This window comes from Misgurnus anguillicaudatus, chromosome 6, assembly GCF_027580225.2.
Source record: "Misgurnus anguillicaudatus chromosome 6, ASM2758022v2, whole genome shotgun sequence".
Classification (NCBI taxonomy): domain Eukaryota; kingdom Metazoa; phylum Chordata; class Actinopteri; order Cypriniformes; family Cobitidae; genus Misgurnus; species Misgurnus anguillicaudatus.
Genome location: NC_073342.2, coordinates 32,771,200 through 32,839,141, shown reverse-complemented (window position 1 = coordinate 32,839,141; position 67,942 = coordinate 32,771,200). Strand labels below are relative to the sequence as shown.

At 38.7% G+C, this 67,942-nt stretch overlaps 4 protein-coding genes across 4 annotated transcripts; 2 read left to right on the top strand and 2 right to left on the bottom strand.

The window, feature by feature from the left end:
* Positions 1-7,808: 7,808 nt before the first annotated feature.
* Positions 7,809-37,737, top strand: itga11b (integrin, alpha 11b). The gene is made up of 30 exons (XM_073869042.1): positions 7,809-7,955; positions 11,439-11,550; positions 17,849-17,958; positions 18,675-18,766; positions 18,986-19,100; positions 19,337-19,464; positions 21,004-21,152; positions 21,491-21,635; positions 21,782-21,944; positions 22,076-22,146; positions 25,699-25,843; positions 25,997-26,145; positions 27,166-27,309; positions 27,387-27,590; positions 27,845-27,975; positions 28,941-29,107; positions 29,342-29,479; positions 29,771-29,880; positions 30,498-30,583; positions 30,675-30,879; positions 30,988-31,086; positions 31,567-31,643; positions 31,858-31,941; positions 33,125-33,215; positions 33,364-33,477; positions 33,721-33,804; positions 34,112-34,232; positions 34,803-34,894; positions 36,120-36,233; positions 36,501-37,737. The coding sequence occupies exons 1-30, from the start codon at positions 7,904-7,906 to the stop codon at positions 36,573-36,575; spliced, it is 3,567 nt and encodes a 1,188-aa protein (XP_073725143.1). The 5' UTR covers positions 7,809-7,903; the 3' UTR covers positions 36,576-37,737.
* Positions 37,738-39,734: 1,997 nt separating this feature from the next.
* fem1b (fem-1 homolog b) lies at positions 39,735-43,477 on the bottom strand. Its single transcript, XM_055192621.2, has 2 exons — positions 42,670-43,477; positions 39,735-42,230 (listed from the first exon to the last, which is right to left on the bottom strand). Exons 1-2 carry the CDS (start codon positions 42,942-42,944, stop codon positions 40,595-40,597), a joined length of 1,911 nt encoding a protein of 636 aa, XP_055048596.1. The 5' UTR covers positions 42,945-43,477; the 3' UTR covers positions 39,735-40,594.
* On the top strand, positions 41,756-49,075 carry calml4b (calmodulin-like 4b). Its single transcript, XM_073868312.1, has 5 exons — positions 41,756-42,061; positions 42,816-42,948; positions 46,191-46,274; positions 48,132-48,276; positions 48,413-49,075. Exons 1-5 carry the CDS (start codon positions 41,756-41,758, stop codon positions 48,417-48,419), a joined length of 675 nt encoding a protein of 224 aa, XP_073724413.1. The 3' UTR covers positions 48,420-49,075.
* A 108-nt stretch (positions 49,076-49,183) lies between these two features.
* rxfp3.3b (relaxin family peptide receptor 3.3b) lies at positions 49,184-51,211 on the bottom strand. The gene has a single exon (XM_055192622.2). It carries the CDS (start codon positions 51,100-51,102, stop codon positions 49,876-49,878), a length of 1,227 nt encoding a protein of 408 aa, XP_055048597.2. The 5' UTR covers positions 51,103-51,211; the 3' UTR covers positions 49,184-49,875.
* Between the last annotated feature and the right edge of the window lie 16,731 nt (positions 51,212-67,942).

The window sequence follows — 67,942 nt, the reverse complement described above, 5'->3', positions numbered from 1 at the left end:
TGTAAGAGACTGGAGGAAACATTACTGATCTGAGATCAGTTCAGAGTGCTTTAAAGATGCTGTCCAGTTCAAAGTTTTAATGATTATTCCTGCTCAAGTTAATGCTTGTGTTAAATCTACATGATCTCATCTGTGTGCAGATCTGAGAACAGTGAAGATGTGTTTATACATTCTCATGATTCCAGCACAGCATACAGTAAACATTATAACTGGAAATCTACATGTTTGTCCACATTTAAAACACAATCCTTTAAGATGTTTTACAGTTTGGCAGCTAGAAAGTGGTTACACATCTGAACTGATGTAAACTTCTGGTCTGTTTTTATTTATGGGTCTAACTAGAAGCTTAACTGATCTCTGAAACAAACACCTTGTCATAAATACAATCTTTTGGTTTGCTAAAGAGGATTGGGGAAGATGAGCATGAATCACAACTGTGCTGAGAGGTTTGGCAGACAGCAAGAATTTAAGGACCTGGAGCTCACATTGTATAGATTCATTTTACACAGTAATGTTAGTTCAGTGTATAGTTGATATGATATATGAACAAAGGTCATTTACTTTTCATTTATTTCTCTTGTAATCAGAAATAAACGGACAGTAAAAGGACTCTGTTGTTATTGATTCTGTGTGGAAATCTAATGGAAGTTGTGTTTAGTTCACAAAAGCCGTTTGTTTATGTTGTTATTGCTGAAAGCGTCTATAGCAAAAATCATTAAATCACCTCATTCATATTCATGACCCTCTCAGATCAATTCTACACTGATTGTATGGATTTTGTAGTTGGATCTGTGCTTGTTTTGTGTAGTTATGGTCTTGTCTGCTTTAAAGGCGGGGTGCATGATTTTTGAAAAACACTTTAAGAGAGTCGGGCTGAGTACCAAAACACACTTATAGCCAATCAGCAGTAAGGGGCGTGTCTACTGAACAACATCGTTGCCTGGGTTGCGTATGTGTGGGCGGGTCTATCAACAGAAGGTCCAGATTCTATTGGGTAGGGGCGTGTTTGTTTAGGTGATTTCAAATGTCACATTGGCTTTCAGAGATCATGCACCCCACCTTTAAGTTTATGTTCTTTGGAGTATTCAACACTTTAAAAATATGACACAAGTTTTCTGATGAGCACACATGGATGATGAAGACTCCACAGTCTGGATTCATGGGATCATCTGGAATTTAACACAGGCATGATGCTCACTCGCTCGCTCACTGTCTCTCTCTCTCTCTCTCTCTCTCTCTCTCTCTCTCTCTCTCTCACTCGCTCGCTCACAATCTCTCTCACTCTCTCTCTCTCTCTCTCACTCGCTCGCTCACAGTCTCTCTCTCTCTCTCTCTCGCTCGCTCACTGTCTCTCTCTGTGCTTCATGTTTTCATACAAGATCTGTTGTGAAAACAGTATGATAGAAACTGAGGAAAATCACTCCAGTATCAGCAGGCTGTGTGCTAAAAGATTTCACTATAGTTAAAGGTTGTTCCTATCAACTGACCATGGTAAAAGTCACATGGTGTGTAAGGGCCAATTGGTTGTGTAAGATTGTGGCATTAGACTAACAACAGACGGCCAACCTAATGCATTCATACACAATCTACTTTAATGACAGATTACAGAGTCTAAAACCTACTGTAATGTTCAACTTTGTACATGGACAATCACATTTTAAAGTTAGTTATGATGTTTTAATAAAAGTTCAGGAGACACTGGAGATGTTTTGAGTTTTCAAGTGTGTCATTTGTGTAAGATCATGATATATCTGATCTCTGGACTGTTCTGAATTCATTTGTGTTCCTGCTGGAGATCTGTCACGACTCCATGATCAAGAATGCGTGTTAAAGTCTTTGATAGTGTATCATGTTTGCAGGAAATTAAAATCAGAAGTCGGACATGAAGACAAAATTAATGTGCCAACCTTATCGACAACGTGCGGAACAAATATTCTCATAATTGAATTTGAAGTCCTTCACAGTTGTTTGGAGAGGGAGAATAAACTAAACCTGTAAGGGCTGATTTAAGAGAAGGTTGCTGTGTTACAGACGCGGGAGAATTTCATTTAGAAAAGATAACAAAAGATTTTACTGTTTCTAACTTGGGTGTGAAGCACTAAGACAATGAAATGAGGATTATTCAGTTACACACTGCTTGTATGAAGGGTTTGAGAAGTTTGATAGAGAAATCTGTGACTCCTACATGAGTAAGACAATTTAACTGTTGACGAGTCTCTCTCATCATACACCAGCATTCCTGCTTTCTCTCAGAGAATTTAAACCATCCGCTGGACTGAAGTTTTCCTTTCAGCAGATCTGCAGATGGAAAAATGAGTCTGTGACATGATAGATGTGTGCGCACAAACACGCTTCTGTGTGTGATGAAACTATTAATGTGTGACAAACAGTGTAATGAGTCTGTCGAGTCATATGAGATACACTGAAAAAGCCATAGGAAAAATAGATAATACATATACTGTTCTTACTGATGAAAACTAAACTTACACAAACAAGGCACACACACACTTACAGAGAAGACTACAGTAAAGTTGTTTGTGGTCTCATGTATAAAGTCGTCTCCGCCTTCTCTTCATTGCCATCATGCTTTGATTCACAGGTGCACAACTGAAAGCTTTAATTTGGGATTGCAACTCCAAACTGAATTTCCTGCACACCTGAATGAAACAAGACGGCAGAGCAGATCGACAGTCTTTAATAATAAAACACAAAGTCCAGCATTAAACAATCAAACACTTCAATAATCTCTGCTGTGAGTTTCATTCTGACCTGTATGATGTTCAGGGTTTATTTAAGCTTTGATTCATGGATGCACATTTAAAATATAATAATACTTCAGATTGAAAACAAACAAACTCTTTAATGAATGAACTTGATACAGATCTACACTCAGCTTTGATGGTTTGTAGCACAAACAGTTTGAGATTATTGCTCTTATAGGTGTAGATGAGATCTTTTTGATAGTTTAAAGTCCTAACATGAGTTCAGAGGAGCGCTGTGGCATATCGAGGGTGAATCTTCAAGAAGGAAATCTTTCATGGTGTTGTTGTGGCTAAAGAAAGATTATCTGAAGAGAAACATCAACACGATTCCTGTGTGGTCTCATCAGTATCTCATATGAGATCTGTCCGTTCATCATCTGCACTTCCAGTAAGAAGCAGGACTGTTACTTATACTTTGGCAAATGATTTAAAAAGTGACTATAATTTCAAGCGTCTTAAAGTTCTTGTCTGTATTATTTAACATGAAGATGTTTAGTTTAAACTGACATGTCTTCCTCACTCCTCATCTTCTATTTTGCATCTGACTCTGAACATTAGAGAAAGTATGAAGTATTGTATCTCACAAACAAATAAAACATTTTTAAGACTTTCTTTAGGTGTAATATTGATCTACAAATAAGCACTCATGTATGATATGAGTGTCTGATCAAACTGTCTGACGTCTGGCTGACAGAACACATCTGACTCGAGGATCAGGAGCGTAGGATTCATCCTGTCAGAGGAGAGGTTACGATCACAGCAAAGAGACGTACATGTTTAATTTCTTCCTTATGTACTGTGAGGCTCAGTGCCAGAGTTTGGATTTGTTTTTAAGACTCTCCCTCCCTCTGTCTGGCTTTACTTTCACAAATCTAGAGAGTAAAATCATGTCAAAGTAATGTGGCATCTGGTGTGAAGACCAAAGTGATTATTATATCAACATCGCCCCCTTCTGACCGCTTATATTTTAGGATGTGACTGCATTACTATGAACTGAAAAAGGAAATAAATAAGTCAATATAAGAATAGATGTAAATGCACAGATGTGTCAAACATTCTTTTTCAATGCAGAAATACAACATTTACATTGATTTCAGACAGCTGTTCACCATAAAAGATTTGCAGTAACACTTTATGATGCAGCTTTACTTTATGATGGTCAGTTTAAGGAACATTTGTCCATTTAGGACAAACACTAACTGTTTATCAAGAAACAAAAATCTGGGACATCTATAAAGTACTTGAGTAGCAATTTGCTATTAGAAATAAAAAGTTAATGTTTATTTTCCAGAATGTAGCTATTGTAGTTCTGTCATTTTCTAGCAGACTACATCAGCTAAACCCTGAACCAATGAACTTATTCAGGTCTGGAGCACTGTCACATAACAAGTGGTTACTGAAATACCCAAAAAAGTCACCTTGTGTTTTGAAACTAAAGGCTGAGGTTTACTGTGTGTTGTTTGCTGACCTCATGTGGATGTGAGAGGAAATGCAAAAGCTTCCCTTTTGCAACTTCAGAAATATAAACACCAAGACTGTAAAAACGATAAGCACAGACATCTGATACTAAAAATTACTATTAGTTTATTTACCCCCCCCCCAGAAAAGTTTAAAAAATAAAACTGGGGCTTGTTGTCACACAGAAACTACACGTGATTCTGACCGTTTCTCAATCGGAAGGCTGCTGCATCCTCCAGAGGTCGCATTATGCAGACAACAGTCTTGATGACGTATGCAGCCTAATGCGACCTCCGGAGGATGCAGCAGCTGATTGAGAAATAATTACATGCTGTTGGGTAATGAAGTCCACACAATTACCAGACACACATACAATAAAAAAAAAAAAAAACTCACATAGTCCTGTGTGTTTCCTGAAGATGTTGTTTTAAACATCCACTAATAAATAAACAAATAAAGATTTATTTGGATTTGGCGGATGAACGTGTGATTGTTTGTTTATTATAACTTCCTGTCTATTGTATTAAACTTTAAAGTGTCTGAATGCAATGATGGGATCTTACTTGTCTGTCAATCTATTTGCACTCTCCGCGCACCCTGATCGCGCAAGCGCAGAAGATCTGACGTCATCAGCAGTGTTTTCTGCATCATAATCGATACCATTTAGAAAAGGATAAAAAGATCCATACCATTTATGTGCTAAATCATATTTTTCTGTTTTTTTGTAAGGATTAATTAAGTCCTACTTGGACACTTTCATTGACTCCAGCAACTCCGAAGCCCTCAAAATTATATGACATTTCTCAAATGCTATAATGTTTAACTCTGTTTACCCCTGGCACTGGGTTTATATGTTCACAGAGTTATAATAAAAAAATAAAAAAATCTAAAAAATCCATACCATTTAGCATGAGAAAAAAAGAGTTAGCATGAGTATTTGTTTAAATCTTTGTCATTCGCAACTTGGAATGTTCGAGGTTTGTGGGACAATTTGAAAAGAAAAGCACATATATATTTATAATAATTTATTTAGTAAATTATATTAGATGTATAAGTTAATTTATAATCAGGACAGATATCAGATGTTTGCTGCCCTCTAGCGGCTGTTAGAGAAAACACAACCATCATCCTCTCATTGTTTACGGTATTGTACAGTGCTCATTGTAATTTCACAATTTAAGATTTTTTTTGTTGGTCCTGGATCAACGTTTTTATCAAAGAAACCCAAATGTGCACTTAACGCAAACCCTAATCATTTTTACCCTTCAAATTAGTGTAAAATAATAGTTTGAGAAGATTTTTTAAAAGCCCCTAACCCAATTAAAAACCTAAATCTAACATACACCTTAACCCTAATCTTTAATCTAATTGGTTAATGAAAATGTTGATCCAGGACCAACAATGGTTGTGGTGCAGTATGTTTCTCTGTCATTGTGAAGCCTGATCTACACATATGCATACATTAAAACAGATGAAGCCTGCTGTAGTCTATAGCTCATGACACATCCACACATGCACAGCATCATTGAATCTCATCATTGATGTGTTTAGTCATAACAGACTTACAGTAATGAATGAAACACAATGTCTGCTTTTCACACTGTTTCTGTGGCTCAGATATCACCCGTCCACATGTCTGACCCGGCCGGATAAACGACATCAACAGAATCAAACCTCTGTGGATTAACAGATGACCTCATGTTTAGTTTGGATTGATGTGGTCTTTAGATGTTATTTTAGTACATCTGGTCACCCTTATGAAAATTAACCATAGTTTTAATACAGTTCAAACCAAAAAACCATGGTTAGTGTAGTAAAAGCATGGTTTTGCTAATAGTAATAAATACACCAAAACACCATGGTTACTACATGTTTACCACAGAAAAACATGGTTAATTTACATAAGGGCATTCTGTGGTTTTAGTGACGCAGTCTGGATTAATTTGACACAGATTTAATTATGAGACTGTGAACATTATTCAATGAGACCAAACACACACACAAAACAACTATATTAAGATTTTATAGTGGTCTGAGTTCATTTTACACACTCGTCATCTGATGATTGATATTCCAGAATATTTGGAGAATTTACCGCAAATATGTGCACCAGTTTAACAATTAATCACTTTTTTAATGAAATGTTTTGAACTGACAAGATCCTTCAGATATTTTACCTTGAGAACAGATCACATGCTATTGTTAAGAGATGTGCACTGAATCCTGCAGGATGTTTAAGTTAAAGGTGCAGTGTGTAATTTTTTGCGGCATCTAGTGGTGAGGTTGCAAATTGCAACCAACGGCTCAATCCACTGCTCACCCCTCCCGCTCGCCACCACCGTAAAAACATGTCATCAATGGAGACAACTTAGTAAAAAAGTTAATCCGTTAGGGGTTTCGGTAGAAACATGGCGGCAAAAAATGGCGACTTCCACGTAAGGGGACTCTCTGTGTATGTGGATAAAAATGTCTCATTCTAAGGTAATAAAAACATAACGGTTCATTATAAAAAGGTCTTTATACACCACTGATAATATTGTTTTGTATATTATTTTGTATTTCTGTCAAGAGATTCTCCTAAAAATGACACATTGCACCTTTAAAAGCGGATGGTGACTTAAAGAACTTAAAAAACAAATGACCCCATGACACGTCATTCCTAAAATTTCTTCTGTCTGCAGTGAAGTCTTGAGAAGTGATTTCTCTGTTTGTGAGGAACAGAAGTGATTTATTACCACACATCATGACTTTTACATGATCTCATCTGTGATGTTGTGTATTCTGAGATGGCTTGTGAAGGTTTGGCATCATACAGATAAAGTTTTAATATACTAAATGAAGCTTTTACAGCTATAATGACGATGGTGCAACAATCGTTCAGATGATCTGGATTAATATGCATGATTTTTTTCTGAAACATTAAAGGCTTTTAAATGACATGAGATGTTTCCTCATTACATGCATGTTTATTTATGTTAAATGAGTTATTTAGACTCTGATGTTATTTGCGTCGCTCTTTAGTGCCTGCAGGTGTAATTGTGTGATGCTATAATGCAGGACGTCTTGTGTTGCGGTCATTGTTATTTCCTCTTCAGCAGCTGCCTACCAGAATATTCACTGGATTCCAGGATCACTGAATCACTATCTGACACACTTTTAGTAAACGCTTTTGTAGTTAGTGAATAAAGAATCATCATTAAATGACTCTGTGGACTTCTGACATGATGAATACGGCACAACCAACATCTCACACACAGCTATATGGATTAACATTACATTAAAAAATCATCTCAAAGGCAAAGCAAACTAAAACATAAATCATTTGTAATAATTAATGTGTGTACCAGGAATGTGCATTAAAAGAGTTAAAGCATCAACGGCTGAATCAGCTGACTCACTTACAGTACACAGGTAACCAGTTTAGTAGCATCATTTTCACCACTCAATGAAGTCCACAAGCAGAATTTTGTTTTCCACTTTATGAAATAATCTGGCATAATCTCTCTCTTCTCTGTGTATTTGGAGGTCTCTCTCTCTCTCTGTGTCTCTCTCTCTCTCTCTCTCTCTGTGTCTCTCTCTCTGTCTCTGCTGGTATCTACTGTGAGCTCCTCCTCTTGTGATGAAGCTCTTCTGTTCTTCTCGATTCACTCATTCTGCTGTGAGGAGCTGAACACATTCATTTCATGATGGAGAACTTTCATATTCTGCTCTTCTGGATCGGCTCTCTGCTGCCAGGTCAGTTTGTGTCACTTTTATCTCTTAAAGCGTTTGTGTGTGACTTCATGAAAGTGTGTTGTTCAGGTGTGTGCACACTCATCTATTGTGTGTATATTTGATACTAATAGACAGATGTGATGCATATGGTCAGACACCTTCATCAAACAAACAGTCAGACTAAATGATCCAGAAGAAGATTTTATTTCTGTCTGGTATATTTGCTCCTGGTTCACAGCTGTGGTTGATAAAGTAACTCAAGATGCTTGCGTGTCACAGAAGGAAATCCAGTGGAAATTTAATGAGGCGGATGTTGTGACTGGAGCAGGTTACAGAGTACAGAGTAATGAATGAAAATATCTTGGGTTTGAATTAACTTTTGCTTCTGGAGAATCTGTGCTGGGGTTTATTTCCCATGATGAAGATTTAATGAGCACTCATTAAAACAGCCTTCATCATTAGATCTCACCTGGTTGACACTGACCCATGCGCTGAACGTGATTTCACCAAGTAAGATGTGATCCTGCATCAACATTTTCAATAACCAATCAGATTGCAGGATTAAGATTAGTGTGCATGTTAGATTTAGTTTTAGGATTGGGTTAGGGGCTTTTAAGAAATACTCCTCAAACTATTATTTCACACTAATTTGAGGGTTTAAATGGTTAGGGTTTGAGTTAAGGGTAGGTTGGGGTATCTTTGATTAAAACGTTGATCCAGGATCACAGCGACTCTGACATGCAGGAGAAGATTTCTAATGACTCAATGTTCATGAATTTTTGACATTGCAATACTGATAAATATATTAAATTACTGCTGCTCTCCAAAACTTATATATATATTTTCATAGTTAGTAGATATTGACAGACACTTAGGATTGATTCAGATACAGATACAGATGTGTCCTCACAGTAATGCATTACAGATGTGATGTTGTGTGTCATTAATTTGCTTTTGTGTGAGGGGTGATGGAGTTTCTTTAGGCAACATAATAACAGTTTAACTTTCTTGTTCTGTTCTCGTCTGGACCTGAATGTATAGATGAAGACAAAATACACATATGTTGTGTAAATCAATTTCATTATGGATTTGTATTTATTTCTTTGATTTGTCTCTATAATGTGCTTTTGTAAATCACTAATATCAATCTCAAACCTTGATTATTATTTCTTGGATATTGGCACTTTACAGGACCTTCAGCGTGTGATATGTTGATGTGTTGTGTTTAAATTTATCATCCAGTATAGATTCATTACACTGCTTGAGTGACAGGAGATCATAAAAGTTTCCTTTCAATAAAATGAAATGAAGTAAAATGTTTTCAAATGGAAAATGCATTCTTGTCTTCAACGTGAATGCTTTCCATTAATGATTTGATGCGTGTGTTTAAGTGTTTGGGGTATTTTTAAGTGTTTCTCTGGATAAAGGACACAGTTCTTGGTCATATTTTTAATAAATACAATCACATTTAAACCCAACAGCTGTCACAGAAGAGTAAGATTTGATTTTGCTGTAATGTGCGGCAGCTGTAAAATCTGAATGTGGAGGTTGAATATGTTTGTGTTACCGTGACAACACTTGGAGCAGGTTGTGATTGGCTGATTGAACAGGAAGTATCTGGACTTGCACTGGTTTATTCCAAGTTCATGAGTAAATACAGATTTAACCTACTTTCACTTTAATCAAAACCACTGTGTAGGTCTAGTGTGAGGTCTATAGAGTCAGAATCGATCCAATTGTCTCTTTTTTATATCAGGTTTGTGTTTATGCCATACTGTTGTTTGTGTTCTGAACAGTAGACTGACAACCACACAAAATCCTATGTTTACTATGCTGATCCAAAGCACATTCATGTGTGGTTTAGAAATCCAGTTTGAATCATATTTTTGGAGTCTCTTGGTTTGAACACTCGGATCAGATTTCTAATAGTTTTATTTCATTTGTGAGTTGTTGCCTTTATGTAAAGTGTTTCAAATCAGCCATGGGTAAGTAAAGCAGATAGTAAATGTTTTCTGGGGCATGTTGTTACAACAGGTCACCCAAATTCACAAAAATGTAAAGGTTTTCTTAATTTTACAATTGTAGGGGTGAGAAAGGCATCTGTTATTTGCTCATATGTTATTCTGGCTAATATGCATAAAGACCTACCCAGTCTCCTGAGGTTGCGTATAAATAGCACGAAGTGTAAAACTCGTGCAATACATACGCCAAATTCCACTTTGGCGTGCATATGATACGCAAGTCCTTCCCATTCACTTAAACGGGGCATCTATTTTTGTCGTTTTATTTATTGGTTTCTCAATTTTTTTCTGTCTTTTAAACCATTTTCGCTTGGGTTTAGGGTTAGATTTTAGATTTGCTAAATAAGGTTATTTAATATACAGGTTTCTCAATGTTTTTGTCCATATTTAAGCCATTGTCTCTTGGAGTTGGGTTTAGAGTTGGGGTTTGGGTTAGGATGTCATTTTTAAATAACAAAAAGTTGTTCTAACCCTAAACCCAAGCGAAAATGGCAAAAAAAACAGCAAAAAAACTGAGAAACCAACAAACAAAACAACAAAAAAAGATGCCCCATCCAAGTGAACGGGAAGGACCGGCGTATCACACGCACGCCAAAGTGGAATTTGCCGTATGTATTGCACGAGTTTTACACTTCGTGCTATTTATACGCATTGTCAGGAGACTGGGCTGTAAAGACACGATCAGGAAACGTAAACAAAGTTTCCAGATTAACAAGATGACAAAATAAATCTCTCCAAACCAAATTTACATCAAGCATCGGACTGCTTATGAGAAATAATATCTTCATTATTTGCGTTTATAGATGTGATCAGATTGTAGTCTGACTTTATGAGAATCTTGAAGGAAATGCTGATTTTTAAGAAGTGGTCTTGAGTTGTTTTTCTTATTTCCTGTCAGAGGAAACCTTTCCTGAGGAAATTAAACTTGAAAGGTGATGTGACACAGTTTCTGTGATCCTATATTCCTTCCTCTCATCCAAGTGACCTTTCCAGATAAATATTTTAATGAAATCCAGAAGCTGCTGCCGTTGAGATTGAGAGGAAAGGAATTGCCTTTGATATTTTCTTATTTTTTCGTGAATGTTTTTCTTCAGTTATCTTATCGTGTGAGATGAATTGTGACTTCTAGACCCCACACTGATGAAAGTCTTTTACATTTTCTAACATTTAAACCTTTTGTTAATGATCCATTCATGCAAACGCTGCTATTTCAATGAATTCATGCCAAATGTGATTGTTACAAGTTTCCGAAACGTGAAGCGAATCTTTTAGAAATTGGTGTGTTGAACTTGTTACAGTGTTTGGTTTTTATACCTGCAGACTAGTTCAGTTTGTTGACAAATAAAACTCTGAATATCTTACAGATTAACTGTGTTCCTGTCAGATTTAAGATTCAGGTTTTCTGTTTTGTTTGTAATATGTAAAGTCTGTCCATGAACTGTTTGAATAATTTGAATAAAATCTTTATGTTGTTTTGTTTTAGGGCCTCAGACGTGCTTTAATATCGACACACGACATGCACGAATCATCCAGGGTTCAAAGGAGGCTCAATTTGGATATACGGTTCAACAGCATGAAGCCGGAGGCCAGAAATGGTGAGCTGATTTCATCTTTAAGATCTTCTCTATACTCTCAACTAAGTCAATGTGGACCTTAAAAAACCCCAGAGACTTATTGCTCAGATGTTGCTCTTTCATTCCTCATATAACGTTCATATCTCACAGATTTCTTAGCGATGTTTCATTGAGGTTCATTGTTTTAGATGTTTCTCCTCTTGAAAAAATAAAAGACAATCACGAGTCACATGAGTTTAGAGCTGTCCCTTACAAAAATTAACCATGGTTTTACTACAGTTAACACAAAAAAAAACTATGGTTACTATACTTTTACCACAATAAAACCATGGTTCATTTTCGTAAGGGGTAATATAAATGTGGACAGTAAAGCTCAGATCACCCTGCTGAAAAAAACCATACCAGCAAGACCAGCATATGTTGTGTTTTGGTGCTGGTATGCTGGTGACCACCAGCTAAACAAGCATCAAACCAGCATAGACCAGCATAATTCCCATGCTGGTCCATGCTGGTTTGATGCTGGTTTTATTCAGCAGGACATCAGTATTTATATTGTGATTTCTTTGGAGAATTTCTTTTTAAGATGTTGAAGTTTCTTTTACTTTAATGGAGACGTTTATGAGACGGACACTCATGATATTAGTGAGCACTTTCTCTCAAGAGAAACATCTGAGAAGCATTTACATTTTTATCACATTGAAAGAGAAAAGTTTGAGATCTCACTTGTGATTTTTCAAATCATTGAGCAGGATAAAAAGCAGATCTCGAGTAGCTGTTTGAATATTTGTATATATCGTCAATGTTTTTCCAGATGAAACACTGCTGTGAAATGTAATCGCACACACACACACACACACACACACACACACACACACACACACACACACACACACACACACACACACACACACACACACACACACACACACACACACACACACACACACACACACACACACACACACACACACACACACACACACACATTCAGCCGTCTGCTGGCAGAGATAACGTCTCAGATTTGATCCCAGCAGCACAAAGACATTTCACTTTCGCAATGCTAAATCAAGCATCAACTCCTGTTAGTGTTTGCAGAGATTTATGGGTAATAAAACATAAGATCTGTTTATTTCTCATCTGACCTGTACCTGCAGATCTCTCATAGATCACCAAAGTTATGCATGGTGAAGAATGTTAAACGTTAACATCTGACGTTCAGTTGAGTTGAGCAAACAATGCCCTGCCACTTTACTGTAACCCATGAAAATCTTTACTGTAAATCTAATAAACTAAACTTAACCGTTAGCCTGTCAGTGTTTATAGGCTTTTAAACCCGGGCTATTGTTTTGGAGTCGTAAAACTCTAGACACAAAAGAATCAACATCATTAACTTCACCACAAATCCGGACGTCAGCTTCCTGTTGTTTAATCGTGAGGTTTGATAAATAAGTCACGGTCACACAGCAGTCAGAAATCTTTGATGTCCACCACAGGTAAATAAGTGGAAAGTATTTGTACTCGTCTGCGAGTGTTTGTTCTGGAAACTATGTGTGTTGTGGCTTGTAATTCCCAAACCCCCTTCTGTGCATCTCATCTCAGACACCACGCACGCGTCCTTCTGGAATGAGATTTACTACTGTGCAGGAAAAGACTGAGAGGAATTTTGTTTTGGTTTTCATTTGTTGAATGTTCCTTAAGTCCTGAGGATGTTAGGATTCATCTGTGTACACTATACTCTTACAAAGTTGTGAAACACCACATTCTTAAAAATCTTTTAATCTGAAGATGTGTTTAAATGTTTCAAATTACGTTTGTAGACAAAAACATTTCTTTTAACTCAATTTTTATTTAAAACATTGTTTTATAATCAATGACTTGGATTGAATAATGAAGAAAAATAAGAGCTCAAAAAAGATCTTTGAACTTTTGAATGGTGTACATATGAGATTTACAAAGCATTTATCCAAAGCCACACTGTTAACATGTTCTGTAGAAATTACGCTATTACTGGGTATTACTGGCAACTAGCTGCCAGTAACTTACTGTAGATTTTACATTTATGTTATTTACTGGCAACAGTTTGTTCAAAGTTAAATGAACATGAAACATTTTTAGTTTTTTATCGTCTACAGTAAGTTACTGGCAACCATCTGCATAATTACAGCAAATTTATTACAGTGTAGAAATGACAGCTGTTAACTTACTGTAGATATACATTGATGTTATTTACTGGCAATAACAGTTTTATCAAAGTTAAATGAACATTAAACATAACTTTACATAAAGCTATACAATAACAGCATCATGCAAAGCATTCTGGGAAACAATATCTGAAGAAAAAAATGTCTTTGCATGAATCTTTTATTTTATAGTTTTCTTCTGCAAAGATAAAGACTTGTTAATGTTTAATGTTCATTTAACTTTGAACAAACTGTTGCCGGTAAATAACATCAGTCAGCGGCATAACTACAGCAATGTTGTTTGGGAGGAATGTTTATTAATAGTTAATAAACTGTTTATTGTTGTTGTTGTTGTTGTAGTTAATGGAGACCTTTTTAACTCTTTCCAGTAAGGGTCTTATTTGAACTTTATAATAATTAAATACAGCACTGAAAGTAAATACAGTAAGATTTGTTAGCCGATACTATAGAGGATGAACTTGATACTCGGCCTTAATTTTTTTGTCTCAAAACTCAAAATCTTTATTCTTTTGTGCACATGATGAAATCTGATCTGTTTAGCGCTGTAATATCTGGGAACACTAAAACACATTTCTCAAAATCCAATCATAGTTTGATTTCAAAACAGATTTGTACAAATTCAGTTTCTCAAATGTGCTTTTTGTTCAGACAGCTGATTGGATTTGAGTCTGAGACGTTTAGTTGCCAGCACAGAGTCACCGATACTCACAGAAGAGTTCACAGATGACTTTTAACTGAGGATTCTCATATATCAGTGCAGTTTTGTTTTGTTCATAAGTTAAATGTTAAAAGTAGGTTAACCGTTTAAAGCAATGCATGATATTACTGTAGCCGCGCTTGGTAGCAGATGTGTTTTAATGGGGTTACATAAATAAAAATAAAACCTGAAAACTATTTTAAACGGACAGGTTTATCTATCAGCAAAGCTGTTTACTCTGCCGTACTTCTAACACCTTGTTTGCTGCTCATATTAATCAAAACGAACATGACAGAAGATTCTGTCACGGCTAGTCCGTGTCATGTTTTGTGTATTGCACTGATCCGTCTCACCTGGACTCTCATTGACTCATTAAGCCAATACACCACACCTGTCTTATGTTTAATTGTCTTTGTATTTATATGCCTTGTTTCTGTCACACCGGTTGCCGGTAGATTGTCATTGTCATTACTTCCATGTCTGTTCCTGTTCACGTTGGATGTTCCTGTGTTACTTGGATGCCTGTTATTTTACTCCTCGTGTTTTGTTTCCAGTTTTATTATTAAATGTTATTTATTGGTTCGAACTCTGCGTTTGCGTCCTGTCTCTCCAACCCTGTCGTGACAGAATCTACCGGCCAGCACTGGACGCAGCGGGTTCACGGAGGGCGGCTCCCCCAGGAGTTTCGTCAAGGGGGAGTAGTGACATCGGGGTGTATTCCCCATCAGCCCCGATGTCTCTTGGGGACCACCGTGAGTGATCGCTCGCTCCCGCGAGCATGCGGGAGGAGGATCGGCCCAGGCGGTCCCCCAACGGTTGAGTCGTCATCGACGGTCCCTCGGAGGACCACCATCCTGCTCGCAGGGGGATCCGGAACGGACCACGCCCGATCATTTCCCCGGGGTGGCTACCGAGAGAGGGTCTCCGTTTCCGCGAGGGGATGGGAGATGACTTCCGGGGGCAGCTGATCGTCGACGATTCCCAGGAGGGGGGTAATTCGTCTGCCTCGGTTCTCGGAGCGATCGCTCCGGTTCTCCTGGCGCAGTCCGGCCAACCGTTCCTGTTGGTCTCGTCCCGGCGGCTGCCGGCTTCGCCAGGTTCCCCAAGCCCTCCACCCCTCCCTTGGACTCTTGCTACCAGACTTTGTTTTTGTTTTGTGTTTATTTGAGTGTCTGGTAGCCACTCGTAGAGGGAGGGGTTATGTCACGGCTAGTCCGTGTCATGTTTTGTGTATTGCACTGATCCGTCTCACCTGGACTCTCATTGACTCATTAAGCCAATACACCACACCTGTCTTATGTTTAATTGTCTTTGTATTTATATGCCTTGTTTCTGTCACACCGGTTGCCGGTAGATTGTCATTGTCATTACTTCCATGTCTGTTCCTGTTCACGTTGGATGTTCCTGTGTTACTTGGATGCCTGTTATTTTACTCCTCGTGTTTTGTTTCCAGTTTTATTATTAAATGTTATTTATTGGTTCGAACTCTGCGTTTGCGTCCTGTCTCTCCAACCCTGTCGTGACATTTACTCCCTGATAGAAGAAAAACATCACACACATGACACGAGCCCAAAAGCATAAAGGTTTTTCCAGCTTCTACAGAACGTTTAAGATTTTCACAATCAGATCCAATTCAAACACAAACCACATCCCAGAAATTGGCCTGTGAAATTCCTTCATATCAATGTTGACATTCCTCTCTTCTGCCAATCAATTCACAAACCTTTAATACAAAACCTTTTAAGAAAAACAGCTTGAAGCGGTTTAAGGACGATTGCTGGTCCTGGCGGGTCACCAGACTGCTAAGGTGGGCTTTAAAAGGGTTTTGGACATTTGTTGTTTTTTATTTATTTTCTGTGTTCAGTTCCCACAATGCACCTCACTGTTGGAATGCATCGTTACCCGTAGAGAAGGTTTAGTCTATCCTCAGACAGTTATTTGAAGAACGTCTACTTAAACCATCATTTCTCTAAGCTGATGTTAACACAACATGACAGAGCATTCAGAACAAAGTGAATCTGTCACGGTTAATCCGTGTCATGTCTTGTCTCTGTTCCGATTGTAATCACCTGGACATTCATTGATTAATTACCTGCCTCATCACACCTGTTTGTCATTTAGTCTGTGTGTGTATATATACCTCTGTCTTCTGTTTGCTCACTGCTGGATCATTGTCATTGCTACCCCGTCTGTTCCCTGTCTTGGATGTTCCTGTGTTCATCGTATTCACAATCTTATCCCTCGTGTTTTATTATTAAATGTTATTTATTTTGAACCTTGCGTTTGCGTCCTGTCCTTACAACCCTTCCGTGTCGTGACAGAATGATCCAGCCAAACTGGACGCAGCAGGTTCACGGAGGGCGGCTCCCCCAGGAGTTTCGTCGAGGGGGAGTAGTGACATCGGGGTTCATTCCCCATCAGCCCCGATGTCTCTTGGGGACCACCGTGAGCGATCGCTCGCTCCTGCGAGAGGAGGATCGGCCCAGGCGGTCCCCCAACGGTTGAGTCGTCGTCGACGGTCCCTCGGAGGACCACCATCCTGCTCGCAGGGGGATCCGGAACGGACCACGCCCGATCATTTCCCCGGGGTGGCTACCGAGGGTCTCCGTTTCCGCGAGGGGATGGGAGATGATTTCCGGGGGCATCTGATCGTCGACGATTCCCAGGAGGGGGGTAATTCGTCTGCCTCTGTTCTCGGAGCGATCGCTCCGGTTCTCCTGGCGCAGTCCGGCCAACCGTCCTGTTGGTCTCATCCCGGCGGCTGCCGGCTTCGCCAGGGTCCCCAAGCCCTCCACCCCTCCCTTGGACTCTCGCTACCAGACTTTGTTTTTGTTGTTTTATGTGAGTGTCTGGTAGCCACTCGTAGAGGGGAGGGTAATGTCACGGTTAATCCGTGTCATGTCTTGTCTCTGTTCCGATTGTTATCACCTGGACATTCATTGATTAATTACCTGCCTCATCACACCTGTTTGTCATTTAGTCTGTGTGTGTATATATACCTCTGTCTTCTGTTTGCTCACTGCTGGATCATTGTCATTGCTACCCCGTCTGTTCCCTGTCTTGGATGTTCCTGTGTTCATCGTATTCACAATCTTATCCCTCGTGTTTTATTATTAAATGTTATTTATTTTTGAACTTTGCGTTTGCGTCCTCTCTCTCCTTCCGTGTCGTGACAGTAAAGGAACTTCGATTGGAATCTCGGAACGCTGCTGGAATGTTGAACTTGTGATCCTGTTTGTGTTTTTATCAAATAATTGTTTGGATTTATTTACTACCTTACACACTAATTGTAATGTTTTCCTTAACTAATGAGTAGATGATACATTTGGCAATTAAAGTAGCTTAATTAAACAAGCCTGGTTATATTTATGAAGAAATAATCTGTGAATTCATATCAATATTTTATTTATTTGTATTTCAGGCTCTTAGTTGGTGCTCCTTTTGAGAACAGCAGTAAACAGCAGACGGGTGATGTCTACAGATGTCCACTAGATAACAAACCTCTGACCAACTGCACACGACTGAATCTGGGTATCTCATTACTGTATTATATCATTGGTCAGATTGCAGTACTGCAACAGCCAAAACGTATTGTGCTGCGTCTTCACTCTGATTATGATATCATTATAAACGCTATTAACGGTCCAATTGCAGTATCAAACTTATTATTGCGTAATTTCGTCAGTCTGAATGCGATATCAATCTGATTATGGCAGTATTTCATCCACAGTATTATGTTGATTATTGAGATATTGTGCTGGCTGTTATGCTTTGTCGGCAGCCTGATTGCGGTATCAAACTTTTTATTACGGTATCATACTACCTGTTGTACTACATCATCGCTCCGATTAAAGTATCATGCTGATCGCTGTATCATGTTATCATTCCAACTGCAGTATCAAACTCACTATTGCGTAATTTCGTCAGCCTAAATGTGGTATTGATCTGATTATTGTGCTGTTTCATCTGCCTGTTTTGCGGTATCAGACTTTTTATTGCGGTATCATACGGGCTGTTGTGCTGCATCTTCTCTTCAGATACGGTGTCATACTGGCTATTGCGTTAAATCATCGGCCTCTGGCTACAATATCAAACTTTTATTGCGGTATCATACTGGCTGTTGTGCTGCGTCATCACTCCGAATACGGTATCATACCGATTGCTGTATCATATTATCGGTCCAATTACAATATCAGATGGTGTTGATTTTTGTGATATAATGCTTTTTGTTTTTGATTGTTTCAAAGGAAAGATTTCCATGAAGAATGTGTCTGAGCGTAAAGATGGAATGAGGTTAGGAATGACTCTTACATCTAATCCCAAAGACAACAGCTTTGTGGTAAGTGTGTTACTATTACTCAAAGCACATCATCATTATCTACTGTAATTTAGACAGACTATATACAGATGATATCCAAATTGAGCTCAAGTATATTTATGGATGGTAATATACAGTTAGGGCAGACTAGCTATAATCATTATATATTAAGATTTTCCTATAATGATAATTTAAGAACGACAAAATGTTTTTGAGGGATTGGATTGTGATGTATTTCAGGTGTGTGGTCCGCTGTGGTCTCATGAATGTGGAAGTTCATATTACAGCACAGGTGTCTGCTCCAGAGTCAACAGCACATTTAACTTCACTTACAGCATCGCTCCAGCATTTCAAAGTAATGAAATAATACATTTATCTCATCAGACTGTGGTAAATCATACCAAACCTTCTGAATAAACTCTTTTCTTATACAAAACCCTGCCGAGTATGATCTGCTATATCAGCTGATATTTAAAGAGAATATACAAACATTGTCATTGGTAAAAATTCACATATAATGTAATGTTAGTTAATTTATAGTTTAATATTTGCTTTCATGTACTTGTATTAACATAAACATTTTTATTGCAGGATGTGAAACTTACATGGACATAGTGATTGTGTTAGATGGATCAAACTCCATCTACCCCTGGTATGAGGTTCAAGATTTCCTCATAAATGTCCTACAGAAGTTCTGCATTGGTCCAGGACAGATCCAGGTGTGTCTGAAGATTCAGTAAAAAGCGACTTTAACTCTTTCCCCGCCAGCAATTTAAAAAAAAGTTGCCAGCCAACGCCAGCTTTTTTATTATTTTCACAAAAGTTTGATGTCTTTCAGAAAATGTTCTTCTTTAAATATATAAACAATACAATACACTATATCAAATGAAAGAACAGACCCTCTCATTTCAAACAAAAAAAAGTTTGACGTGAGCTGTCCTTCAGTGTTTTATAAGTTAAGCCGGAAAAACTCGTCATTGGCAGAGAAGCGTTTTCTCAATGGTGGGGAAAGAGTTAAATATCAATTTAAACTTTACATATTGGATTTTACAAAAATATACTTGCCATTGTTCTTGTGAGGTTCAGTATCTCTAATCTTTACATTACAAACAAATCCAATTATTTCTCCAGTAATAGACAACAGTGTCACATATTTAAAATATTATACAGTTTAATTGTACATTTTATTACATTTGGAATGCTTGATTCTGCTTGGCCAGTTGTGTCATTTGCAGGTTTGTTATTCCCAGTTATACCATGGGTCTGTTATATTCTGATTGGTTGAGAAATGTTCCACAGGTATGCATTATTTTTCAATAACCGCACACCTGACCTGTCAAATGTCTTAAAATAACCACTAGTGCAATGTTTGTGGTAACCGTGGTATAAGTGGAATAATTTACTCCTTTGAATGATTTGAAAATAATGCACGCTCTTGGTGTAACTCTGCTTTGCGTTGTTCCACATAACCACATTGGTTGTGCATTATTTTCAAATAATTCAAAGACGGTCATTAATTATCCTTACATAATAACAACTGCTTAAAACTAATAACTCAAGGTAACCCGGATGCTAAAAATCATTTTGACATACAGTTTAATATTACATAAAGATTCATTATAATATTTACAAATGATTAAACTAAATCATGTGTTCCTGACGTTTGAATGTCTTGTCAAAAATAAATAGGTTTTCCTGCATTCGTTAAAAACGGGGTAATAAAATATTTAAAATCAATATTTAATGTTCCTTACCTTATTAATGAGGTTAAATGTAATACGCAGTATAATGTACAGTCAGCAGGTTGTTATGTAAGGAATAATTGATGACGGGCCATTGAATTATAAGAAAATAATGCACACCAAGGTGGTAATGCCGTTACACCGCAGGTGTGCATTATTTTCAAATAATTCAAAGGACCGGAGTTAATTATTCCGCTTATACCACGGTTACCACAAACATTGCTCAGGTGCCTATTTTTAAGTAATTTGACAAGTTAGGTGTGCGGTTTACAGAAAAATAATCAACACCCATAGAACATTTCTCAGCCAATCAGAATGCAGCATTCAACAGACCCGTGGTATAATGTGAAATAAGATACTCTTCAGTCAGATACAACACAAGACCTGATCACACTGTTGGGTTTATTTCTGTGATTCCTGCTGCCTATACATACAGTAAAGTTTAATGCATTTGTAAATAATTTACCAATAATGTTACAGTTAAAAGCAAGTCAAAGTTTTTCTCTCTGTTCTCAGGTGGGAATAGTTCAATACGGAGAGCGAGTCGTCCATGAGTTTCATCTGGGTGAATTACGTACGGTCGATGAAGTCGTAGCCGCTGCTAAAAACATCGAGCAGCGAGGTGGAGAAGAAACTCGTACGGCTCTCGGGATCAATGTGGCTCGGTACGGTACAATTATAATAGATGTTTTTCTCTTAGTTTAATAGTGTTTGAGTCTCCTCATGTTTTATTTGAATTTAGTTTTAATGTAAATTCATTAGTTGTTGTTTTTAGATGTACTACATACTGTAAATAAATCTAACTGACTGATAAAACCTGACAGATATCACTGAACTATCAGAAACATTGGGTTGGCTGATGTGTTTAGGGCGGGACTTTAAAAAGAGGGACATTTGTTTGTGCTAATCCAAAATATCACTTTTAACATTCGGTTAACCCACAAAAGAAGCATTGACTTACCTTGTATAGTTTTGTAAGCGTGAGTTTGTGTGTTTAAAACAGAACTAAAGCATTTCAACGCGGAGGTCGTCCAGATGCTAAGAAAGTCATCATTGTGATCACAGACGGCGAGTCGCACGACAGCCCAGACTTAAAGGACGCGGTGGAGGAAAGTGAGAAAGACAACATCACCCTGTATGGTATTGCCGTGAGTTCACTTCACTTCTTTCCAATCACACAATCTTCCAGATGTTCTCCACATCAGATTCTTGAGTTGTGTTTAGACAGGATCACACCTGATGATAGTTTCTCAGGTCGCTGTCTCACGGTTCGGATATTCAAATGCATTTCCAGGTTCTTGGCTACTATAATCGGAGAGGGATCAATCCTGAGGCGTTTCTGAAAGAAATCAAATTCATAGCCACAGATCCTGAGGAACATTTCTTCAGCGTGACAGATGAATCTGCTCTTAAATATATCGTGGATGCTCTGGGAGAGAAAATCTTCAGTTTGGAGGGTACGACACTTGACTTTGGTATAATATTCCATCAAAACTGATATGCTGCATTCATCTTTTTGTCAAGTTCAGGAATCTTTGATGGAGTCATTCACCGTGAATAAAACTGAGTATTGTTTGGCTTTGTGCAGGTATCATCCAGAATGAGACAGCTTATGGTTTGCAGATGTCTCAGGCTGGTTTCTCCTCACATATCGTGGAGGTAAGTGAAGAACAGATAAATGTAAATATTGACCACATGGCTAATGTGTGGAGAATTCTATTAGGGACGTGTGTGAAATGTTGTTATTTTGCTCTTTCTGCTGGTGTTTTAAACTCTTCCATTAGCACAAACTACAACATCACAGTCAAAATAAAGATTTCAAGTATGGTTTGTTTACTGCCTGAGGGGATGTTCAATTGAGCCGCGTCCTTTTAAAGCTCGGCACAAACATTAAATTGGGTTCCATTAAAGTCTTGCTTATGTGTAAAAGTTCAGAGTCTCTCTGGAGGGAAGAGAAAATAAAGCTCTCAGTCTGAGTGATGTTGTTCAGGTGAAGATCTGGAGCAGCGTATCCCAAGAAAAATAACATTTTATTCATAACTTTGTTGTATCCCTGGAGAGACTTTGACAGTGGCAATCTGAGAGGAAAGATTTTATCTTGGAAAGTTTTTCTCTGGACTTCAGCAGGGGAACCTGCTCCAGAAAACACATATGGTTTTATTGATTCAAGCTTTTCCAGTGACGGGCCTGCGCACACGCACAAAAACACATACACACACTTGCACAAACACATACACACTTGCAGACACTCACACTTGTCCTTAAGTGTTATATGTGCACTTGTACATGTGACGGCTTTGTCATGGAGACTTTTGTCCTCTTTCTGTTTATGGCAGTAAATTATTTAAAGGAATGAGTAAGTTTTGTTTTATAGAGTTCAGTGTACTTTCAACAACAAATTAAAGTTAACCAGATGAAAACAGAAATTTAAAAAACAGTTTATTAGTTTGGGCTTGACATTGTAAATTATTTTATACCACTTTAGTTTTATAACGACTAAAGAGGTGCCAGATTTTTAAGTACTTTACCTTACAAACATCATTACAACCTGGATAGACTGCTGAACTGAACTAAACTGAACTGAACTCAAGTGAACTGATCTGAACTGAACTGATCTGAAGTGAACTGAACTAAACTGAACTCAAGTGAACCGAACTCAAGTGAACTGAACTGAACTGATCTGAACTGAACTAAACTGAGCTGAACTAAACTGATCTGAACTGAACTGAACTGAAGTGATCTAAACTAAACTGAAGTAAATTAAACTGAACTGAACTGGAGTGAACTGAACTGATCTGAACTGATGTAAACTGAACTGGAATGAACTGAACTGAACTGAACTGGAATGAACTGAACTAAACTGAAGTAAATTGAACTGAACTGATGTGAACTGAACTGAACTAAACTCATCTGAACTGAACTAATGTGAACTGAACTGAAATTTTACATCAATGATGTGCCTCTTAAGACAAAACAATGGTGCTGATAAATATTACTACACTGTAAAAACATTCCGTAGAAATTGCAGCTGGGTTGCCGGTAATTTACTGTAGATTTACATTTATGTTATTTACTGCCAAGAGTGTGTTCAAAGTTAAATGAACATTAAACATTTACAAGTCTTTGTCTTTACAGAGTAAAACTAAAAAAACAGCATCAAGCATTCTGGGAAACATTCTGGGAAACAAAATCTGAAGCAAAAAACAGAAAAAGGTTGATGATGATTTCTGATTCCCAGAATGCTTTGCATGAGGCTGTTATTGTATGGTTTTGTTCTGTAAAGATAAAGACTTGTTATTATTTAAAATGTATTTAACTTTGAACAAACTCCTGCCAGCAAACAACATAAATGTAAATCTACGGTAAATTACCGGGAACCCAGCTGCAATAACATTGAAATTTCTACAGATTTTTTTTACAGTGTACTATTGACTACTTAAACCTTATCTGTAAAACTGTTTGCTTTAGGAATAGCAGCAATGTGTTTAAATGCAGGAAATGCATCAAGTCAGTTTAGTTTAAATGCATTGTATGATAAAAGCATCTGGCAGATGCATGGAAATGTGTTTACTAGACGCTGGAAGAGAAACCAACCACAGAATACAGATTACACTAATGTACCGTATGTTAAGTGTTGATCTTAGCTATAATAATAATAATACACCTGTGAATTATCAGATCATTAATGTAAACTTTACTAATCTAATGTGAAACCATACAGCTTTCTAGGGTTTATATCATTTTTGAAATGATGAAAAGGATTATAATAAGGGACTAAAACATGATCCTGTATACTTCTGAATACAAATGAACTGATGATGTTCTGAATGATGCTCCGTGTGGTGACACTACTATAGTTGCTTGCATTACAGTTTTAAGTCGCACACAGTTTAATATTTAATGTTTGTTCATGGCTTTGTCTTAGCAAGCACAACTCATAAAGTGAATGGAACAGTTTGCACAGAGACTTTATTGTGCTGTGGAAGTCATTCAAGAGTCCACGTCGACATCGCATGAGGAGGAAGATTTTGGCACACAGTGTTTCAGATGACGCCTGTGCTCGAATGAATGCAAGAATCAGAGTTTCTCCATCTGAAAATATCAATATTTCTTTCTTTAATGTATTTTTTGGAGCAGATTCAGGGATTTATGTTAGTTTGTGACTTGTTGAGGAGTTTTCTTCTCAGTCTGATGATAAACACTCTCATTAACTGACACTGAAGCAATGAGCCAAACGGTTACTATAGCAACCACATCCTTTTGATAACCACACAGGAAACCCTAGAACCATAGCAACCACGTGTTAACACCATGACAATCACTTGAAATCACTGTGATGCACTTGTGGTGGTGTTTGTTAGTCTTGGACATTGAGTTGAGTTGTGAGCGCTGTAGTTTGGTGTTGTTGGTCAGCAGTTGTTTGAGGTTCAGATGTGGTGCAGAGTTTTGGCAGGAGCGCTCTGAGCTGCAAACACTCTTTACACATCAGCTATACTGCTGGAAAACACAACATCCCATAATACTCACTGAGTCTTACTCTGTGTGCCTTTTAATTCTCAATGTTGTGTGATTGTGTGTATATTTATGTTTGATTCATTTATGGATATTACTATTAATAATATGACACAAACTAATAACTAACCATGGTATATTAAAACATGACCGACAATCAGTACAAATCATCACTTAACTGTGTTACCATAGCAACAGTGCTCTTGTAAACGGTGTCATTACCAGTGTCGGGGATAGTTATTTTAAAAGTAATTCATTATATTAAGTTACTCCCTAATTGCATTACTAAGTTACTTTTCATGGAAAGTAATGGTTAGGTTACTTTTTAGTTACTTTTGCGTTACTTTTTCTGACTCAAACTGTTTGCACACAGGCATGTACGCATAGAGTGCATATTTTGACTATTTTTTAATTGAATTAAACTAATAAAGTAACTTGCATTACTTTTTTTAAAAAGTAACTCAAATATGAATGTGTTCATTTAAAAAGTAATGCGTTTCTTTACTCGTTACTTCAGAAAAGTAATATTATTACGTAATGCGCGTTACTTGTAATGTGTTAACCCCAACACTGATCATTACTGTATGTGCAGCCGTGTTGCGTTTAAACATCATTTGAGTGTCATGTCCATATTGGATGTATTTAATGAATTGATTTTAAATACTTGAGCTGCGAGTGTTTTATTATCGATGTCTGCAGGATGGGATTCTGTTGGGTGCCGTCGGGGCGTATGACTGGAACGGAGCTGTTCTGAAAGAGACCCGTCATGGTAAAGTCATCCCACCCAAATCATCTTATCTGAAAGAGTTCCCAGAGGAACTGAAGAACCACGGAGCTTATCTGGGTAAGAAAATCACTCCTCAGTCAGTAACAAATAGAATTCTGTAGATCATGACATCATCTCCTGTTGTCCATATTTTTATCTCGAAAGCTGTCCGATCTGCCTTTTCTCAGCAGAATGAGAGATTTATTTTTGCTGTTATGTGATGTTTTTAAGGGTACATGGTGTCCTCTGTAGTTTCGGCTCAACACGGGGAGCTGTACGTTGCCGGTGCTCCTCGATTCAATCACACAGGGAAAGTTGTGATCTTCACCCTGAACAACAGAGGAAACCTGACGATGCTTTACTCTCTATACGGACAACAGGTTAACATGTTCATTTATCTCAGATCATCAGTATTCAAGGTTAGATTTGGTTAGTGAAGATGCTCATATAGTGAAGATGGGATCTGAGTTTTGGGAAGATGCCCGACTGCCTGTCTGCATAGATATCTGATTATACTCTCTCTTTATCATCTCATATCTGTTAGAGAGATACTGTACATAGATGTCTCTTAAACATAAATAAGTTCACAGCTAACAGTGACTGTAATAATACTGATATGAATATCTGGATGTTTCTGGAGAAATTCAGCCACAGATTTCCTGAACTCACTTAAACGAAACCATCAGGTTTTTTCTGAATGATTTCTCAGTCTGTCTGTATTATTTTGTGCTACTTTCTCTCACTGAGACAGACAGTGATGTTTTTTGTGAAGGGTTTAGATTAATGCAGAACGTGTGTGTGTGCGTGTGTGTGTGTGTGTGTGTGTGTGTGTGTGTGTGTGTGTGTGTGTGTGTGTGTGTGTGTGTGTGTGTGTGTGTGTGTGTGTGTGTGTGTGTGTGTTTGGCTGCTGTGTGAAGGTCTAGACTCAGATGGCAGACGTCTCTAAAGCCCATCTGCATCTCATCTGTGTGTGACCCGCGTTGAATGCACGCAGACGTTTTTTTTAAGTTGCCAGGTGAATGAAACGTGTTATATTTACTTAACCATCAACCTGTTATGCACCAGACTGTGTGTGTGTGTTTGTGTGCACTTGCATGTGTGTGATTCATTAATACAAGAATGTTATAAAGCGTTTTCCTCTTCTCTAAAGTTTGTAAGCGTCCGAGTGAAATGTGAGTTCAGACGTCTGAGGTAACGGAAGAAGTTTCCTCACTAAACTCTCTGATCCAATAACACCGAGTCTGCTGAAGTGTTTCTCTGGTTGGTGTGAAAGAGTTTCAGGCGTTTGGCTGCATGTGACACAGCAGTAAAGATGTCTTTAACATAAATCAAACAGTCATCATTTGTGTTGTGTGTTGAGTAAATCTCATTGATGTATCAGATGGTGATGTGTTTTGTAGATCGGGTCGTATTATGGCAGTGAGTTGGCACCTGTTGATCTGAATGATGACGGTCTGACGGATCTTCTCCTGGTCAGCGCTCCCATGTACTTCAACAGAGGCTGGGAGACGGGTCGTGTCTATATCTACACCATTAACTCGCAGGTCAGGACAGATCAGACTCATCTAAAACACTTTTCTCACGCTGTGTTCCTCTTGATCGTTTTCTCTCATTTCTACAGGGACATTTTATCACAGATGGCACTCTTGGTCCATCCGAACAGACTCAGGATTCTCGGTTTGGTGCGGCCATGTCGACTCTACCGGACCTGAATGGAGACGGCTTCAGTGAGCTGGTGGTGGGCGCGCCGCTGGAGGAAAACCACAAGGGGGCGATCTATCTGTTCTATGGCAAACAAAACAACATCCATCCCATACACAAACAGGTTAAAGACAGCAATGATGTTTAAAAAAATATAACATTACATACTATCGGTTCTGGATGCTAATTGGTCAATAAAAATGACATCTTACTTAAATGCATGATATAGCTGTGATGTCATTTCACCTCATCATCACCAACCTCAGTTTACATGCAATACTGTATTTGATTTATAAATAGTTTTTATATTAGTATTCTATATATTGTATAACTCAGTTGTTTATGTATTTAGTAAAGTATTGTTTGTATGTGTCACAGAGAATATCTGCCAGTGATATTTCATCGGGTCTGCAGTATTTTGGTCGTAGTGTTCATGGTGTGATGGATTTAAACAGTGATGGACTCATTGATCTGTCCGTGGGCTCTTTAGGGGCCGCAGTTCTGCTTTGGTGAGTTTACAAATAATTCACATATAAAGTATTTACTAAAACATTTAATCATATTTTACAGAAATATTCAAGCAGACAGTGTTCACATAACAAGAAGAAAAATATCAATGTTTTCTCATAGTGTGGTATCTGTCTGTAATCGCTTTATAATCAGGTTGCATAGGTTAACATAAATGAATGCAGTAGTTAACAACAGGCATTGACATTTTAATGTCGATAACTAAATCATACTAACACATTTAAACATTCAGGGGAGGTTTCTCGGTGAGGGTTTATCTTAGTCCCAAACTAAAATGCATGTTTGAGCTGTCTTAATTAAAAAACACCTTTAACATATATATCAGTGCCACTGTTTTATCTAAAGATGCACACCAGTAAAGTTTTTTGTAAAGTATGTTTGTAAAAATTACTTAAAGGGGCCATGGCATGAAAATCTGACTTTTTCCATGTTTAAGTGCTATAATTGTGTCCCCAGTGCTTCTATCAACCTAGAAAATTTGATAAAGATCATCCCAGTAACTTAGTTTTGGTAAACTATTCTCTACAAGCACATGAAAAAATAAATTTGGCTCTCCTTATGATGTCATAAGGAGCTCTTATTATAATAATACCGCCCCTTAATGTGCACTATCCAACCAGCACTGCCATTTAGTGCAGAGAAAAGCACAAATGAGTTTTAATTGCAACAAACCACCATCATTGTGATCAGTGTTTGACTTTCATCAGCTCAAAGGAAACACCCAAAACGGCACATTTTTGCACACACCTACAAAGTGGCAATTTTAACATGTTATAATAAATTATCTATATGATATTTTGAGCTAAAACTTCATATATGTGCTCTGGGGACACCAAAGATTTATTTGGCATCTTAAAAAAGTCTTGTGACATGGCCCCTTTAAATGACCTAATATAACTAATGCCTAGTCCTGGATTAATCTTAACCCTGTCTGGTTTTTGATCAGGTCTCGTAGTGTTGTTCGTGTGGGGATCAGTGTGAACTTTGAACCATCAAAGGTTAACGTGTTTAATAAAGACTGTATCAGAGCCGGACGTGAGGTCTCCTGCATGCTGGCCACAGTTTGTCTCAACATCACGGCACGAACACCAATGTCACATCCAAAAACAGTCGGTAATATCAGGATGGTGAAAGGTCATCTGTCATGAAGTCATCATCCTTAATAGTTTGCCTTAATTGAATGTTTCACTTAAAAAGAGAAGATTCATGTCATATCAAACCTGTTTAACTTTCTTCAGTTCAGTAAAGAGAGTTTAGTGTATAAATACTTTAATTGATTTCTGTATGATAATTATAATGCATGAGTACTTGAGTGTTTAAATCCTCTGTGTGTGTGTGTGTGTTCAGCGCTGAGATCCAGCTGTGGGTTTGAGGAGAACAGATATTTTCCTCGAGCTGTGTTTGATAATCCAGACCTGCAGTCCAGAGACATCACAACACAACCGGACACACAATACTGTCAACAAGTCTTCTTCCATGTACATGTGAGTTTATAAGGTTTAATAAACACATCCAAATGATTCAAGATGGGTTACATTAGTTCACACTTCAACTAAAGTAGATGACAAAATAATAAGTGTCATTTATTTTAAAGAAAGACAGAATCGATGTTTATCAAGCAAAATGTTATACCGGGTACAAGGATGTAAAATGTTTTACAGTCACAGATATAATTTTGATAGCCCCTGCAGATTTCAAACACAGTTTGTGTGTTGCAGTACTTGTGTAGGTTAATGATATTGTGTAGATAATTAAATGTGTTTGTGTTTGTACATGACGTGACAGATTACACACAACCACTGATCTTTAGTGTAAATGTTGAGCTGATAAACATACAGGAGGGTCCGGTGCTCGATGATGGCTGGCCCACCAGTCTGACATCACATGTGAGACACACAAACACAAAATCTTATTACTTATTGAACAAGGAGTTGCATATAAATAGCATGAAGTGTAAAAATCGTGCAATATGCCAAATTCCACTTTGGCGTGCATATGATACGCCAGTCCTTTCCATTCACTGCAACGGTGCATCTTTTTGTTGTTTAATTTATTGGTTTTTGCATTTTTTACCATTTTCACTTGGGTTTAGGGTTATATAAAATTGTTATATAAAAATGACATCCAAACCCCAATTCTAACCCCAACTCCAAGCGATTATGGCTTAAGTATAGACAAAAACAAGGAGAAACCTGGATATTAAATAACATCATAAAGCAAAACTCAAATCTAACCCTAAACCCAAGTGAAAATGGTTTAAAAAACAGAAAAAATTGCGAAACCAATAAATAAAACAACATGAAACGATTCGCCATATAAGTGAATAGCAAGGACTGGCGTATCATATGCATGCCAAAGTGGAATTTGGCGTATATATTGCAAGATTTTCACACTTGGTTCTATTTATACTCATCTACATGTATTCTTCCATACACCACTGACTCTCTCTCTCTCTCTCTCTCTCTCTCTCTCTCTCTCTCTCTCTCTCTCTCTCTCTCTCTAGCTTCCATTCTGGAATGGTTGTGATGATGATGATCGGTGTCTTCCAAATCTCGTCCTACAAAGCAGCTCTGATTTATTAGATCACAGGTTTGTCCTCACATACACACACACACACACATGCACACACACGCACACACAGACACACAACACTCTCTTTCTCTCTTTCTGTGTGTCTCAGGCAGTTCTGTGGTCATGATGAGAGGTCGGGGTGGCCGCTGTGTGTCCATCAGACGATGAGAGAGATGAATGAGAGATTGATAGAAGCCAGCAGGAGGAGAGTTCTGGTGGATGCACATTTAGAGAACAGAGGAGAGAACGCATACAACACACTTCTACATGTGACACATTCATCAAACCTCATCTTCTCCAGTCTGGTGGTGAAGGTCTGCATCTCTCATCCATAACATCTCACACAAATATAAAAGAATTCAAGAACTATAAAGAAACTCAGAACACATCAGAGTCAAACTGAGATTGTGTTTGTCTTTCAGGCATCTTCAGATATTGACATCGAGTGTCAGAAGTTTGACAGTCTGAACACTTATCGTATCTGTAACATCAGTGCTCCCTTCATGAGGTCAAACGCTCAGGTGAGACTCAAACTCATCACAAGTCAACAGAGACCCTTTACAAAAATATAAATAGAAAGTAATATTAGCTAGTGGTGCGTTTGGAAATAACATCATTTGGAAAAAATGTCAGATGTTAAAAGTTAAGTCGGAGCTGAAAACAGAGCGTTGGGATTGTGACGTATCAGACAGACCTTGACCCAAGTCAGCCAGTGGAAAATCACAGACGAAGTGAAATCCCATAATTCACTTCATGTGCAGAGATTTGTTTATGGCATTGAGAAGGAGATGAATATAAACCTCTCTGTTCATTCTTTACATACCAACCGTCTCATCTCATCTGTTCTTCACCTTATTGAGTTTCTCTCTGTGCTTGTTTTTAGACTCTTCTTTAGACTCATCTATTTACTGCTGTCAATCAGAGATAAACAATCTGTTTTATTTAGAGAAAATACTCAATATTTTTAAATATTTTTGTGATGTGATTGTGTTGTCTTTCAGGTGTATTTTCGTCTTGAGTTTGAGTTCAGCAAGACGCTTTTCTTGAATTATATTCAGATCACATTGAGGGTCTCCAGGTGAGATCATCACTTCTCAACTGTATTATTGTTGAATATTTCACTCATGCTATATATTGAACTGGATCATGGTGGAGTCATCAGATGTGTTTGTGTGTGTGTGTGTGTGTGTGTGTGTGTGTGTGTGTGTGTGTGTGTGTGTGTGTGTGTGTGTGTGTGTGTGTGTGTGTGTGTGTGTGTGTGTGTGTGTGTGTGTGTGTGTGTGTGGTTATAGTGAAGGTGATGAGATCTCTCCAGAGGACAACGTCAATGACATCTATCACACCTTAAAATATGAAGCAGATATTCTCTTTACACGGTACCTCAAGAATATTTACATCTTTCACTTATAGACACACTGCAAAAAAAATGACTTTCTTACTTAGTATTTTTGTCTTAGTATGACTCAAGAACTTAGTTTAGACAAAAAACATCAAATTTAAGTAAATTGTGCCTAAAACAACCAAAATGGCATTGGCAGATATTTTTTGCTTGTTTTAAGCACAAAATCACTTAAATTTCATGTTTTTTGTCTAAAAACTAGACTTATCATCTTAGGTCGTTTAGCTCATCAAGAAAATGCATCTTGATTTAAGATTTTTTTTTATATTTGTACTGAAAACAAGACAAAAATACCCAGTAAGAAAGTCATTTTTTGCAGTGCAGTGCTTATTGATATTCAAATGACTGCTTTGCAGTGGCGGTCGGTGACTTTATTTTCGAGGGCACACGATGTGAAGCTCATCATGTCACCCATCATGTGTGTGGCTCGTCATTTCAAAATACGTGTTTGGCGCGTCATGTGAACCTATGTCTTGTTAAACTATGTGTCACAAGCTGCACACACATCTGAAAGGTTTATGATAAAAGTAATGCTCGCGTTTGCCAGATACTCCCTTAAAGGGGTCATATCGTGAAATTGTCAGCATTGCCACTTTGTAGGTTTGAGCAAAAATGTGTCGTTTTGGGTGTGTCTTTTAAAATTCAAATGAGCTGATGAAGTGCAAACACTGATCACAATGATGGTGGTTTGGTGTAATTGAAACTCAATTGTGCTGTCAAGTCCTACTTTTCTCTCTCTTTCTCGCTGCACTAAATGGCAGTGCAGTGGTTGGATAGTGCAGATTAAGGGGGCGGTATTATTCTAATACGATATCCTTATGACATCATAATGAAAGCCAAATTTCAATGACCTATTTTTGCTTACACCTACAAAGTGGCAATGCTGACATTTTCATGCAATGGCCCCTTTAATCTCATGTGGAATCAGAGTTTAGTTTTAAGTTACTGTCTTGTGAAGATTTTGTGACCATCTCTTTTATCATAAACCCTTTCCACGCGTGTGCAGCAGACATGTATTTTAACATGACGCGTGATGCACATGGTTCACGATGCGACAAACACATATTTTGAATTCGCGCCACTCAGAAGAGAAGTCACCAGCTGTCGCCCCCGCTGCTGTATATTAGATTGAAAGAAGATTCATGTTTTTTTCTCATTAGAGATTCCAATCCATCCCGTTTTGAGATTAAACCTGGTCTTGCTGAGAGTTTTCCGATCGGAATGGGTCCAGGTTTCAATCTGTCCTATCAGGTGTGCAAGACTTGATAAATATTCTTCAGAGTTTAATATTTCATACACCGTCTTTCAATAAAGTAAAGATTTTCTTTGGCTTCTTAAAACACATTTATTTTAGAAATTTTAGAATCTCTGTCCAAACTCCTGGGTTTTTCTTTTGCAGATCCAGAATCTTGGTTTGTTTCCCATATCTGATCTTCTCCTCACACTTAATGTCTTTACTGTGATGAGAAATCCTGAATCTCTCCTGCACATCTCAGATCTAGACATTGATCAGGTGGATTCAAACTTCAGTATTTTATTTCAATCATTTATTTCTGTATTTTTAATCATGGTACTGTGGTATGAGAAGAGTTTGTGGTATTCCTTTAATTACCTTGAAAATCCTACAGTACAGAAACCAGATAATCATTAATATTGTAGACTGCAGTATGATGACTTTACAGTACCACAGTATAACTAGAGTAAAGTAATGGTGTTTTTAGTAATGTGATGTGTGATGTGAGTTTTCTCTTCTCAGATGTTTGGATCTCATTGTAATGTTCCACGTGTCATCACTGCTGGCTCTTCTTCTCATGAGGATCACTCGCTCAAGCCACACATGGTAAACGTTGGGTTTTACTCTTCACTTATGATGGATTAATTACTTCCATCTGTTGAGAAAGTCAATAACAGAATGTACCGGTGCTTCTGAAAATATCTCAGACCTGCTGCTTTAGTGTTTGCTTTAAGATTACACAAGCAATGATTGGGGTTGAAGATGAAACTTCATCTCTGGAATGGAAATAAAGAAGTCGTTTGTTTTTCATTTTTAGCCCTGGAGCGACGATCACAGTTTCCTTTCTGGCATCTTCTGTTTCCAAATGTGATGTGATGTGATGTGATGAGGTTTGGTGTGTTTGTGTTCACAGAACTCGTCGTCCTTCATCAGTGATGAATTATTTGCTCAGTGCAGAATTAATCTGTATCCTCAGAGAGATGTGACCGTCACTGCGACCGGATTCCTCAATATTCACACCATCTCAGATATGAGTTTCTCTTTCAGGACACTTCTCAGCTCTTGTGTCCAGTGTTGGGTTGAGAGTGTTGGGGATGGTTAACCTGGTTAGAGCTGACCTGATTAACTGTTCTCAGAAACACACTTTATAAGCATATTAAAGGTGCAGTATGTAACTTTTAGAAGTATCTCTTGACAGAAATGCAATATAATATACAAAACTAAATTATCAAGGGTGTATAAAGACCTTACATAATCAACTGTTAAGTGTTTATTACCTTAGAATGAGACGTTTTTATCTACATACACAGATGGTCCCCTTACATGGAAGTCGCCATTTTGTGATGCCATGTTTCTACAGTTATCCTAAATAGACAAACTACTGTACAGAGTGTGTTTTATCACTACTGTACAACAACATGTTTGTCCTTTGGCGGCTACTGTAGCTTCTCTATGTGTTTCGATGAATGGTGGACTGAGCCGTTGGATGCAATTCACAATCTCACTGCTAGATGCCGCTAAAATCTACACACTGCACCTTTAAGCGGATGTGCTATGGGTTTTTTTTTTTAGATTTGTCATGATTGTTTTGGTTCTTCAGATGAAGTTTAAAAAGCTGGAGTTGATGATAACAGCAGCGGTGGAGCTGAGCTCGTCCAGTCCGATGTTTCTTCATGAGGAACGACCTGTGAGATATGTGAGTATCTTCAGATCATCAGTCAAGTCAAACTCATGCTCGATCAAGACCAAATGATTAGAGAAACATTATAATGATCTGAGCCTTCTGAAAATCAATGTAACGCTGCCCTCTTCTGACTGACAAACCTTTCAACATGTCCCAAAATATCACCCAACATTAAAACAAAAATCATCACATTTAGTATAAATATGTAATAAGCTACGAGAGGTGTGCAACCCTTTTAGTTTTGACTTATTCATGGTACAGCACAGCCTCGTGTCCCTTATTGCTTTTATAAAATGATTATCACACAATACAAATATTAAAGCAAGAAAATATCAACACACTGCAAAAAATGACTTTCTAACTTAGTATTTCGTCTTGTTTTTAGTACAAATATCTAAAATGTCATAAATTAAGATGCATTTTCTTGATGAGCAAGTGTTTATGAAAAAAATTCAAGATTTTTTTCTTACCCCATTGGCAGATATGTTTTAAGGTAAAAATCACTTAACTGTATTTTTTTCTAAAAAAAAATAAAATAAATAAATTAAAAGCATAAAACTAAAAATGCAAAAAAAAGTAAATGCATCTTGATTTTAATAATGTTTTAGTATTTTTGTCTTGTTTTCATTACAAATAACAAGTATGAAAGTCATTTTTTGCAGTGCACAACTTAAAATCACTGAAAGTCTTATATTCCAAATATAGTACATGCACTGCAAAAAAATGATTTTCAAAAAAAGAAATTCTTAGTATTTTTGTTTTGTTTTCAGTAAGAATATTTAAAAATTCTTACATTTAAGAAAACATTTTTCTTAAACACTAAATTCAAGAAAAATTTGCTTACCCCATTGGCAGATTTTTTTGCTTGTTTTATGCACAAAATCACTTAAATTTGATATTTTTGGTGTAAAAACTAGACTTATTTTCTTGGATCATTTTGCTCATCAAGAAAAAGCATCTTAATTTAAGAATTTTTAGGGAAAAAAATTCTGAAAACAAGACAAAAATACTAAGAATTTTTTTCTTGAAAATCTTTTTTTTTTTTTTTTGCAGTTTTTTTGCAGTGTAACATATTCAAAACCAAAGTAACAAGGGTTAAACCAAACTGAAACCTACACGTTGAACGTATTTTTTGTTGTATGTTTGTGTATAATACGATCCGATCTTTATTTGTATGAGTTTGTGTATCAGATCTCATAAGTATTTGATTTTAGCCTTTGGATTTGTGATGCTGTAGATAATTCTGGAGATCAGAAAGGAAGAAGAGTTCAGAATTCCCATCTGGGTGATCATTGGAAGCTCTCTGGGTGGACTGCAGCTTCTCGCCCTGCTGATTCTGGCCCTCTGGAAGGTCGGGAACATTTTCCAGGGATAATATTATGAAAAACGTTCAGTGTCATCAAATTAAATTCTTTATTTATTGTAAAATATAAGACACACATTTCTAAGAGTGTTAAATTCTGTGTTTATAAGGTCATTTAAATAAATAGCCAACAGCTGATTTTAGAAAAAAATTGTTTTAGTTAGTAGAACCAAATTTGCAAATGAAAGAAAGTGTACACAATAAACACTAAACAGGACCCATCTAACATTAAACTAAATCACTTTCTCTCCACAGCTTGGATTTTTTCACAGGCAGAAGAGAAAGAGAGATGAACAGGTGACCAATGAGAAGAGCGCAGAGGATCGGTAATGTCATAGCAACCGCATCACGACCTCCTCTATAGCCAATCACTCAGGGACTCTCTAGAGACGAGCGGATCTCTGCAGCAATCAACCAATCAGCTGCTCTCATGCACTGCTACGCCCTCCTGCACTCTGACAAGGAACCAATCAGATCGCTTTCCTTTGGCCGATCTGCTGTGCTAATTTAAATAAATGTGAAAATGCTTTCATACAAGGCTTTAACTGAAGCCAGTCTAAGAGAAATAAACAAATCAAATAAAAAGAAGTCAAAAAATAAGAGCCTCCTCAGTGAAAAGAGCTGACAAACAATTAAATCCACCACAGACAGATGAAAATATTTGTGTATTATTTTACAAACCTCAGATTGTGACACATATCCTTACAGCATTGCAGTGTTTGATTTGCTATAGCATAAATTCAGCCTAATGCATTTGCACATTGTAAACTTGAAGTTTGTAAATAGTTTAGCCATAATGTTAAACAATAATTAAATATTTAATCCTAAGATTATTCATTTCATGCACCTTAATGCAAGTTTTTTTTGTCACTTTCAAGATCTGTTCAAGAGTTAAAATTATGCTTTTGTGTCCAGGCATCAATATTTATACAGTATACACGCTACCTATAAAAGATTTCTGGATGAGAAAACATGTATTTGTTTTCATCATTTGAAACTGATGTATTTAGAAATCAACGGTGCTTAAAAGAAGTTGAAATAATAAATAACATTGACATTTTTCTAACTGGTTTTAAGTTACAATTGACAAATACTGATTGTATGTATAAAAGCGCACATTTTAAAGATGAAATGATCCTGCTTTATTTTAAATAAATGTACACATTTTCATGATGCCAATCTGAGGACATGAATACTATAAATATATTCAGAAATAAATATGAATATTGTTTTAAATGAAGTTTATCAGACTGCAGGATTTGACTGTCAGTATCATTCACTTTATAAGACACAGTGACCATTTTACAGTCACTTACTTTAATTCTGTTGTCCTTAACTTGATGTGACAGATTTTATTGTATAGAGATTACAGAAAACTAAATGTTTTCTTCATGTGTGAAAGGAGAAGATCGTACAATTGCACTTGTAAAGGAAACTTAAATATTTATATAAACCTGCATATGAGATCTGAATAAAAGCACTGTGTGAACTACTTGAAAAGTGTTTTATTATAACTGAAATATACGTGTGTGTGTGTGTGTGTACTGAATTCTGCTCAATAACACTAGTTGTGAGAATCATAAACCCATAAGAGAAAGCTAAATTGTTAAACCACTAAATAAAATAGTTTTCTGACACTGCCAGAAAACTATCGTAGGCTATCTTTGGATGCAAGACCGGGAAAACGTCCATCTTTGAACCTCTCTCACTGTACGACGTAGGACCACCGATGGAGAGCCACGATCACAGAAATTGCGACGATAGTTTCACAATGGCAATCTTTCGTCTGGGACAGCCAATTATCGTGCAGTGTATCCCGGGCTTTAGAGACCACAATCATGATAAAAGATGATTTAACACTTTTGTTCCTATTGTGTGGAGTGCCAGTATGTGGTCATGACAGCAGACCATCAGATTAACTTTACAAACACACTAGTTTCGACTGTGAACACAGGAATCTAGCAGAGATCTCATACTATAATTAATTCAACCATCACATTATAGGATTGCCAAAATGGGGAAAATCAGCCCAAATTCAGACGGATTATCTTTTGGTGTGTACAGGGGTTAACACAGATTTACACAGATTTGTGAACAATATTTGAAAGAAATTTGTGTACAAGAAATCAGCTCATGAAAAATTTGGGCAAAAAGAAAAGTTTTGTTCAGATTTTATTGTATAGAGATTACAGAAAACTAAATGTTTTCTTCATGCGTGAAAGGAGAAGATCATACAATTGCACTTGTAAAGGAAACTTAAATATTTATATAAACCTGCATATGAGATCTCAATAAAAGCACTGTGTGAACTACTTGAAAAGTGTTTTATTAGAACTTGTGTGTGTGTGTGTGTGTGTGTGTGTGTACTGAATTCTGCTCAATAACACTAGTTGTGAGAATCATAAACCCATAAGAGAAAGCTAAATTGTTAAACCACTAAATAAAATTAGCAAAACATTTGCTTTTGATTTCAAAACCTAGGTAACAATTTAAGAGAGACTTCATACTGCACAGCTTCTAATAATAATCCATCATAACAAATCAGATCTGTATCTGCAGTAAATATGCTTTACCAGGCAAAGCCAAACCAACAAAACACAAAATATCCAGCACACATTTGAATAGTTTAAATCTTGCATTTTGTCTCATTATATGTACCTGAATCCATTCAAATGAGCATCAGTAAAAGCATCAGTATAAAATTTTACTCTCTACAAGTTTTCATATTTCCATTCATGTTATTGTATAAGCGTGATGACTTTATAAATCTTCAAAAATGTAGAAAACTGTCAAACTAAAGTGTGTTTATGTGGTAAACTTGTTGTGAAACTACACTGACCCAAATTATAAATGCATCCAATATTCATGATGAGCTAACCTCAAAGCAACATCTGTAGCATTGTGGTTTGAGATAAAACTGCACATTTATAGCAGCCTTTTATTGTGGCCAGCCTAAGGCCCACCTGTGCAATAATCATGCGGTCTAATCATCATCTTGATATGACACACCTGTGAGGTGGATAGATTATCTCAACAAAAGAGAAGTGCTCACTAAAGCTAGGAACACAACAGAAGTCTTATCGGATTTTCAAAATGTAAGAGACCACAAACATAATAAAAAATGATTAAACACTTTTGTTCCTATTGTGTGGAGTGCCAGTATGTGGTCATGACAGCAGACCATCAGATTAACTTTACAAACACACTAGTTTCGACTGTGAACACAGGAATCTAGCAGAGATCTCCTACCATAATTAATTCAACCATCACATTGATTGCCAAAATGGGGAAAATCAGCCCAAATTCAGACGGATTATCTTTTGGTGTGTACAGGGGTTAACACAGATTTGTGAACAATATTTGAAAGAAATTTGTGTACAAGAAATCAGCTCATGAAAAATTTGGGCAAAAAGAAAAGTTTTGTTCAGTGTACTTATAAAAGATAACAAAAGCTAATGTTAAGCAAAGAAGCATGCAGAACCACATAGACATATTTAATTATTGTGTTTAATCTTCATTGATTTGGTTTGAGAATAAAAACACTGACACAAAACATTCACCAATAACCAAAAAATAATCACAAAGGATTAAAAGTCTCAGCATTGAGATTCCACCACATGTAAACATGCATTCAAATGCACACAGACAGCTAATGCAGGAAGACATGCTGGCTCTAACACACACACACACACACACACACACACACACACACACACACACACGCACACACAATACAGTTTAAGGCCCCGTGAGTTCCAGCATGTTGTGTTTGTTGAGGTCAATATTACAGACCTGCTAACAGCTTTACAGTGGCTTCATGTTATAACAAAAATATAAAGCACTAAAAATAATAATAATAACAATAATTAAAACAATAATAATAAATCTCTGGCTTACAGGCACATTTTAGTATTCAAATAAAACGTCTGGCACGGAAGAGTTTTAGGAGCTATTGAGTCCTCATAAAATAGAAATAGACTTTTACTTTTAAATAAACCTTTTATAAAAACATGTTAAGAAAAAGTTGACAAAAGAGCAGCAGCTTATTAGAAAAAGAGCCGTTCTCTATTAAACATTCACACTCCGTAAAACCCTCGTCGAGAGGAGAAAAGAAAAGAGTTTAACCAATGTCCATCAGTACCAACATCCTTTCTGATCTATTATAAAAAAAACTAAAAAGTGTCAATATCTCCAAAGTTGTCTGTTCCTATAATATAAAAAGATGCAGGGTGTACGTTTACGAACATTATGAATGTGCAGATCTGTAAACAATAAAGGTCCTAAACCTAAACGGCCTGTCAGGAGTCATTCAGAAGATCTCAGCACCATTTTACAGAAAACTACAGAGCTCAGTGAAATTCCACAAACTCCTCCAGGCTTTTAGGGATCTGATCTCGATACAAAATCTGATGTTGTTGTACGGCACGAGCCGCCAGACATTTCAGACTCATCTTCATCTGAGTCTTCAGCAGGATTTCCGAAACGCCGGTCGTGCTCTTATCCAGCGGAGTCTTCTTCTGTTTGTTTGTCATGTCGGTGTGAGCTCCTGCTTCCACGAGGCTGATGATGATGGAGTGCAGCGTGAGGAAGTCGCTGATAGGCCGGTTGTATTGTACTATGAGATGAAGCGGGCTGTTGCCTTCACGGTCGACAGCGTTCACCTGTGCGCCGCAGTCTATGAGCAGCTTGGTCACTTGTGCGTTCGGGAAGCTGCACACGTCGTTGGTGTGAAAGTCGTCTACGGGCGTGCTGGAGCTGGCCGCCAGGTGCAAAAGCGACAAGCCCTCTCTGGAGCGCGGGTCCAGTCGGATCAAGTCGTAGATCTGTTTGTTGATGCGAGCGCTTTCCTCTTCGCTGCGCTGCGTCTTCGTGGCGATGCACACCAGGTAGAGGAAGGTGAAGATGTTGGACTCGTAACTCTCAGAGGCGGCAGCGGACTCGGCATCGGTGGCGCCGTGCATCCGAGCGATGCTGCGACGGATTTCCAGGACGCTGGCGCGCAGAACCTGCTCCACGTCCACCGCTCGGACCGGCTCCTTTAAATGCACCATCTGAGAGAAGACTTGCGCGAATCTCAAGAGGTCTTTGTGCGTGCTGCGATTTCCCTGCTGACGCAGATGCAGGGCGTGCAACCACAGCCTGATGCACTGCTCGAACTCCATGTTGTCGGCGTAGACGGCGCCGCGGTATATTATGGGATGCGAAACGTCGATGTTGTCCGCACCCAGAATCCTTTCCCGGATCATCAGGCCCTCCATGTGCAGCGCGTCCCGGTCGTGCCTAATGACCTCCAGGTCCTGAAGCGTCCGGCACTCAGGCCTCCTCCCGTACGCTTCCGCCGCCGGTGGCAACTCCTTGGCGACGGCTCTCTCGGGATCCCGGTGGCGTTCCAGCATGGCCAGGTAGAGGTAGTGGTATGTCTTAAGAATGTCGTAATTCTCCCGGTCGTTGGCGAAAGACGCCCCGAGCAGTTCTAAAGCCTCTATGCGGCTGGGTACATCGCAGTCCGTATGAGAGAGCAACAGCTCCACGACGTCCGCCTTGCAGCTCTCCGCCGCGACCTTCAGAGGCGTCATGCCGTGACCGTTCACCACCATCGCCGCCTTACACCTAACCAGTTCCCTCACGATGTCCAGATGCCCGGCCTCTGCGGCAAAGTGCAGTGCGGTGGCCCCGCAGTGAGCTTTGGCGTTGGGATCCGCGCCGCGTTCCAGCAGGAAGTAAACGACGTCGGTGTGGCCCTTGTAGGCGGCTATCATCAAGCATGTGTTGTCGTACTTATTGGCGATGCTAAAGTCTGCGTCGTGCTCGACGAGGTATCGTACGATGTCCAGTCGGCCGTCGAAGCACGCTGCCCTAAGCGGGGTGGAGTTTGTTAGCGTGGTGTGATTTACGTTGGCACCGTGCGAGACGAGCAGGCGCACCACCTCAAAATGTCCCGCGCCAGCTGCGCACCACAGGGCCGTCGCTCCATCAATGATATACCTACAAGAGACAGAAGCGAGACTATCGTGAAATAATCTCTGACTGTGAGTTCACACCAGACACAAATTAACTGAACAAATTACGCTATTTACACGTAGTTGGATGCTTGAACATTTGAGATAACTTGTGTCATTTGCATGTGAAATTTGCATCATTCGCGAGTGAAATTAGCATAATTCGCGCGGGTCAAACACCCCAATATAAACGCTTCATTCGCTTCTGGTGTGAACGCACCCCAACACGTGACATTTGAATGCTATGACAGTATATATAGTATAGACAGTGTTATCAATACTTTTCCTAACAAAAGCCAGTAATCATTTCTGATAGACGCATCAGATTAACTGAGTTTTCTCGGTTTAATTTATTAGGGTTGTTATAAGTGGTGGTCTATAAAACCCAAATATAAAAAAACAGAGCCATCTCGCCTATAACTCACCCGTCAAACCTGACAGTTCCCGTCTGTTCTGTGTCCACTTTATAATGATCCAACAGAAGCCGAACCACCTTCTCGTGTCCATTCCGAGCAGCTATAATGAGAGGTGTTGACCTCTGACCCGCGACCTGAGTCACATCCTCGAGCAGAAACCGGGTCTGAACCGTCGAGTGGTTCAGCAGAAGGGCAGCCAGGGTCAAGACTCTTCCTTCACTCGCTGCTTTGTGCACATACCGGGCCAGGGACTCCAACCGGGCCAGAGCCGGTACCTCCGCCATCTGGGTAAGATACTCCCACTGATCTCAGAGCAGCTCAAACTGCCTCCCATTAAAAAAAACACCCAGCTCAGCTGAACAGCTTACATATGAAGTGTAACGAGACTTCGTCTAATAGTCATTATAGCGAATCTATAATAAAACAATGTGGATATATGTGAATAAAACACGAGAGTTAATACGATCCCACTCGAAACTACTGCCACTACACTTGATCTCTCTGATTTGTTGCTTGTTATAATGCGATTAACGTTACGTTTCTTTAACTATGCAACATTGCGTTGAATCTGTTCAATTAAATGTTGAGATACACATTGACTACAGTAAGAAACGATTTTACTCGCCAGTTAAACTTCAATTTAATGCTCTGTTCACTCTTTGCTTCTGTAGATGTTCATCTGCTCTGCTCATTTAAACGCGATAAGCATTTCGCTAAAAAAAATTAAAAATAAGACTCGATTTTGCGCTTAATCTGTTTGTTTCTTTTCACCTCTGCCAGTGCGACACTAGGAAGTGACGTCACCGATAACATGTAGCGCGTCTTACGGAAGTCAGCCGGTTTTATAAATGTAAATTTTCTTCAACAGTTCCCAAAATTAAATATATATATATATATTTATGACCTTAATTATTTAATTATGACACTAAAGAAGATTAATAACCCAAAATGTGTCAAATTTGTGAATCTGTATAATGACCTGATGAATGTTACATAAATCGCTTCATTTTTCTTTGCTTTTTGTTCATTGTTCTAATAGTTGCCTTACTTCCCTACTTTATACTTTTATTGTATTTATGTCATCCATGAATGTTTGGAACTGACTCTTGCAATAAAAAACGTAAGTCATCTGGCGTCTGTTATATAATAAAAGTCCTCTAGTATTTCTTGAACCAATATAGCTCGAGGAGGACCTCTGCTGGTAAAAGTGAGGTAAAGTGCTATGACCCAAAATGTTTGCAACCAACCAAATAACGCAGCAAAAATGAATGAATGTATGGATTTATACATTAATGAATCTAGTAAAATACAAGACGTCCATCTGTTCCAGTGCACACTCCTTCTAACTTATCAGTTACATGCAGTTACCAAGAAAAAATGTGCAATTAATTGACAGTAACTTATAAAAATTTTGAAATGTTGTTACAAAAGAGATTACATCAGAATATAGGATATTTTTAATTATATTCATGTGTTGCTTTAAATACAGATTACATTTATATCTTTCCCCAATTGCATTGACTGCCCTTAAATATGAAACACCAATGTTTAGAACAGAATGGGACACTTTGCTTATTATTTGTTTGTGGGTTGTGATATTGTTACAAGCTGAAGAAGAACCCTTATTTTGTCATATTTAAAACCTTTTATCTTTAGAGTGTGTTTACTACCGTTATAAAGCTCGGAAAAGCAAGAACGTTTTTGTCTGAAATAAGATAATCATGTACATTGAGGATGACTGTGTGGTGAGTGAATCATGGGGTAATTTTCATTATACGCTGGAGTATAGCATTACATTTCTTTACATAAATTATGCTGCTATTTCTTAATATACATTAACTTTATTTTATTTTATTTTATTTTATTTTATTTTATTTTATTTTATTTTATTTTATTTTATTTTATTTTATTTTATTTTATTTTATTTTATTTTATTTTATTTTATTTTATTTTATAATAAAGAGCAAACTTTAGTTTGATTGTAATGATGCATTATAATGCAAGAACACAACTCATCTCTGATGGGATCTTAATATAGTTCAATAATAAAGAATTTTCTATCAGTGCCTGTCATCTGGTGAAATCTGCTTGTTATTATGGATTTATTTTATAAAAAATGTTAAATTCTCAGTGACAGACCTCCAGTATTCTGCTTCATATTACATTGAGTCCAGATTCAGAATGAATGTCTTTTGTTTAAGCGCTGCTTTGTTTTATTTAAACACTTTTTCAGTGTGACATTTATCATTGTGAGACTTTTGAGTACAGCCAAAGGCCAAAAGAATTCAGAAGCAGTGTGAGATTTATGAGCTGAGCAGATGGATGCCGTTGAGAAGATGAATGACTTATCCTGTTGAGAATGAATAACACCAGCAACAATATCTGGCAGACATTTTCACTGAGGTTGAACTTCTGAATGAACCGAGTCTGCAGTTTTTGGCTGAATTGATTTTGTATGATTGATAACATGGAAGAGATGTCCCACTGACTAAAACTGTAATATAATGAAGCTGTTCTCAGGTCAGAGAACAATGCTTTTGCTATCAGGCAGTTTTACTTCATTTATTATGCTGTTCATTTAAGGTCAGAGTCAAGTTACTATACAGCAGGAATAATAATTGTATTATAAATAATATTTAATGTCTCTTGAATTGTTTGTGATATTCTTTGATTTAAGCTCATTGAGAGACACTTGAAGATATTTCTGTATTTGCTGTATCTGAATGCTTGTGACAGTGGTAAATATACATCAAACAGTCAGATCTTCATCTCCTTGTAGCCATGACAGTGAGGTCTCTGGTAGAGGTTTTCTGTCAAATTAAATCTGTCTGATCCTTCTGTAGAATTTGTACTTACAGAAGTTACAGAAGAAATATCCAGGTGTTAAAGCAAGCAACACTAAAGAGTTTTTGCTCTTTGCTCCCCCTACAGGTTAGAAGCGTAATTGTTCATTACCACTGTCGTAAACGTAAATACTGCAGCATAGCTGGCTCTGATTGGATTGTAGTTCTGCCGTAAAGCAAGTTTTTGTAGTTTTCACTCACACTTCACACTACAGGATCACGACCCGACGGTTGGAAACTTCTTTAGTGCGGTTTTGGCCGATAGAGAGCTGCAAAGCGAATGTGAAAGTGCTGTTCACCCTTTTTCGAGGGGATGAACCACTGAATCTTTTTTGGAAACGTTACTTTAAGGTAAAAAAAAACTCTTTGGTGTTGCTTTAAACTTGAGCTGTGGGCCGTTTGCACACTCAGTCTGCCATTATAAAGAAATCAGGATCTTTCAGGATTTAATACATATGGACCTGCATCACTGTGTCGTTTGCGAACGAATGACTTCCCAACACTATTTACTAGCTTCTTTTTGTCACAATGGCAATATTAGCTACTTTGTAAAAAAAGTACATCAAATCCAAACTGAATGATGATAACACAGAATAACATACGATTAGACTAGTGATCATTAATCCCTTTTTACAAGTCTTCCACTTTTCCCTCATATAAAAATGTTTATGGTTATTATTTTCATAGATACATTGATGCGTGTCTGTGATGCAGTGGACAACAGTGAGGATGATAGTGTGATGTTCCTGAACACTGATGCAGAAACACAATGTGATGATCCATCCGTCTCTGACCACAACTACACTTTAAAATCACAAATCAACCTGAAGCAACCTACATCTGATATGAGAAAACAATGGTGCGCTTTCCTGGACAGGGCTTATACTGGCCCCAGGCTAAAATGCATATTTGAGCTACAATAATTTAAAAACACCTTGTACTAACATACCTCAACATATATAAGTGCCATCAAGATTAAAATGTCCTAATATAATTAAGGCCTAGTCCTGTAAACCCTGTCCGAGAAACTGCTCCATTGTGTTCAGCTGGCACAAATGTACATATCTCTGCTGAGAAACAACCATCTTTGTCAGCTTTACACTAGGCATGGGCCTGTTACCGGTTTCAAGGTATACGGAGGTTTTAAACAGTGAAGGTTTCAAAACCACTAAAATGTTTTGTGATACCCCAGGTAGGAGCTGTGTTTATACAAATTCATTAAATCATGAAGTCATGTGATTGATTTGATGTTTACATTTAATATACATTACAAAAATGTTAAATATATTTTTAAAGCATATTATAATTTAAAGGCTTTACTTTTTACCTGGCATTTGAAAATAACACATTTTAGTGTTTCAATGTCAATACCGCCAGACCATAAAACTGTGGTATTTTGCTAAAGGTTATCATACCGCCAGAATCTTATACCGGTCCATACCTACTTTACACAGGGTTGATATTGCATGTGTTACATTCAGTTGCAGAGCACTTTACCAGTACATACACCAACAGCTACCAGATATACACTTGGGATCAGCTCCTGATGACTCTGAGAAAGCGACGTCTTAATTTATTGCAAAAGATAACTGTTTCTTAGTCCATAGTTAGTTTATAAACCCTCATATGTGATCAATCCATTCAGTAATTTAAAAGTGATGTAATGCAAACACACTTTTTACAATCCTGGCGCTCGAGACTCAAGCAGAATTCAAAAGATTGTTATGAAAGAGTATTCACCTCATTCCGCCACCACGCCCCTTTTTAATAATTCGCTCTTCCGCAGTTTGTCAACCGGCTTCCGCTAACATGCCACGGCGCATTCGGTAGCTAGTTTAGTAGTCAGAAGATTGTTAGTAGTTCACTATAACTTTAGCAAAATGACAAATAACGCTGCTGCTGTAAATGTTTTAAATTAGGAGCACGGAGAAAACTTCGTACAACGCTTGGATAGTCTCATATTGTCCCATCAATCGTTTATATATGGAGCGGCAAGTATGGGACACATTTAATTACCTCGTCCTGTCAGAAGGAGTTGATGTTATTACTGATGCCTACCAATGTTTACATAGTGGGTCGTGTACTGTTACACAAGCAAATGTGCACCCCAGCCAGTCCAATAACTCACCAATTCATTTGTAATATACCAGAATAGAATTCATTTGCAAACTTGCCAAGACTTATTCCTTCAAATCAGGAGACTTAAATCCTTTTAAGGGGAATCTACAGAGCTCACATATGGTTTAACAAATTCCTGACAGATAACATCTGATCACACTGTAAATGTTTAATATAACTGCATGACAGGTAACATCTGATCACACTGTAAATGTTTAATATAACTGCCTGACAGCCACGTAACATCTGTTCTCATGAGCCTTTTGCTTTTTGCAACAAAAACCATCCCAAACCCCTGTGCCCAGTATATCCAGATAAGGAGAATGAACGCTGAAAGACGGTTTATAGAAGAGGAACAGAGCTAAACTTTCACTTTGCCTGTTTATTGAAAGGAAAACATTTCTCCTGGTACTAAGTTGGGAAAATGAAATGTATCTGACAGACGTGATCAAACAGCAGCTGTTTTCCACTTTGTATCTTAAGTCTTTTGCAAACATTTGTCTTTTCCAGATAAGAGCGGCGAGGGGAACTTCTCCACGTTTCTCAGCATGATGCACAAACAGATCCAACAGGAGAACCCACGAGCCGAGATCCTGGAGGCCATGAAGACGATGGACACAAAGAAGCAGGTTTCATCCTGGTGTCAGTGCTTAAGGTCAAACTGATGACACTTATAGAACGACCTACAAATCAAGAAGATAAATCTACTCCAACATTTTGTTTTTTCCTCATTTACCTGTATATGATGAATCATGAAACAGTAAAGATTGTGTGTACGTGTCTCCTCACAGTGGATGAACTTCTGAATGAAGCTGGCGAGATATCGGACGTACGGATCGACTATGAGGAGTTTGTAAAATTCATTGCTGTTCCCGCCGGTCAATGCTGATCAAACTATGAAATTCCCTGGGGTGCGTCCCTCATAATTCAGTGCGTTCCTTTATATCCTGCAAACATTCCAGTAAGACTTATAAAACAACACAAAATGACATAACTATGATCATATTTCATTGATAAACACCTGGCAAAATGCTTTAATCATTAACTAACCGTGGGATTGCTTAGAAACTAACCAGACGTGTCTTTTATAGTTAGTTAGTACTTCAACTTTACAGATACTTGTTCTTACTAATTTGATAAAGTTTGTCTGATACAGACATCAGGTTATTGCTTTGTACCGTGTGCTATAAGGTGCTTGGATGTGTCAGATGCAAAGAAATCTTGATTCAACACAACTTGCAAAGAATAAATGTCTAAATATAACTAGCAATGTACACTATACATTCAAAACATGTTGAAATGATTTAAAGAAGCACAAGCAAAGTCTCTCATACGCTGTTTGTTGACCAAATCATCTTCAGCTCATAAAGAAGGTGGTAAATTCTCATATGGTCATGTTATTGTTTGCATGGGTTTGTGTGTCTACATTCAGACAATAAAGAAGATACTCTGGACCTTCGGTGGAGTGAGGTTGATTTGGTTTATAAACCTCTGACCCGCTGTCTAATGTTAATACGATGGAATAACAGTAAAGGTTATTGTGTTTATGAAGAAAGCAAACATTTCTGTGATAAGACAGACATTTTATTATGCCCTTCAAATGGACAAGACAGTAACACTGTTTACATTCATTTCCTCTCAGACCATCACCTTTACGTTTACACACCTTTATTACACGCCAAATGAACAATACATTTTAATCATTTCAGAATTTCCAGGCAATAAATTCATTTACAGGGTGTTCATCAATGAAATGACACATTTCTTTTTACACAATACAACAATATTCTTTGTCATAAATGTAAATAAAAATGAGGTGCCAATAATTACTATTATTTAAGTCATTTACATGTATAATTATTGTGTATTTAAATGAAAAAATTGTGATCAAAATTTGATATATTTACAATAAGTGCTTACTGGTTTATCATATGTCCACAAAATGAATGTATGGACATTTTAGGTAGCAGATTTCATTAATTAACTCTTTAAAAATACAAAAACTGCAATGCAGCTCTATTTTAATGTTATTTTGCACTGAATAAAACAGCTTACGTGGACAGAAGCATAAAATAACACAAAGCGGATAAACGGTGACTGTAGTCAAACGCGTATTTTGGCACAGGATAAACTGAAACATCACTTAATATAATATTATTATTTCATGTTTGTTAGTGTTGCATAACATCTTTATAAAACAAAGAGTTTCCCTTTCTCCTCAGTAGGTCGAGTGTCCAGCGTTATATTTACGCATCTATCTTTTAATTGCGCACTCTGTGGACGGTAACGCGTCGCATTGCCCGTTAACCACGGAGAGTCTAAACTGCTCGGTTTCCATCACATTGAGTGGAATCCCGACACCGCTGTCGTCGTGATCTTTCGCGTTACCGGAGAACGGACGGACACGACAGCTGTTGGCGATGGTCGGAGATGAAATGCGCCAGAAGAAATCCTTTAACATCTTTCGGAACTCTCTGCGCATCAGACAGTACAGCACCGGGTTCAAGCAGCTGTTCGTGGTCGCCAAACAGATGGTCACCGAGAACACGTACGTATGAAGCATGTAGAAGATCCTATCGAATTCAACCACGTTCAACTTAACCAGGACACCCCAGAAGGTGATGGCGTGGTTCGGTAGCCAGCATATGAAGAACGACAGCACCACTATGGTGACGGATTTGGTGACTCTGGATTGGCGTTTGGGGAGATTGTTGTTCATGCTCCTCTGCCGAATGAGACGCAGCAGGAGTAAATAACACACGGTGATGATCAGCATGGGTATCACGAACGCCACCACGATCTTCTGCACGTGATAGAGCGCTAGCCAGTATTGGGCATGAGGAAAGCTCAGCAGACACAGTCTGACGCCGTTGACCTTGCGCACCGTGGAGAAGATGGTAGTGGGCGCCGTGGCGATGATGGCCAGGACCCACAGGAGCGCGCTCACCAGCTTCACCGAGCACGTTCTGTTGCGCGTTCGATCCTTGAGCGCGGATGCGACGGACCAGTAACGCGTAACGCTCATGGCTGTCAGAAAGAAAGCGCTCGCGTACACGTTCATCACGGTGACGGTGAGGACGATCTTGCACATGGCGTGTCCAAATGGCCAGTTGAAGTCCAGCGCGTGTTCCACGGCCCAGAAAGGTAAAACGAGTACGAACTGGAAGTCCGTGACGGCCAGATTCAGGATGAAGAAGTTAATCGTGGACTTCTTCCTGCCCTGTCTCACTTTCATCAGGAAAAACACCAGCAGGTTCCCCACCAGACCCATCGCGCACACCACCGAGTACACTATGGCCATCATGATGCGCAGCTCCGGCGAACCGTCCCCGGCCACGTCGATGTCCTCCAGGTTGCTAAAGCGGTTCAGCTCGGATCCGTTAAGAAAAGCGCTCTGGTTGTGGTACTCCGCTAGTCTCTCCGCTAACCACAACTCGGTGTCGGGAGCGCGGAGCTGCACCGATCTGTGGAGCCCCTGCATTCTTTTACGCGCTCACAGTGGATACGCTAAGAATTCAATGAAAGCTCCACGGACGGACACGCGTCTCGTGCACACACAACATCGCCTCGATCATTTTCTCGCTTGCTCTCTGTGTCTGTGGCACTGATGCGCTCCGTCAGGCTTTATAAAACATGTGGCACCTCCCAAATGAAGGAGGAGTCGCTCTTCCGTCTCTGTGCACACATTTGGGCACCTTCAGTTGTAGGCTACACCATCGCATGTGTTTGTTGCCACACACCTGGTAGTATTTGGTTAAGTTTATGAAAACTTTATACTATAGGTACCAAATAATGGAAACATCCATCCATTCGTCCTTTCTCTGAACCTGCATCCTCTGCAGTGTCCTATGAAGCTTAATGGTATACCACAACATCAGGGTAGGTACACACTGAAACGACCATGTCCAGTTCATCGTAATGGGAACAAATACATTAAAGAATTATATATACAAATGAAAGAATATAGATATTATGGATGAAATAAAGTGTTGGGTTTGGAGAGATCAGAGAGACACTGAGATTTCCATCTTTCTCCAAATGCTTCAAAACGATCAAGATTCAGATCACCTGTCTGTGAAGCAGTCAGAGACTTTGACCTTTGAAGATGTAATAAACATAACAGACAGTTCAGTGTCTAATCATTAATCTGTGAAAACATGAAGATTACAGCAGAAAAGTTGTGTCTTACAATCTAATGATGAGATTTAGAGCATTAAAGTTCGCTTGATCTTACTCAGTCAATATTAAAGATATCAAGGTTATATTTTAACAAAATTATGTAGGATGATTTTATGTAGAAAACTGTAATCAAAAAGCAGGGTTTTCATAAACTGGGTTACAAATCTATTCATTTTCTTTGTTTGATTAAGAGTTTTATAGTATCGAGTCACTCCAAAGACACATACAGTACTAACATTTCTGAATGACATTACATTAGATTACAAAATATGAGCATGCAAAAGGATAGCAAAAACATTTCAAAAGACAACCAATACTAAGACCAAAAGTATTTAAACATTCTGGTTCTCAAACTAGTTAAGCAGTAACCTACACCTGGGTAAAGTGTGAGATTGATGTTGATTTAGAGCACTACAGGTTTACACACGGGGGCGGAGCTTCATTATGAGCAGCATGTGATGGAACTGGATGCACGCGATAAATAGAAAACAGCAGTTTTTGTGTCTCAAATAGTCCCCTATACCCTTAAATGATGCACTATTTTAGGGAACATCCTTATTTAGTAGTGTTCAAAATCACAGTGGACATTATTGAGTGCCATCATTCAACCCCACAATGCACTGCAATAATGGGCATTTCCCAAACAGAAGTGAGCATCCCTGTGCCTTACTCCCTTCAAAGGGCAGTGCCCCTAATAGCTTTATTGATCATTATGTATCTAACAACCTGAACTCTCTTGTGTACATCTGAAGAATCTGAACGCATTCTCCTCTGATGACAGATCTAAAAAAGACCAAATGAAATGTTCAAACACACTGACACAAATCATCTCCATATGAATGCAAGGAATTATCATTTAAATAAACACTTCTTATTCAGGAGCACAAGTTCAAAAAACTTCAAACCTTTAAGCATTTAGGAACTATTCGATTTGAAAAAAGATAAAAAAGACTGTCATGATCCTGCCAGTATGTCATAGTATTCATAGTTATTCATGTGGCAGGATCGTGGCGGTACGCATGTTTTGTGTCACAGCACATGGCCTTTGTTTGGGTAGTGTGCTGCCATGCCTTGTCTCCACATTAATTATTCATTATTGGTTAACTCCCTTCACCTGTGTGTTCTTGTTCCCTAGTTTAGTTTTCCCCTATTTAATGCCTTGGTGTTTGCTGTCTTGTGCTGATTTGTTTTGTCCCTGCGTTTGTTCCTATAAACTAGAAGTCAAGAGACAAGTTGTTAAGAGTAGTGTTCCAGTCTTGTCCCTGTCTCAGTGTAGTGTAGTCTTGTATATTGTCTGTCTTTGTCATTGCCTTGTTTTACCCCCTTGAGGGAGTTTGTTTTTCTGTCATAATAAGAGTCCTTAGTTTACCCATATCCTGCATCTGGGTCACTTTTCCTGTAAAAACCATGACGAAGACACAATATTTCAAATGATGCAGAAGTGTGCAAATAATCTTTAAAGTTAAATAAAGTTTGGCCAGGGCCAGTTTTAGATATTTGGAGGCCTGAGGTAAAATATATTTTGCAACCCTTTAATTTTGAGAATAGTGCGAGAGTGTCATAAAGTGTTTTTCTATCCTGTGTGAAATCATTTAAGCATACAGTTATCATGTTTTTCCCCCATTACTTTTCTTTTTATCAAGTTAACAAATTGATTAAATTTATGTTGAAATATAATTAGAAATGATGCAAAACCACAACTGTTAAACCATTGTAAAAAATTAGCTGTAATTATGCAGCTGGTTGCCAGTAAGTTACTGTAGAAGATAAAGACTGAAAATGTTTCATGTTCATTTAACTTTGAACAAACTGTTGCCAGTAAATAACATAAATGTAAAATCTACAGTAAGTTATTGGCAGCTAGTTGTAATTTCTATCTGTGCCGAAATGACGTTAATACGCAGAAAGCTTTAAGTTTATTTTTACATTACAATCATTTGTATGCAGGTTTCGCTAAGCAGGAAACAAAGGACGTGATAGCCGCTTTTTCAGTGATTGCGTAGTTACTGCACTTAGCATTTGGAGGGCAGCGCCGGCCCTGAGTTTGGCCATGTGGTCTTTAGTACAGTCATCATATCTTGTGCTGTTACCACAAAGGCAACCTTTTTCCAATGTGTACATAAATGATGTTGTTATATAACAGACAAACTGATTATACCGGCATGATGGCTGCTATGGAGAGAAATGTTTTATTGCTACCAGAAAGACTGAATACAGAATTATGAAGTATTTTTCTCTGGTTTCTCTGTGAGTCCTACAAGTGAAGTTACTCTATAATTGACCACAAGACTTTCACATCTAACAACAACAAACGTTTAGCTGTGAGACTTTTATCATGTGTGTCTTCATTATGTAACTTTTAAATACATGCATTAAAAGGGTTGATAAGGAAGAGAACACGTAAATAATGTTTACAGCTGAGAGAAAATCTCTGACAGGTGCCCTCATGTCATGCGGATGCTCAAACGGTTGCCACGGCAACTGATGCAGATCACTTCATGTCATCCTGAACAAAAGAGTCTCATTTCATCGCTCATGAATATGATGTGAAAAGTCAATCCTAAAGATCAGATTTAAAAATTGGAATCGAGTGAATCAAACTGAAGTCATGGAAGCTAAAGTTCTAACGAGAGTCTTTGTCAGGAGTCATCATCGATTGGATGATTTTCGGCTCTTATTTCTGTTCCTTCAGTAAATCGATGTCCTTTCTTTTGTTACTCAGTTTAATTACTTGGACTAAATGCTGCATTGCTGTATTCAGGTGAAGCGTTGTGACATCACATCCTATAATGTCCAGTGTGATGTCAGCAGGATATTTACAAATGTAAGTTACTTATTTTCTTCTGCTTGGACAATCTCCTCCCTTGACTGAAAACAGGTCATTGTAAAAAGTCCACAGATTGTGTGATTGTATATTTTGGATCAGAAGAGCAAATTGTTAAATAGAGTAAAGCCTGGGATACACTGCAGGATTTTTGCCATCCTATAAGATCATTACTGTACCTTATCATGATGTGCGACATGGAGCGTTTAAAGTTGGGTACAAGAAGCATGCAGACTGTACGATGATGACACTTACTGAATCTTATGCTACGACGACTGCGATGTTAACGCATCTTCATAAGCATGCACTACTGCTAAACAAATACTGCGACACATTTAAACACACTGTGCATTCATCATGCTGAATTTCTGACACTGTTAGAAAACTATTTAGGACCATCGATTAAGAGTCACGATCACAGAAATCATTCACGATTGTTTTATGATGGTAATCTTTCGTCTTGTAGTGTATCATGCAGTGTATCGCGGGCTTAAGAAAGTTAACATAAATGCAGATAGCAAAGCTCAAATCATGGTCATGTTTTTTTGAGGAGAAGCAGAAGACCTCAACATCTCATAAGTTTGTCATAATCTGTTTGCTGTCATGTAGATAAAACCGTTTCTTTCAGCATTTATAATTGAGTCTTTGTTGTCTGAAGCATTGCTACTATCAAAATAAACATTGATATTCAAATCATAGCTAATAAACATCTACGTCTGGCGGTTCATTAAAGCGTCTGTCATTCATGAGTTACCGAGCAAACACCCACATTATTAAATAAACACAAGCTAATTTCACATTAAGACGGTCGGGTGCTGACCTCTCCTCTCCTGTACCTGCATGCAGAACAACACGAGTTTATCTTTTACGTGCAGGCGCTTCAAATCTCGGCAGTAAAGATCCCTTCAGGTTACAGTGAGTTGAATGACAGGCGTGAAAGAACTTGTGTTTCTGTGTGTTGGTTGGTCTCTGGTTTTGCTATCTATCTGCTTTAAAAAACTGTTTAAAAAGATCCTTAAGACTAAATTAGACTGTTAGTTATACTAGTTCTGTTAATAAACACATGAAGGGTCTGTGGCACAGTACTTAAGTTATAAGATCATATACCACAGGGCTGTTGAATGCTTTATTCTTATTGGTTGAGAAATGTTCTAGATGTTGATTATTTTTCTGTAAAACTCACACCTGACCTTTTAAAAGTCTTAAAATAACCACCAGTGAGGAATAAACGACTTGGCTCCTTTGATTTACAGTATTTGAAAATAATGCACACCCGCGGTGTAACTTTACTTGGTGTTGTGCCACATTACCACCTTGGGTGTGCATTGTTTTCAAATAATTACGGCCTGTAGTCAATTATTCCTTACATATCTAAATAGAGCTCAATGTTAGCTTTTCATAAGCGCACAAACATGATTTCCATTGCAGATTGGTGTAATGATCTCAGATGATTATGGTCAGTGTGACCTTTAACTGCAAACAGACAATCAGATTATTTCTGTAAAGTCTTTTATGGAATTAATGTTGGATGTCAGTGAAGGTCGAGCACTTAAATGTGTTCCTGTTGAAAGAGCTCTGATGAAAAGATTTACATTTGAAGATTGGTCATTTTTTATAAGCTGATTTTTTACAAGAGAGTTGATCCCAACACTTCAAATGTGCATCATGTACTCAAACAAAATGAGCTGCTATCCACATTATAGAGAAAACTGAATGGTTTATGGGATTGTAAAAGTATGAGTTAGGTGGTGGACCCAGAGCTCACATCATTTGGTCTTGAAGGATTTTGAAAAAACTTGCTTCCTTTGAAAAGATCTCTAGATGGAGATTAAACTGAGTTTTTCCTGAAGTCTTCTGCCACTAAAATAGTTTCTTTAGATTTATTTTAGCAGTCTGAGACATATTAATAGAGATTAATTTTTCTAAATACTTTACTTTGCTTTTACTTTCCTTTTTCTCTTTCCTTTTTACTTGACTTTACCTTAACTTACCTTACTTTACCTTACCTTACCTTACCTTACCTTACCTTACCTTACCTTACCTTACCTTACCTTACCTTACCTTACCTTACCTTACCTTACTTTACTTTACTTTTGTAATGACTTGTAAGAGACGGAAGCAAACGCAGGTGAAAAATATAACAATGTTTATTTAATGTAAACAAAGAGAGAGTATTCAGAGTCAATGCGGAAGTAATCCAGTCCGGTGTTGTTGAAGGCAATGGTGACGATGACTACGGTGGAAGTTGGTGTTTTGAGTGCGACGTTGGTGGAGTGGTGAGCAGTGGTGAAATCCAAGCTGACACGGAACATCCACACGAAGACGACGACGACAATACACATCCAAACTGAAACACGTAATCCAAAGCACACGGAACAACCAAGCAACACGGAGACTGAGCAAACAATAGAATCTGGCAGGGAACAGAAAGTCAGGTGAGTATTTATGGAGATGATGTAATGATGAACAGCTGGAGCGAGACAATCAACACACAGGTGAAAGGGATTGCTCTAACGAGCACATGGCAGGGTAAGTGAACAACACACACACACAAACATGACACGGAGGAAAACAATGGATTTTCCTACCGTGACAGTACCCCCTCCCCTAGGAACGCCCCTCGGCGTTCCCAGCCTGCTTTACCTGTTGATTGAATTCATCAATAAGGCGGTGATCCAGTATGTCCCGAGCCGGAACCCACCTTCTCTCCTCCGGACCGTAACCTTCCCAATCCACCAAGTACTGAAATCCGCGTCCCCTCCGTCTGGAGTCCAGAATACGGTTAACCGAATAAGTGGTCTCCCCATTAACGATACGAGGCGGAGGGGGAACCGGGGTAGGCGGATTAAGACGGGAAAAAAATCACCGGTTTAATTTTGGAAATGTGAAAGACGGGGTGAACCCTCCTGTACGCAGGAGGAAGGCTAAGACGCACTGTTACCGGATTAATTATTTTGGTAACAGAAAACGGGCCAATAAATTTGGGAGCAAGTTTATTCGAGACGGAACGCATCGGAATATTCTGGGTTGAAAGCCACACTCTTTGACCGACGACGTATCGGGGAGGCTTCGACCGGTGGCGATCGGCCTTGGCCTTGGTGCGTGACCTTGCCTGGAGCAGAGCTCTGCGAGCTCTGGTCCAGGTGCGGTGGCACCTCTGGACTAGTGCGTTTGCGGAGGGAACCGACACCTCGGATTCAGTACTGACAAAATTAGGTGGTTGGTACCCTAAACTACACTTAAATGGAGACATGCCCGTAGATGACACCGGCAGAGAATTGTGTGCGTACTCCACAATTGAGAGTTGCTGACACCAGGACGAAGGATTCTTGGAAACCAGACATCGCAACACCCTTTCGACGTCCTGATTGGCACGCTCGGTTTGACCGTTGCTCTGGGGATGAAACCCGGACGAAAGACTAACAGTCGCCCCTAGCAATTTGCAGAACTCTCGCCAAAATTTGGACACAAACTGGGGACCCCTGTCAGAGACCACGTCTGTCGGGAGGCCATGTATTCGGAAGACGTGGTCAATGACAGCTACCGCTGTTTCCTTGGCTGATGGTAATTTGGGCAAGGGAATGAAATGAGTCGCCTTCGAGAACCGGTCCACTACGGTCAAAATCACCGTATTACCCTTAGAGGGTGGGAGGGCGGTAATGAAATCTAACGAAATGTGGGACCAGGGTCTCGAAGGGACAGACAGCGGTAAAAGTAACCCATCTGGAGGACGATTGGAAGTCTTACCAACGGCACAAACCGAACAAGCCAAGACGAAGTCGTGGACGTCACGAGCCATACCAGGCCACCAAAATCGTTGCTTGACTAGAAACCTAGTTCTACTAACCCCTGGGTGACAAGCAACACTAGAACCATGACCCCACTGGAGGACGTCTGACCGTAACCCTTCCGGCACAAATAAACGGTTCGGTGGGCAGCGAGCCGGGGGCGTTACCCCTTCTAAGGCTGTCAAAACCTTCGATTCGACCTCCCATCTGAGCGCGGAGATAATGATTTTCTCCGGTAAAATGGGCTCGGGAGTAGCAGTACGATCGGAACGCTCAAAAAGACGGGATAAAGCATCGGGTTTGATGTTTTTGGAACCCGGCCGGTAAGAAAGTGTAAAATCGAAACGACCGAAAAACAATGCCCACCAAGCCTGCCTGGAGTTAAGTCTTTTGGCAGTTCTAATGTATTCGAGATTCTTATGGTCCGTCCATACAATGAAAGGTACACCCGACCCTTCAAGCCAGTGACGCCATTCTTCCAGTGCTAGCTTGACTGCCAACAACTCTCGATTGCCAATGTCATAGTTAACTTCCGCAGGAGATAAACGATGGGAATAATACGCGCAAGGATGAACCTTTCCGTCTGAGGATGCGCGCAGGGACAACACTGCTCCTACCCCCACCTCTGACGCGTCGACCTCCACTATGAATTGACGTGAACGATCAGGGGTAACGAGAATGGGAGCTGAAACAAAGCAGCTTTTCAGTTTGGCAAACGCAGCCTCAGCTGCGTCTGACCACCTGAACGTCAAACCAGGGGAGGTCAAAGCGGTCAGAGGTGCGGCTAGTTGGCTGAAATTGCGAATGAAACGCCGGTAAAAATTGGCGAACCCCAGAAATCTCTGCAGGGCCTTGCGAGACTCTGGGGATGGCCAATCTACCACAGCCTTAACTTTCTCAGGATCCATGCGAACACCCTCAGTCGAAATGATGTGTCCTAAAAAAGAAACAGACTGTGCATGAAAAACGCATTTCTCCGCCTTGACAAAAAGCCCATTCTCTAACAACCGCAGAAGCACTCGTCGTACGTGTTGCAAATGTTCCTGGAGAGACGAAGAAAAAAATCAATATGTCATCCAGGTAAACATATATGAACTGGTCTACCATGTCTCGCAACACGTCATTAACGAGTGCTTGGAAGACTGCCGGCGAGTTCGTGAGACCGAAAGGCATCACGCAGTACTCAAAATGGCCACGAGGGGTGTTAAACGCAGTCTTCCATTCATCCCCCTTCCTGATGCGAACCAAATGATATGCATTACGTAAGTCCAATTTAGTGAAAACGGACGCTCCCTGCAACCTCTCGAAAGCTGAAGACATCAACGGCAAAGGATAAGTATTCTTTACCGTGATGTTGTTCAACCCTCGGTAGTCAATACAAGGTCGCAAGGATCCGTCCTTCTTCCCCACAAAAAAGAACCCCGCCCCCGCTGGAGATGAGGAAGGGCGAATGAACCCCGTTGCCAGAGAATCAGAAATATATTTCTCCATGGCCTCCATCTCCGGAACAGACAGAGAGTACAACTTGCCCTTAGGCGGAAACGTACCTGGCAATAAGTCTATCGCACAGTCATAGGGACGATGAGGAGGAAGAGAATCGGCCCGCGACTTACTGAACACCTCCTTCAGGTCGTGGTACTCCGCGGGCACGGTAGACAAATCCACTGCTTTCCCCTGAAACACAGACTCAGAGACAGAAACACAAGCAGAGACAAGACAGGACTTATGACACTCCTCGCTCCAGCTGGTAACAGAACCCAGTTTCCAGTCAATTCTTGGGTTATGGGAATGAAGCCACGGATGACCAAGAACTATGGGAGAGAGAGCAGTGTCAGTAATAAAGAATGAAATAGTCTCTGTGTGGTTTCCGGAAGTGATGAGTGTGATAGGTGCTGTGGTGTACTTGATAGTGGGTAACTGATGTCCATTGAGGGCGAAGGGCGCAATCTGGTGGGTGAGTGGAGTGAACGGTAACTTGAGCTTACGTGCTAGTGAGCTGTCGATGAAGTTGTCCTCCGCCCCCGAATCCAGAAGTGTGTGCCCTGAGTGTGACATAGTGGACCACCGTAGTCTCACCGGAAGGAGAGTGGATGTCGTAGAGGTCTTCTGTGCGGAGATCCTGCCCGATAGTAGCCTCCGTTTTACTATCGGGCTTGGTCTTTTACCGGACACCTCTGGCCTTGTTGACCCGACTCGCCACAGTATATACAGAGACCCAGGGATCTCCGCCGCTTCCTCTCCTCCCGGGGTAACCGAGCTCGACCCACCTGCATGGGTTCCGGATCTGAGAGACCACCGGCGGAAACTTCGATGGGCGGATCCGTGGACTCCGCTTGACGTAGGGACGGACCTTGAGTCTTCCTTCTGGCAGCGGTGGAAAGGCGTGCGTCAACCCGGATCGCCAAGTCCACCAACCCGTTGAGCGACTTCGGTAATTCCGCCGTGATGATCTCTCGATGGATCCGATCCGCCAACCCATGCAGGAAATGGTCCCACTGCGCTTCCTCGTTCCACCTGCACTCCGCCGCCAGGGTACGGAACTCGATGGCGTAGTCCGAGACCGACCGCTCCCCCTGCTGGAGATCCGTGAGAAGACGGGCGGCCTCCCTCCCGGCGACGGAACGGTCGAAAACCCTCTTCATCTCCTCTGCAAGCGAGGCGAACGAGGAACAACAGCTGTCCTTGTTTTCCCATACCGCCGTCCCCCAGAGGGCAGCCTTGCCCTTGAGAAGCGAGAGCGTAAACGCCACCTTCGTCTCCTCGAGGAAGAAAGACCGGGGCTGTTGGGCGAAATGTAAAGAGCAATGAGAGAGAAAGGTACGGCAATAGTTGGGCTCACCGGCGTATTTCTCAGGGATGGGAAGTCTCGGTTCCTGGATGAAACTACCCCCTGGAGGTGAAGATGGTGCGGGCGGCATGGGTGGCGCAGTGGGAGGCGTGATGTCCGGAGATCGCTGAGAGAGCTCGGAAACCTTCGCCACCATTACCTGGACGGCCTTCCGCATATCTTCAATGGTATGATCCTGATGATCCATACGAGCCAGAGATCGCTGGAGAAACTCCTCCAACGCGGAGATCGGCTGACCACCTGCTGCTTCCATGTTGGCCAGATTCTTCTGTAATGACTTGTAAGAGACGGAAGCAAACGCAGGTGAAAAATATAACAATGTTTATTTAATGTAAACAAAGAGAGAGTATTCGGAGTCAATGCGGAAGTAATCCAGTCCGGTGTTGTTGAAGGCAATGGTGACGATGACTACGGTGGAAGTTGGTGTTTTGAGTGCGACGTTGGTGTAGTGGTGAGCAGTGGTGAAATCCAAGCTGACACGGAACATCCACACGAAGACGACGACGACAATACACATCCAAACTGAAACACGTAATCCAAAGCACACGGAACAACCAAGCAACACGGAGACTGAGCAAACAATAGAATCTGGCAGGGAACAGAAAGTCAGGTGAGTATTTATGGAGATGATGTAATGATGAACAGCTGGAGCGAGACAATCAACACACAGGTGAAAGGGATTGCTCTAACGAGCACATGGCAGGGTAAGTGAACAACACACACACACAAACATGACACGGAGGAAAACAATGGATTTTCCTACCGTGACAACTTTACTTTACTTTACTTTACTTTACTTTACTTTACTTTACTTTACTTTACACTCATAGAAATCTGTAAGTACCTTGTATTAAAAAAATGGACACGGTCGATGGATCAAACAATATTTTGTATAAGAGCAGAAACAGAGTAAATGAGTTTCATCTGAATTTCCCGCAAATACCCGATTTAAGTGCCAGAAGAAAATAAAATGTAATTTATAAAGCAGAAATATTTTTACATTTAGTCTAATTTGACTTTATGCTTTTGTGTCTCTGAGTAAATATGAAAGTCATGCTTCAAACCTCAGCTGAGACCAGATATGAAAACAGATCAAACCTAAAACAAATTGAACAAATGAATCAAAAGAGAGTTTATTTTCAGTCTCTCTCTCTCTTTCTCTCTCTCTCTCTCTCTATCTCTCATGTATCACTCGGTTGACATCAGTCATTTCATTCCCATCAATGTCTCTTGTTACAGGTCACAGATTTCCCGTGGAAAACAAATTAATTCCCTAATATGACAACGATCTGTGGCAATAGTGCTGCGTGCGTCTCCTGTTTACATGTGCTTAACTCAGACAAATATGTTTTTAATAGAATTGAAGTGTTGAATTTGATCAGAGCAGAAGTGGCTCCACGCTGACCTTACAGGAGATGTCAAAGGTTATACTGTCTGGTTTCTAAACTTAAACTAGATTTGATTTGTTAAGTGAACATTGAATTAGAATTAAAACTAAATGAAAAGTGTTTTTAGTTGTAGTTAGTCTCATTAAGCGCTGTCATGTTTCAAGCGCGTGTGTGTGTGTGTCGAGGCGTTTCAGGAGATGTAGAGATTGTGTGTCTGTTGACAAACACAGTTCATCATTCTGTATTGAGTTCAGCTGGTAAACGCTTCAGAGAAACACATCATTCTCCAGCTCATCTCAGTCTGGATTCACACATCTTCTTGTTTGCTAGTTATTTCAGAATATATCTTGAAATGCATTCATTTTTAAAAAATAGTTTTTTTAAGCATTATACCATCTAGGAACATATCACACATGACAATCATGATAGCGGTGGAGTTTACACAGATAATGTTTTCTTTATATGTTTAAGTATTAAAGAGTCGACATGTTTCTGGATCAGCTCTGATTCATTCAGTATTATATCAAAGACTGTTGTCATGTAGATCTGATCTTCTGCTCTCTGTATAGAAAAAGTCTTTGCTTTAGAAAGATGATTAAGGATAATCTTTGATTTAGATGAAGCCGTGTTTAAATAAATGAAACTTCACTGTTTGAGTATAAAATAGGATGAGAGTGAGCTCTAGTCGTCTAAATTTAAATGTTTATGAAAAGAAAGAAGAATATTTTGGGCTATTAATATCAGAAAAGCACAAGAGGGTCATCATCTTCTCTATTTTTTACAAAAACATTTCTTAAGAAAAAACAAACAAACAATATATTTCATAAAAAAGCTGTAGAGATGTGATTGGTGTCAACAAGCAAAAAAACTTAAAATAGTAAGTTGAATTAACTTGCAAAACCAAATGAATAAACTAATAAATTGTTTTAATTTGTGATGTTTGTTAATAAAAGATTGTTTATGCACTTATGTTTGATTCACAAAGGGGCGGTTTCCCGGACCAGGATTAGCTTAATCCAGGACTAGGCCTTAGTTTAATTAGGAAATATAACTAGCTTTAAACAACATGCCTTACTAAAAACATTACCTGTGTGCATCTTGAAGTAAAACAAAGGGCCCTGATGTATTTTAAGATCTGTAAGTGAAAGTTGTTTTCAGTTTGGAGAGCTCTTAAAAGTGTTTAAGTCTAGGACTAGTCTAATCCCTGTCCGGGAAACCGCCCCAATATGTTTTATATGATCAGTTTGATTTCCTGATGGTTTCCCAAACATGGCTTAAGTCCCAGATTTAATTCACATTTGAGTGTTTTTAATAAAAAACAGCTTGCATTTACATATCTTTAATTATATCAGTTTAGCATTTTTCAACAGCTCACACCAGTAAATGTCCTAATAAAACACACATGACCTGATCTGTTTTCCCTGTTCAGGAAACCGACCCAAATATCCTATTTTGGGAGCACTGTAGATTAATGTGGTCATCATGATTGGTTGAGATGGGTTTTTAAAGGATAGTAGATGGCTAAATAAAAGAACGTGTTTGATTTTATACCCAGTTAGTTAGTTGATCTGTCTGAGAGAATTAGAAGCTCAGCAGATTCTTTGAGGAAAGATTTCTTTCATGATGTGAGCACATGCAGGTTCAGAGCTCTTAACTGTGTTTTTGTTGTATTTGTTAACAATGTTTTGATAAAATACACCAATATATATATATATATATATATATATATATATATATATATATATATATATATATATATATATATATATATATATATATATAGGCGGTGAATTCTTTGTCTGTGTGAGCTCGGCACAATGCACGCAGGCAGACGCTACGATAGCGGCCAACGCTTTGGAAATATAGGGGGAGATTTGTGTGATTGTGCTGTCTTTGGAGTTTAAGATGAAAAATGTGAAGTGAACTTATTCAACTTGTTCATCAAACCATCATAGATATTACAAATCGCAAGAACAAAGAGGCATATTTTACAAGGTAGCTAATTCATATTAATTTATATACGACCACATTCATACTTTTTTTTAATGATTTGCCTTTGCTCCTGTTACATCGGGGTTAGGGTGGGGTATTTAATGATAATCTTACCCACTTGTAAAATATGTACGACTTCTCATGAGATCAGGCTGGCATATCTGGCATTTATCTTGCCCATTTCAGTGGGTGCTCGAGGCCTCGGCGAGGGGATGCCAACAACATCTGAGAAATACAGAAATGAACTCACTTCTGTAAACTGAAAGTTTCAGGGTTTTTTTTAAACATAATGTATTTTATGCCAGAAGCATAAGCACGTCAGATGTGCGAGTGGAGACGGCAGCAGGGAATAAAAGCGTGTATGCCAGCCTCTTGTGTTTCTGCCACTGCTTCATCCAGGACCACTACACATTATCATATTGTTAGAAAACATTAAGTGTTTGAATTCATGCGACACATCGCAGACAGAGAGTCTTATGACATCAAAGTACAGTGAGAGCCATTCGAAAGCATTTTATGTTACACACCGATCAGTCCACCGATCTGCATGAGCTTGAGCATGCACATTTATTTAAAACGCCTGCATGCAACATCATTAGGCTACTATAAAAAACAATATTTCAGAAAACGAAACAGAAATTGTACTTGAACAGTTGTGATACGCTCAACCTGATTTTATCAAGTAAGAGAAGTCCTCAAACCTAAACCCACTCCAAAGCCCAACCCTAATCATAACCAAACCCTAAAATGTTACATAATCAACCACTTGACAAAATGTGTGAACATAGTCTTAATAGATTTCAACCATAGCTGTGTCTGAATCATACATCTGTCTGTCTGTCTGATATTTGAGTCTGATGCTGGACGATCTCTCATCTACGGTGTAAATGTCATGACAGTGTAGATTGAGCTACAGTGTTTCTATGATAAACTTTAAGTTTTAGCTCTGCTTGTATTATCATCGTTCAGATAAATCTCATTCAGTTCAGAGCAACACCAACAAAAGAGCATGAAACAACTATCTGTCTGACAATCATCTCATTCAGTCAATAATAAAACATTTGCTGTCTTTCAAAGCCACAACAGGTTTGATCAATTTCTATGAGATTTTTTATTTAATGGAAAAGATTTTGTGTCTTCTTGCCAAATGAATTCTCCTCCGTTTGGCTTCCTGTTTATGAGCGACTCACGCTGCCATTTACCATTCATAATGCTCAATGCTTTAATCTGATATGGAGGGTTTGAAGATCTTACTGTAGATTTTTCTGTCTTATTTTACACTAACCAGATGAAGACAATTAGTGTGTGTGTGTGTGTGTGTGTGCACGCACATGATCTTCATTTATATTTATGTAGTTCTAAATGCAGGTTTGGGAGGAGCCTAAACATTCAGGCCTGTCAATCATGATTCAGAGTGTATTGCATATAAGGCAGTATTCCAGCTGCCCGGCTGCAATGCTTTCGGCATCCCTCCTCCTCCCCATCTCCACCTTCACTGCTCTCTTTCTTCCTCTGTGCAGTAATGTTGCAGGGGTGGGAGGGGGGTTGAATTTGGAGTCTTGGCCTCAGGTTTCCTTTCTCTGTCCCTTCGTGGACAGCAAGCCAAGTTCATTTACCATCAATTATTAAGACTGAATGAGTAGGCGAACACACAACTATCACACACTATATTTCCATTCTCATAGTTCAATGTATAATACAGAAGACAACACATCTCTCCCCATAAAGCAAAAATATATGTGTTGAAATATATTTCAAAATATGTTTACAATTTTTTTTAACAAATATATTTTTGGGGCAATTTTGGTATATTTTGACATACTAGCCGGGTCTCCTTCATTATGTTTGCAGAAATGACGTAATGACATAATGATGCAAACATGTGCTCGAATTTCCCACGGAAATGCATCAGTACCACTGGAATACCGTTTTGAATCGAGCTAAGGCAAGCAGAGAGTTTTGAACACTGGCAGGTTATGTATTTTCTCAAAAAAAAAAAAAATTCAAACCCAAATAAGTGCCGGACTGCATCTTTAAGTAGTTTTTAGAAACATACCTCACAAAATACAATATTGATGTGAATCTTCAAAAAAAACAATGACACTGATATAAACCCTAAACCCAGCTCATCATTTAAAACCCGTGACATGAGGTTCAAAAACAAACTTTTGTTCATCTTGATAATAATGAGTTTATATCATCAGTCTCTTCTCTTCCTGACTGCTAATAGAAACATGGATTGACTTTATCACAATATCACCTGATGAATCTGATAAACTTATATCTTTTACAAAGTTCTGCACATACTTACAGAATCAAACAGGAATTTTGTGGGTTTTTAGATTTAAAGCAAGCATCTATACTTGTCCTGACAGCTCAGTTGGTAGAGCATCTCTCAGATACATTAATGTAAATCTTTTATAAGAGCAAATAGGCTCTTTGATTTCACTTTGAACTTATAATTACGGCTTTTCACAACCGATTATTAAATCTGACTAAAATAAAAGTCAGCGTCAGGATTTGGTTTATCATTGAGCTCATGTTATACAAACACACGCACAGTTGTTTAAGAGTCTGTGCAGCATCTGTCGTGTCTATGAATGTATGATGTACGTGTTTCAGATCTGTTTATTTTGTTTTTTTCTGACTGTCTATGTGGTTTCAGAAGATATTCAGATTCATATTCCTGGCAGGACATTTGAAAAATCACAGCATGATATTGCTTTAGAAATGAGTAAGGAAAATAAATCTCTTCTTACACATGTGTGCTATTTTCACATGAGACGACTGCTTTATTTTTCATTTGATGTGATGTGATGTGATGTGATGTGTGTGTGTGTGTGTGTGTGTGTGTGTGTGTGTGTGTGTGTGTGTGTGTGTGTGTGTGTGTGTGTGTGTGTGTGTGTGTGTGTGTGTGTGTGTGTGTGTGTGTGTGTGTGTGTGTGTGTGTGTAAATCTCAGTGTTTAGCATAAATCAATCATTAACTGAACAGAATGTCATATTAAGATGCATCCGCAGGAATAAAACTCCCAAACTAACAAACATCTTAGCAGCTGCCATTTAAATAATCCCTAAAAAAAATCCAGAAATGCCACATGACGTGTAAAATGAAATGACTTTAAAGAGAAGAAAAAAGCGACCTTTAAAGAGACCTAAAGTCATTAGAAAAACACAAACATCAATCACATTTGTGTTCAAGACATTCGTGGGAAGATGACAATATTTGTAGATTTGTCTTTTATATGAAACTGATTGACTAAAAGACTTTTTCATCTAAACATTTAAGAGATATTTCAGATTT

Excerpts from the sequence above, each read along its gene's own strand:
- itga11b (XM_073869042.1), top strand. The coding sequence starts at position 7,904 with ATGATGGAGAACTTTCATATTCTGCTCTTCTGGATCGGCTCTCTGCTG. Across the intron at positions 21,636-21,781 it reads TCACCCTGTATGGTATTGCC|GTTCTTGGCTACTATAATCG; the intron begins GTGAGTTCACTT and ends ATGCATTTCCAG. Across the intron at positions 29,480-29,770 it reads AGTCTTCTTCCATGTACATG|ACGTGACAGATTACACACAA; the intron begins TGAGTTTATAAG and ends TGTTTGTACATG.
- calml4b (XM_073868312.1), top strand. The coding sequence starts at position 41,756 with ATGAGAGAGCAACAGCTCCACGACGTCCGCCTTGCAGCTCTCCGCCGC. Across the intron at positions 42,062-42,815 it reads TCTGCGTCGTGCTCGACGAG|AAACCGGGTCTGAACCGTCG; the intron begins GTATCGTACGAT and ends ATCCTCGAGCAG. Across the intron at positions 46,275-48,131 it reads CACTGATGCAGAAACACAAT|ATAAGAGCGGCGAGGGGAAC; the intron begins GTGATGATCCAT and ends TGTCTTTTCCAG.
- fem1b (XM_055192621.2), bottom strand. The coding sequence starts at position 42,944 with ATGGCGGAGGTACCGGCTCTGGCCCGGTTGGAGTCCCTGGCCCGGTAT. Across the intron at positions 42,231-42,669 it reads GGAACTGTCAGGTTTGACGG|GTATATCATTGATGGAGCGA; the intron begins GTGAGTTATAGG and ends TGTCTCTTGTAG.
- rxfp3.3b (XM_055192622.2), bottom strand. The coding sequence starts at position 51,102 with ATGCAGGGGCTCCACAGATCGGTGCAGCTCCGCGCTCCCGACACCGAG.